A 71,006-nucleotide genomic window follows, 5' to 3' on the forward strand; every position below is an offset into this window, starting at 1 on the left:
AACCAATCAACACAATTCACATGAATGTGTACCACGTGTGTGCCTGGTGTCCATGGAGGCCAGAAGAGAATGCTGGATTCCCTGGAACTACTTCTGTGTAGGTTCTTGCTTCTAAAATGCCATTAGTAACAAGTAACTAAAGATAAATGCCAGGCTTTATTAGTACATATATTCCCAGCTAAGGCTTTATTAGTACATACATTCCCAGCTAAGGCTTTGCACCACCTATGTCTACACCAACACTAGTATTTCACATCTAATCTGATCTAAAATGTGTGTGGAAACAAGCAATTCACCAGAAATGCTCCAGGCAATAAGGAAGGGCCAGGGGGAGGGTAGTAACTAAGATAGTATCTAAAAGTTCAAAAGAAGCTGTGTGGAAAGGTGAATCAGGAAGTTAGGAATGCTTATCCTTGGACATGTTGCCCACACTCACGGTTTAATTGAGGAAATGACAAGAAACAACCAGAAGATACAATCAGGCAGTAAAGCCAGCAGGCCTGGCTGTTGGTGCCCAAGATAAGGGCCTGGAAGGCTCCAGCAGGGAAGACTCATCATCACAGGGTGACCAGGAGGCAGAGGAAGCCTGAAAGGCTGGAGAAAAGCAGCAACCTAGAAAATAACAGGCAGCAAAGCGGCTGTTTGAGCCCCACTGCAGCCAAAACCGTCTCCCCGCTGCCGAGTCAGGCACCAACGCGGCTGCCTGAGCCCCACTGCAGCCCAAACCATCTCCCCGCTGCTGAGTAACCTGAGAGCTGGGGATGGCACCTGTATAAGGCCAGACAGCCTGATGGCATCAGCGGCTACTGCAGGGGAGCTATCGTGAGCAACGCAGGGCCTGTCTGCCTGTTCTGCCCACCCTCCATTCTTATTTTCCTTCCAACTTTTCCAACCAGAGCAACATTATCCAGCACCAACCACACCAGAGTCTCACCTAGAAGAAAAGGGCCACAACAGCCTACGGGCCTCAGACACCAAGTAGCTGAGTAAGATGGATTTGACTGAGGAAGCAGCAGAGGCCTTGGGAGGCTCACATGAGGCTCTTAGACTAAATGGTGCTGGGGGAGCTTGAAGGCAAATGAAGACTGAGAGAGTGGAGATGGGGAACAAATTAGGACAAGCAGGAGCAAGTGCGCATGGCCACCCTAGCGAGCTGTAAACTAACCAGATCAATTCTACAGGAGGCTCTCAGAGAGCAGAGCCAGTAAACTAGAGACCTCTACAACAGGCTCAGCCTTTACCGAGGTTTTAAAGTTGGCAAGGTTCAAAGGATGAGCCTGTAAGACGGCCCTGCGACAAAACCGTCTGGGGTTTTTTACTGCTTTATTTTCCTGAGACAGGGTTTCTCTGTAGCTTTGGAGCCTGTCCTGGAACTAACTCTTGTAGACCAGGTTGCCCTCGAACTCACAGAGATCTACCTGCCTCTGCCTTCCACGCGCTGGGATTAGAGGCATACGCCACCACACACAGAGATCCTGCCTTGAAAAACCAAAATCAAACAAACAAACCAATCAATGCAAGCGGCTGCCAGATTGGCCTACGTGGAGACAGGTGTAAGATAGGTGGGGCTGGAGGGGGTGGGGCTCAGCAGTTAAACACACTGGCTGCTCGGGGTTTGATTCCTAACACCCACAAGGCAACTCACCACTGTCTGTAATGCCAGTTCGACTTCTGGGCTCAGCTGGCTTCCGAGGGCACTACACAGAGATGATGCACACACATGCAGGCAAACATCCATAGACATAAAATAAAATAAATTTAAGATGGAGTGTGATCGAGGAAAGCAATGTCACCTCCACACACCTATACACAATAAACACACACGCACACACATGCATATACACACGTGATCCTAATAAACCCAAAAATTAAAATGCTCTAGAAGTCAAAGGAAGGAGTTAAAAAGAAGTCCTGGGAAAAGATAAAGCTATTACCAGTATCAAACACAAGGGAAAGGTTTTGGAAACAGAAGGACTGAGGCGGGAGAGCTCCCAAATGCAATGAGCTCCACAAGCTGCCATGTGGGTGGGAAGAGGATCCGGCGTCCTCTTTGGTAAAGGCAGTGCCGCTGGTGACGTCACCGATGACTACAGCTGAATGACAGGCAGTTCTGGCAGTGCTGGCAAGCTTCCCCGCTAGTTACTCTGCTCGGTCATTGAAGAGGAAGTTGGCAGCAGAGCCAGGAGGGCAACAGGACAGAAAAACAGGAGTTTAGTCAGAAAAACTATTCGGAACAAGTGGGATCCCTTGTAGCGGGCGTGGTGCTCGAGTGTCATCCCGGGGGCAGAGGCGGAGGATCACAGTGAGCTTCAGAGCACCAGGGGTAACCAGGAGGCACCCTGGGCTGGAGAGGCAGCCATCCAGTGGACGAGCACCTGCACAGCCGGCACAGAGGCCCTGCGTACTAGCCACAGTACCGTGGAAACAGATCGCCATGCTCTAGTCCTTCCACCGAGCTGTCAAGAAGGGATTTTCTTTCTTTTCCTAAGCTCTTACTTAAGGAATATATAACTACTATTTTTAAATTCTAGAATGTGACATATTTGAAGGACAAAATGTTTCCCAACCAAAAATTCTTTATCTTACTGGGTAAGAACCTCATACTAATATTTTTTTTTCCAAATTATTTTTTAACTGACAGAAGATTCTTTTTCTTTCAAACCTACTTTTATTATGGCCTTTTCTCCCATGCTTGATATATGTTACTATGTGTGCATGGTGTGTGGGTACGCTTGCACGCGGAGGTCTTCTACCACCCCCCCCACTTTTCTAAGATGTGTTATTTATGTGTACCCTAACCCTAGCCTTGTTCCAGCTGCATGTGTGTAAGCGCAGTGTGCGCAGGCCGTGTGAGAGGACACAGCCCTGGAGACTGGAGTTACAGGTGATCATGAGCTGTCATGTGGTCCTGGGAACTGAACCTGGACCCCTGGAAGAGAGGACACAGCCCTGGAGACTGGAGTTACAGGTGATCATGAGCTGTCATGTGGTCCTGGGAACCGAACCTGGACCCCTGGAAGAGAAGTCAGCATCCTCTAAACTGCTGAGCTATCTCTCCAGCCTTCACTCTTGCTGAGAAGGGGTCTCTCCCTGAACCCGGGCTCACTAATTCAGCTAGGTCCACGTCTACCTACTGAGCGCTGGGATTCCTTACAGGCCGAAGTTGGTGCACCCAGCTCGTCAAGTGGGTGCTGGGGACCCAAGCTCAGGTACCCATGCTTTCACGGTGAGCACTTCACTCAGGCTGTTCCCCAGCCCCTGACTTTTCTTCCAGGGAAACATTTAATAAGAAAGTAAGGTGACTCGTAAGCATTTGTTAAAGTTACTTCCTTCGCAGGTAGGCAGAAGTAGATCGAGAGAGCAAGGCTGTCATTTCACCCAGTTCCGAGTCTTTATGACTCCATTTCAGGTAGAGCTTGGAGAACCACGGAGAAGTCAAGGGGGTGCTCGTGTATAGGAAGCTCAACTGGAAAAGAAAGCACTGGCTGCTATCTGTACCTGAGGATGCAGCACGAAGGTCCAGCTGAAGAGGACGGAGCTCTGAGCTACAGGTCAACAAGAGGTCAGTGATAACAAGAGAGCTCACCCAGGAGCAATCTGCTGGGGGGGCCGGGGAGGGGGGGGAAGGTTTTCCCAGCACCTCCAGCATTGCTGTCTCCCAGTACCTAAGGCGGGGCCGCAGCTTGACTCCCAAGGCTGTGGGCTAAGAGTCTGCTGGCCAGCGACAAGCAGTGCTGGGCATCCGTTGTACTTAAATGTAGAGTTGGGTTGGAAGAGCAGTGCAGCAAAGAGATGCACACTGGGCATGTGCGAGGCACGCTCCATCCCAGGGCCAGGCAAAGAAAAACGAGAGGGAGCACAGAGCTTGAGCAGAGATCAAATAACCAAACGGCTGGGCGTTTATTACAAAAGTTGTTCCGTTCCCCTCCCTTCCTATACTTTGTGTTTTCCCTTTACGTCAGTGACTCAACAGTAACGTGACCAGAAGTCTGCAGATTAAATAACAAGTTCGTCGACACATATTTGGAACATAAAACAAGAGGTGGAAGAACAGTCCCTAACCCAATGTGAATTAGGTGTCCCTCAAAATTGCACATTTTCCTCCTAGTCTGCAACATAATTTAAAATGTATGTACAGGATGACCTTAAAGTATTGATTCTCATATAGAATTCAGTCTCACCAGGCGGCGGTGGCGCACACCTTTAATCCCAGCACTCGGGAGGCAGAGGCAGGCAGATCTCTGAGTTCGAGGCCAGCCTGGTCTACAAGAGCTAGCTCCAGGACAGGCTCCAAAAGCTACAGAGAAACCCCGTCTTAAAAAACAACAAAAAAAAAAAAAAAAAAAGAGAGAGAGAGAAAAGAAAAAAAAGAATTCAGTCTCAAAGAGATACACTCTACCATCTTCTAAAAAGGACAGGCCTCAGGCCCTAACAATGGACTACCATGATTCAATACACACACTTCACACCTTGCAACAAAGAGCCATTGTCTTGTCTCTAACTCGAGTCTTCTGAGGTAACTCCAGGAACCCAGGTTTTCAAGAATAAGGCTACATAGCATGACTTCTCGGAGGGCCCTAACGTTCCCAGACTCTAAGTCTGAGGTTGAAAGCCCCACACTGGAATGTCTGAGATAATTTATAGTTCATGAACGGAAGACTCCTCCTAGGAGTCAGTCGGACGTGAGTGAAGTCGGAGAAAAAGCTGACAACCATTCTGGAGAGGACGAGGACTTCCAGAGGCCACAAACACAGGCAATCATCGCTCTGTCCAAGGCGGGGCCGGAGCTTCGTCCGGCCTGAGTTCTGCTCTGACGCCTTCATGGTGATCCACTCTCTGCATCTTGCTTTCAGAGGGCCACACAGCAGTCTTCTCGTCAATACAGACTTGCCCATCTCTGCCTCCTGTTCCCTTAGCTCTGAATTAAGAGTAAATAACAAGGGTCCAGGACCAAACAACACGGCAGGTTAATGGGATAAACCGACAAGCCCAACAGGAATGTTGGCAGCTCCTTCTCCTTTCAGTACATTCACCGATATAACTAAAAAAAAAAAAAAATCACCAATAAATGCTGTAGTGTACAAAAATAATCCGGCCCTTACTCGACAATGTCTGGGGCGGTTGGCAGTGTTGCGTGACGCCTGACAAGCTGAGCTTCCACCGGCACCTTGACAACTCCACACACCTGAACTGGGACCCACAGGCCCTCATGAGTCCGTTCTCTCTCAGGGGCACCCATCATTCACTCAGTGTACGAGCTTGTCTTCTTTGCACAAGAGAGAATACTTCCCTCACTATTAACGGTGAGATAAACAGAATTGTACAACTTGTCTGTGAAGAGAAAAAGGTTTTAAAATGAAGAGCATCATGATTCAAACATTAGCAAGGGGTTCGAGCAAACACATTCTGACTTCACAGGAAGAAAACTGTCTTCAGTGAATTAGAGAACAACTTTGGAAAATTAGTTGTGTGTGTGTGACCGAATCTGAGTCACCAGAAGCTAGAGAAGAGCTCCGTTAACATACCTAGTTCACATTCACCTATCCTGGCCATCCTTGGAATAGGCTAGACACAGCTGCCTGGAGCTAGTGATGGTGGCCAGTTAGGATGCCTGGTTTCAAGGAGAAGCCGCATACAGATGAGCTCAAGTTCACCAGTCATGAGCACTGTCCCATCAGCAATGACAGAATACGTCACACGCCTTTTCAACGGAAAGCATTTTAAAAGCAGGGCCTTTGGGGCCGTCTTCCCATAAAGCGCAACATCTCAGCAGAACAACTGCCCCGCAGACAGTGTTCATCAGAGCTTCACCACAAAAGTAAGACTGTTTTTTGCTTCCGAGTTCTCAAGGCCTGCTTAGCAGCCCAGTCCCCAGCCCAGAGGAGCACACTGATTGATGCCTGGCCATTATGAGGAAGCCTTTGCTTCTCGGGAATTGTAACCGGCCACACTTGTTAGTTTCCGGTTGGGACAGGCAAACTGAGGGCCCTTTGGCTCCTTGAGAAAAGAAATGAGTCTTTTCAGCCCAAACAAATGTTACTTTTCACTCAGGCCAAACAAATGTTACTTTTCACACTAACGTCTTTACAAGCAATCGGCAATTTTGTTGGTTTCAAGTAGTGATGAAGTCAAATGTTTTAAGTTAAATAGGAAAAATGGTTAAAGAAAAAAAAAAGCACACGCTTACCATGAGAATGAAAAAGTAGAAAACCCACATCCATCCAAGGTTGTCCTGGATCAGAGACACCAGATACTAAAAAGAAGAAAAGGAAAATATGATCTAACGCTGTATAAATTAACAAAGTGAGGGATGGGGACAAGGCTCTATTGGTAAGATGTTTAGCCAGCATTCACACAGCCACTTAAACACAGAACTGAACCTGGCCGTGCAAGCCTGTGATCCAGTCCTGGAAGGGGGTCCAAAAATTCAAGGTCATCCTCTACCACCAACTGCTTTGAGACCAGCCTGGGCTACTGAGACTCTTCCTTAAGAGAACGGAGGTCAGGCTTGCAGAGACAGACTGTCCAGTGCTTAAAAGCCCTAGCTGCTCTCAATCACAACCACCTGTCACTCCAGCTCAGGGAACCCACGCCCTCTTCTGACCTGTGCAGGCTGCAGACGTCACAAGGTGCAAAGCACTCAAACTCTGTGGAGGCCAGAGAGGCCAAAGAGTCAGGGACTTGTTTCTAGTTCATTCAAGGTTATTGTGCTTCTAACAAAGGCCCCACCTAGTTGTAAATCAGAGTTCTGCTCTCCCGAGATTTTCTTCCTCAACAGGTGTGGCTAGTCGCCAGACCTCCTGCTCCTGGAATAGGGAAGTAGTTGGCTACCTAAAACCAAAGTCTAAGGATCCCACTAAGTTCCAGGAAATAACTTGACATTCCACCCTGGGAGTGGTTTGCCTAGAGTGTTTGGTGTAGGGCGTGAGTCTGGGGAAAGTAGGTGAAAGTAGCCGTGACCTTCAACTTGTCTGTTAATGTTGTCTTTTCTTTTCCTTTTACCTTTTGAGGTCAGGGGTATATTAACCAGTAGGAAATTAAACACGGGCAGGAGAATTTTCAGTACTCACTGAGAAATTCCCTCCCTATACTATCGTATATGTTCCTGCGTTTTATTATTTTTGTTCGCGTCTTCATATTCTTTACTATATTTCTAAATTCCCACACCTCCACTATGGAAAGGGTATTTTTGCCAAGGCTGACCCCCGATAATACACAAAGAATATAAACGAGACAACGTAGTTTAAAAGGAGATTAGTCAGGACTACTCTGGAAAATCAGGAGCTGGGGGTTCAGTAACATCTGTCGTTACAAAGATCTTCCACATATATACTCCCATAGTGAGACAGGGTCTCACCACAACACGCTGCCAGTCTGAATGCTGGTAAGGGCTACAGGCTTGGTCCATGGTCCACCACCCTGGCTCCATTTGCATTTTATTACTGGCTCATTCTACGCAAAACCGCAGAAGCTATACTCCTAGGTTTGCTCTGCTCCCCTTGCTCCAGGAGGAAGAACAGTATCTGCTGTGCCTCCAGCTCCCTCCTCATCTCCCAGGCCCTAGAGCTGATGCTTTCAGAGCAAGCTGTCGCCCTATGCTGTTCCCCTTTTAAGTATTTTTGAGGCACACAGCCTTACTGTGTAGGCCCGAGCAGCCGGAAGCTGACCCCAGTGAGGGCAGCCACATAATCTGTTCCACAATGGAACTATTTTCTTTTTTGTTTGTTTGAGATTTTTTTTTTTTATTTTTGGTTTCTTGAAAAAGGGTTTCTTTGTGTAACCTGGCTGTCCTCACCCTGTAGACCAGGCTGTCCTCGAACTCAAACAGATCCACCTGCCTCTCCTCCCAGGTGCTGAGATTAAAGGTATCATGCCACCACACCTGGCTTTTCTCTTTACTTTCAACTACTGAAAAGAGGTTAAGAGCACTTAACCCGGCTTCCCCCCACCTTCTTACTACAGGAATAACTAACATAAAATTTGCCATTTTATATTTTTTTAAAGCGTGTGTGTATGTATGTGTGCATATATGTGCAGGTGCGTGAGCTTATGCCCAAGGGTAAAAGCTGAAAAAGGCATTGGGTGTCCTCCCTCACACTGTCTATTCCTCTGAGGTTTCCCTGGCTGTAGGGATCATGTTTTCTCAGCTGGGCTGGAAGCCACCAAGTCCCAGCAATCCTCCTGTTGATGGCTCTCTCTCAAAGTTGGGATTACCTCAAGGCTGGGATCCTAATGGGTCCTCTTGACTGTACAGCAGGTATCCTTCACCCTGGGCCATCTCTCCAGTCCCCAGTGGTAACCATTTTTAAACACAGAGGTCAGCAGCATCAATCACAGTACCGATGATGTGCAACCACAACAGCATTTACTTCCCAAATCTTCACCTAGAACAAGAGCTTTGTAAACCACAGCACCCACACCCGGCCACTGGCAGGTTCTAGTTTGTTGTTTTCTTCTCCCCAAAGCCACTCTATAGCCTAGGCTGGTCTTGATAGCACTATATAGTCTAGGACAGCCTTGAATTTGTAGCAATCCTCTTGTCTGTTTTCCAAGTGCTGAGATTGCATGCATGGACCACCATACCTGCCTTAATAACTTCTGTTTACTTTCTGAAGCTGTGAATTTACCTACTGTAGATATTTCATGGAAATAATTTGGTTTTTTTTTCCTGTATGATTAGTCACTCACTTAGCAAATTTTCAAGGTTCAATCATATAGTAACACACATCAGCATTTCATTCTTTTTCACGGATGAACAGAATTACACTGAATGTACATACCACATTATTTTTGTTTTTGGAGACAGTATTTGTAGCTTTGGTGACTGTCCTGGAACTAGCTCTTGTAGACCAGGCTGGTCCTATTTCCTGCTTCTTAATTACAGCCATCTTCACTAGGAATGAAGCAAGGCCTCAGTGTGGTTCTGGTTTGTATTTCCCTACTAAGGCTATTGAGACTCTGCCTGTGTGTTATAGTCGCCATTTTTATGGATTTTTCATCAAAATTGGCTCCTAGGTTTTCTTCTAAGAATTTCAAAATTTTAGCTTTTAGAGTAAGATCTTTGATCCACTTTGAATTCACTGTTGCAGAGTATAAAACAAGATTCAATTACACCCCTTTCACGTGGATATCTAGTTTGTCCCATACCACTGCTGAAGAACCCACTTTCCCTTGCTGAACATCTTGACACTAGTGTTGAAAATCACCTGACCACACAGATGATGTAACCCACACTAACCACAGTATTACTGAACTATGTGCTGGGAAAAGCTAAAGCAGGGTGATTGAGCGACATAGCCTAGGTCCTGATAAAGAGAAAAGGCTCAAGTCCAGCTGGGTGCAGTGGCGCACCTGGAAGCAGCCCCCGAGCAAATGGGGCAGGAAGACTGAGTTCCTGGCCAGCCTGGAGAGCAAACTCGCCAACCCACAAAGGTACAAGTCCCACCCCATCAGAGCTTCCAAACAGTAACTGTAACTAACCTCAAAAAAAAAAAAAAAAAAAAAGATTTATTTTTCTTTCAATTGTTAAAAAAAAAACATACTCATTGCATGTCTGCATGCGCATGAACACGCACCACTGCACATGTGGTCAGGACTGGGGGACAACACTCCAGTGCATGGCTACTGTCGCATCCCATCTATGCATGTATCTGCTGCTGGACATTTGTGCTGTCTCTACATTCGGTGCCTAAAATGTTTAACTTTCAGTGTACACATTTATTCTCATTTCTCCTTAGTAGACAGTGCAGCTGGGTCATACCCCCAAATGTGTGTCCAGAATGCACTAAGGAAGCTGGTGAAATAGCCTAGTGGGTAAGGACACTTGCACCCTGAGTTTTCCCTCCAGAACCCAATCCCAGAAGCAAGGAATCAACTTCCTGTCCTCCGACCTCCACATGTGTGACACAGCACAGGCATGCATACACACATACACACATAAACAACATACTAAGTTTTAGAAATACAAAGGTGGATGAAACAGTTCACTTTTAATTTTAGTTTTATAGAGACAGGATGCTGCCATGCCTTGATGACCTGGTTGTCACTACACAGCCCAGGTTGACATTAAAGCAATCCCGCTGCTTCTGAGGCTGGGATCACAGGTGTGCACCATCGTGCTCAGCTTGGAACAAGCTGGTTTTCAAGGAATGCAGACTCTGGTACAGAGAGAGCACAGACACCCAGGCTGGCAGTTGAACATCATGGATAATGAGTGTTCTCCTGGAGGTATGAGCCAGCTGCTATGGAAACCAGAACAGAAAAATAACAAATCCTTGAAAAGTCAGGGGAAGGTAGAGGCAACACCATCACTTGGCGCAGCCCAGGGAATAGCTGAGGGCCAGGCTGTGGAGTTTTAGCCTTCAGAGTTGGTGAGGCAATGGCAAGTCATTCAACAATCCCCAAGAGGCCAGGCATGGTGGCCCACACCTTTAACACTGGCACTCGGAGGCAGAGGCAGGCGAATCTCTGGGTTCCAGAACAGACAGGAACACCAGGAAAGCTAAGGACCCTGAATCCTGGCCTGATTATGGGGGTCAGTCTGAGGGTGACGTGATCACCATCAGGATCGGAACACTGACGTGTGAGACTTATAGGGATAAAACTCCAAGAAGTCAGGCGTGGGAGCATGGGTCTATTATCCCAGTCCTTGAGAGGTGGATCAGAAACTCAAGGTGATGACAGTCTATACAGCAAACTCAAGGTCACCTGAGCTACAGGAGAAACTATCCTCAAAAAGGAAGAAAGAAAATTCAAAGCAAAATGTCTGTAATGTCAATTACAACTACCCACCTAATTCACTAAGAGAGCATTAGTGAGAAACAATTTAAAATACTCAGTTTAGTTGGGCAGTGGTGGCCCACACCTTTAATCCCAGCACTCAAGAAGCAGAGACAGAGCCGGGCGGTGGTGGCGCACGCCTTTAATCCCAGCACTCGGGAGGCAGAGGCAGGTGGATCTCTGTGAGTTCGAGACCAGCCTGGTCTACAAGAGCTAGTCCAGGACAGGCTCCAAAAACCACAGAGAAACCCTGTCTCGAAAAACCAAAAAAATAAAAAAAAAATAAAAAAAAAAAAAGAGGCAGAGACAGGTGGATCTCCATGAGCTTGAGGCCAGCCTGATCAATCTACAGAGTGAGTTCCAGGACAGGCTCTAAAGCTACAGAGAAACCTTCTCTCAAAAAAAAAAAAAAAAAATGAATGAAAGAATGAATAAAATACAATACTCAATGTGATGGGACCAGAAAGATGCCTCAGAGGGTAAAGACCCTTGTCACCTGAGTTCAAGCTCCATAACCCACACATATGCCACACAGCATGCACACACCTGCTATGGGGTAACATTCTTTTTTTAAAAAAAAAAATATTTATTTATTTATTATGTATACAATATTCTGTCTGTGTGTGTCCGCAGGCCAGAAGAGGGCACTAAATCTCATTACAGATGGTTGTGAGCCACCATGTGGTTGCTGGGAATTGAACTCATGACCTTTGGAAGAGCAGGCAATGCTCTTAACCACTGAGCCATCTCTCCAGCCCCCTATGGGGTAACATTCTTATACACTGTAAAGATTTGTCACTCATATTGGTTTAATAAAACACTGGTTGGCCAGGCAGGAAGTATAGGTGAGGCAGCCAGACTAGAAGAATTCTTGGAAGAGGAAAGGCAGAGATGCAGTCGTCATCCAGAAGCAGAGGAAACAAGATGAGAATGCCTTCCTGAGAAAAGGTACCAAGCCATATGGCTAAACATAGACAAGAACTATGGATTAAGTTGTAAGAGGTAGTCAGTAATAAGCCTGAGCAATAGGCCAAACAGTTTATAATTAATATAGGCCTCTGTGTGCTTATTTGGGACTAAATGGCTGCAGAATTGAGCAGGACAGAAACTTCCATCTACACGCCTCCACATACAGACTTACAAACATGTAAATATGTAGGTGTATAAAATAAAATGCTTATTCACTGTCCCTTCAGACATGAAGCCTTCTGAATGGGTGACAGTGGCCCTGTTTGATTTCTATCACAGAGCATGAAGAAGTATTTCTCCTGCCCTTGTTAATTTTTCCCCCTGATCATACACTCAAATATCCTAAGTGTGTCAACCGTTTACTGTGCAGTGCTTTGGAAGCAGCGTGTCTCCTGTGTGCCAGGAAAGGCTACAGGGGAACCAAACCATGATGCTGCCCTCAGGGAGCCTGCATTACTGCAGCGAGCAGATACTGATATACATCCACTCCATGGCTGTGTACCATCAGGATAGTCCACTGTTCCTCACTGCATCAGCTAGCAGCAATTCACCCACTAGTCAGGCAAACCAGCAAACTTCAAGTCGCTATGACTACTACAGTAGGACCGTCTTAGCCTCTCGGCATCCACAGGGGAATCCACGGATCAACAGGTTCCATCTCAGCAGGTCCACAGACTTCCAGTGTTCTGCATCCCAGATGATTACAGGATAGGGATACCTAAGTCACCCTCTGGGACCAGTCACAGATGTCTGGGCATGGAGAACACAGACTACACTCCGAGGTGGCCGTGACGCAATCTATGGTCATATGAGATGCCTCCCATATCAGGTCCCACCTCTCAGAGGCTGAAAGCCTAGGGCTTGCTGTACAGCGGCTCGCAGCACAAGAGCGCCACCTACCGTGGGAGCCGGCAAGCACACGCTGTTCTCACCTGGCCCACAGCAGCACCAATGCTCCCAGTTCCGTCGACGATTCCCGTGACGGTCGCCAGAGCCTCGCTGCTCCCTTGGATCAGTTCCTGGCGACCCAGGTCTGCAGAAATAGCCGAGCTAATCATATTGGACGGTCCGCCAATAAAAAACCCTGAAGCCATAACGAGAACAGATTTGGGTTAAAATACGATCCATAATTCTAGTCAGATAAGACAAAACATCAAAATGTTGGGGAGAAACAGAAAATAAAGGAAATGCTCCCAGACAGTATTCTCACACTAACTGATGTCTACTCTTCTAAAATCCCTTCCCGAAGGGTGTGACACACTAGTGTCTGTACAGCATCCACGGGTAAGAACAAAGTAGCGGAACACACACCCAAGGCAACACCACACTGGCAAGAGAGGGACAAACAGTGCTGTTCCAGAGGTTCAGGGACCCTAACTGCCACTGCGCTCAGAAAGCCAACCCACGGGGGCTGGAGAGATGGCTCAGAGGTTAAGAGCATTGCCTGCTCTTCCAAAGGTCCTGAGTTCAATTCCCAGCAACCACATGGTGGCTCACAACCATCTGAAATGAGATCTGATGCCTTCTTCTGGCCTGCAGGCAGACACACAAACAGAATATTGTATACATAATAAATAAATATAAAAAAAAAGAAAGAAAGCCAACCCACGTGCGGGTGTGGCGTGGAGCTTGTAAACTGGGTCATCTTACTGGAATCAGTCACACATCATGCTGAATTAAAAAGTAACATATATATATATATATATATATATATATATATATATATATAACACATGTTCCTTAATTGTACCCAGAATTTTACCTAGCGCTCAGGGAAATACCAACCCAGTTCAGCACCAGAGAAAAAGCTAGCTGTCCTGGACTTCCAATGTGCTACCTTCCTAAGTCACTTTCTGAAGTCAAATCCAGGCCTGGGGCGGCAATCTAAATGTTTAGGACCCCTCCACGGGGACAGTTTCTATCACAGGGGTTGAGGGGGTCAGTCACAAGCAGAGGGGAGAAGCTAGCAAAGGAGGCATCAATCTCCCTCTCACTTGCGTGCTATAGAGCAGAGGTTTTAGTATAAGTCCCTCTGTGGGAGACAGCGCTCTCTGACCCCGAGAGGAGCAGTGAGCAGAGTGTCGGCCGTACCTGTGATGGTCATCAGAAGTGCATTGATGGACTTATTGTTTGGAGAGCCTGTGAGAGAAGAGACACACGGCACGGTGACTTGTGCAGGCACAGCAGCGGCATGTGCCTCCTTCAGTGCACAGCGGCTGCATCCCTGACACCTTGCAATCCCTCTGGAGACAACAAAGACAGCCGACTCTCACCACCCCTTCCAGCTTTTGTCCTGTCTGCCTCTGGCTACTGCTCAAGCTAATGAGATGTCTAAAAGCCAGAGAAGACTCTACCGTCTTTAGAACACGCACGCGCGTGTGCACACACACCACACACACACACACACACACACACACACACACACACACACACACGGCCTACTAATTACCATCTTCCCTGCTTTTGAAACCTTGCCCCCTTTTATGGTTTTATTGGCTCTAATGCTGTCCCTCTGGAGCCGCCCGCAAACAAAGCAATACACTCCCAAGCAAGCTTTTAAACAGACCCACAAAGCAGGAGAGATGCCAGTTTCCTTCCCACACAAATAAAACCATGTGATGACAGTTCCCAGGCACAGCTCTCCCCATGGCTGACCACTGACTCTGAGCAAGTGAATCAAGGCCACTGCAAAGGGATACTCACGACTATACCCAACAAGGGAGCCCACCGCCAGGAACAGGCTGAGGGCTAGCACAGGCGCTCTCTTCTGCAGCACGTCGGAGATGAAGCCTTGCAGAGTCCCACCTTCAGGCACAAAGAGCACACATGGGTGGAGAGCAGCGGCTGGGCACGGCTCTCTGAGGCACGCTCCTCTCTCAAGTGTCCCCTCCCCGCAGTGATGGCCCATGGACAGGACACCACAAATCAAGCATCAAAGTAAGAAAAAAGAAACCCTTCAGAACCATTATTATCCATATATACTATTTTCCCCACCAAATAATAAGTGAGCGATCCCCGGATTTTCTTCACTCTAACTTAAAGCATGATGAACTAACCAAGTAAACCTTACTGCCAGCACCCAGGAGGCTGGAGCAGGAAGACCATAAACCAGAAAGCAGCTCGGGCTGCCTGGTGTGGGCTTGGCCTCAACAACACCAAGTTTAAGGAAGACGCCTCACAAGCTGTCAACAGAACCTCTGAGCTGCAGCTTTCCTTCTACACTGAGGTACCTTTAATTTTGGAGGACACAGAATATGGCAGGTCTCGGGCTATCTATATCACCTTTGGCTCTGGACCTAAGGCTACCAGTGGCCGAATTCAGATATGAGGCCAGTGTGCCACCTAAGGGCCTACTGTGCCATTCATGCGCTCAGGGTAGCTTGGTCTTACTGTATCTCTGTATGTAAACATCACGGAGACAGAGATGTTAAGGTAGGGCCCCAGTGTGCAATCGTTGGCCTTATTTAACAGTTTATTATTTCCTTTTTGCATTTCTGCCTACACCACAAAGACACTTGTAAAATCTGTTGCGGAACTAGGGTTATTTATTTGCTAGCATGTACAAAGTCCAGGGTTCAATCCCCAGCCTGGAAAATAAAACAAATCCTCCATATACAGCAAGGCAATTGCGAACACAGACATACACAAGAAAGGAAAGGAAAATCCCTGCTCTTCCTCCCTCTGATATCTGACAATCTACCCTGAAAGGTGCTGTGTTTGCTTCCTTGGCCAGAGACAGGGGGACAGTGGGAGGAAGCCGAAGCCAACATATTCCCACTTCACCTTGAAGCTCTCACAAAAATCAGCTTCAAAGCCAAGCCACCCCTGAAAGCGTACAAAGGGGCTGCATTTAAAGGGATTCCCGAGCGGTCCCAAGACAAAAGGACTGATCCATCAACCAAAGACTAAGAAAAGACAGCCTATGAATCACAGCCGTCTCGGGCTGCTTCTCCTCTCTATGGACTTTTTGTTCTCACACAAGTCTGCATGTTTACTGGTCGGGTGGGTTGGGAGAGACGGCTGTGGAGCAAGCAGTAAAACTTCAAATGAAGCAAGGTTCCTGCCTGTGCGGAAGGAGATGCCCATGTGCGTACCTACAATGCCTCCGACGTCGTACCAAATGGACAGCTTGTCAGCTTCGGCTTCCTTCCACCCAAAGTTGTTGCTCAGATAAAAGGGCAGCCAGAAGAAGAAGGAGTAATTCACCAGTTTCAGGCAGGCATAGGCCAGTGAGTACTGCAAGGAAAACACAGCTATCAATGAGCAGCAAACGGCACAGCGTGACTTCCCTGGCTTTACCTGGCAGCCCGTTCTCTTCTCTTGACTCTCATTGGCTTCTAAAAAAAAAAAAAAACCAACAACAAAAAACGCACACAGCTTTTTCTTAGCTATCTCCAGTGTCTTCTCCTATCGTTCCTCTGGTAAAGGCAAGCCAGCGTTTGCAACCCAGAGAGCAGTACACACTGTACCCATGTTTCTTTATTCAGACAAAAGGTCCATGGTATCCGCGCTGCCAACCCGCATCAGCCACGGACGGATCAGCCTAGCTAAGATCTCAGCTCACACTGCAGGCAGCCAGACTTCCTTGGTTCTCTTCCTACACAGTTAATGCTGGCCACTACGGAGAGCAAAGCAGCCCAGTCACACTCAGAAAGAGAGCCACCTGAGGACCATTTTCATATTAGAGCTCCCCAAAAGCCCTACATCCCACAAAGGAAAGCATCTTTGGTGGGCCAGAGAGGAAGGGATGTGGTCTTGACTGGCCTCCTGGCTCTCTTTTGAAGGAGAGCGACCTTAAATGGGTGATGGCTGAGACTCCTGCGTCCAACACATTATTACCAGGAAACCCTGACTATTAGCATCAAAGGGAAGGCGGAGGCAGAGGGCTGACTTCAAAGGGTGTCTGGCTAGTACACTCCTGCCCCTGAGCGCCAGCCAGCTATTCCCCAGGTGCCACTTGTTCTAAAAGAGCTTCTAGCAGGGCAGCAGCCACCCGTAGAGAGCCAAATCCCAAGCAGCAGAGCTCCCACAGGCTGCTACAAAGACAAAGGCCCGGGTTAACCAGACTTCCTTTCCACCCCGCCCGAGCTGGAGAACAATGGCTTAGGAAGTACAAAGGAACCAGCAAAGGAGCTTCTTGTTTTGTCACAGCAAACCCAAGTTCTGTCTCAACCCAAGCAAACACCATCAAAATGTTTTAATAACTGAAAGACAGGATCTTCCTAAGGACAGGCCACAAGAACCGGAGTCTTCCTAACGCTAGCCACTGTCCCTGGAGTCAAGCATTTCAGGGTGTTAGGGTATTACACTTATATCTGACTGACACTTGACTACCTGCTGGAAGAGTTTTTTTGTTTTGTTTTGTTTTGTTTTTAGTAGAGAGCCACGAGGCAGAAGAGAGCCGAGAGGAAGGCAGAGGCAGAGGATGGCCTACAGACAGACTCAAGTGGGGGAGGGGACAATGCCTAAGCATCCTGAAAGCAAGGTGACAAAAACAGGTGCTTTGTCAACTGACCCAGGCAAGATGGGTGTCATCACCCCCCACAGGAAGGGGAACTGAGTGACTTAACCAGGTCTCACAGGAAGTTAGCGGGCAAGATGGAAATACAACCTAGGCCTCTTAACTTGTACTCCAAGGGTAGGGCACCCAAAACATCAAGACAGACAGACTGCAGCAGAAGGGGTCTAGCTCACACAGAGGTTTTCCTGCAAAGGTTGTGGAAACACTGGAATGTGTTACCAGGAAATACTGAGTATTCTGCCCTGGACAGGGCAACAGCCTGCTCCCTGGAATGTCCAGAAGTCACAAACAAGGCAGAGAGTGAACCATTCAGAACCCCTCTAGGTCCGTGTAGATGCCACAGGCTCAAAACACATATTTAAAACCTTGTTATTTTTGCCTCAGTAGTTTACAAGCTAGGTCAGGGCAGCGATTTGTGGGCTACATCTGGCCATGTCTGTCTGCAGCTTCTATGTGCTACAGAGCCGAGTGACCACACTAAGATTTCTCAGTTCCCCCAAGCTGCAAATATTTAGTCTCTGGGTTTTCAAGGCTATCGGGGAAGCTAAGGGATGCAACACGATCATCTCAAAACAAAACATATCAGCCCGACCCCTGGCCAGGGAGAAGCCAGGAGAGCCCGTACCGGTATGACTCCAGGAAGGCAGCAAGCCTGGTGAAAGCTTATCGCCGTCACTTGGGTGACAGCCCCATCCTCTTGGATTGAATAATTGGGCTCGTACTCGTCTTCATTTTCAGCACCGTTAATGAGAGGCCTGTGTGAATCTTCTTCAGGGTTTTCTTCCGCTTCAATACTTGGAAGACCTAGGACAGCAAAAACAGCGGCCATTTACAGAGCACCACCATGTGCCTGCCCACATGTGAGGCTTTGCACTCATCACCACTTGGGGGCTGAGGCTGTTCTTATTTTCCTCATGTTGAAGACCTAACTAGGGTTCAGACACCAAGGAAATTAAAACCAATAAAGGCTCCAGAGTCTGTTGGCTCAAAGATCAGAAGAGCTGCACACCCCTGTTCCTATGGCTTCACTTGTACACACTCCATATTTAACCATAAAAAAATATCAAACTGGCTGGGCAGTGGTGGCGCATGCCTTTAATACCAGCACTCGAGAGGTAGAGGCAGGCGGATCTCTGTTAGTTCGAGACCAGCCTGGTCTACAGAGCTAGTTCCAGGACAGTTAGGGCAGTTACACAGAGAAACCCTGTCTCAAAAAACAAAAAACATCAAACTGAATCATCTTTCTAAAGGAAAAGAATCTAGTCTCAAGATGTGACATTCTTAGCCAGTATCTCAATTACACAAACCGTCTACAAATGTTCGGACCTTCCTGCACTCAAATGTGAGCCTCACTCCCCTCAAACACATGCAGTGGTAACAGACTGGCTGTAACTGGACAGGATGCACAGGGCAAAACTGCTCCTAAGTGCCCTGAGAGGAGTGTGCAGCTTTCCTCCGAGAATCCCAGTTCCTGTCCTTGGACCTCCTTGGCTTACAACAGTAAGGTATTTTGAATGACAGAGATGGCTTCTCCTCACCAATTTCTTCTGGTGACACTAGTAGCCCAAAGAAGATGACAATCCCGCCAGCAAACTGCACAGACGCGGTCACCAGAAAGGCGTACTGGAGGAGAGGAAAGACAGCTGAGGTGAATCTTACTCAGAGGTGGTCATCATAGCTGTGTTCATTACAGACACACGAGGGGAGGTTGGGAGGACTTCAAGACCCAGGGCTTCCTGGCTAGGCACTGCGCCAAGTGTCCTGACCTGTGAGTCCCCACTGCATTTTCCCAAGGACATGGAGAGGCTGACAGAGGATCATCAGGGTCCCCTGGATACCAAGTGGCACTATTACGATTGAAAAGTCAGGATTAGCCCCTGAAAATCTCATTTTTTTTTTGTCATTCAAACTCCTACAGAGACACAGTATCTGCCCTTGAAGACATGTCACCCAGCTGAGGGGATTAAGCAATACCCTACAGTCTGAACAGGTAGCATGCAGCTAAATAAATGAGACCTAGCCCTAGCAGAAACCTACAGGATTCAAAAGGAAGAAGAGCTGAAAGGAGGCTGATGCAGCTCGATGACGTTGAAGGGCATGGTGGGAAATTATCCTCCTGGGCACAGCAGCAGAGGCGCTGGCAGCCTGGGGATGGGATGGGCGCTCCCCGCGTGCCTTAGGGGAGGGCTTCTGTCTGGGACCACGGGAAGAAAACTGCCACGGGAGGTGGAGGGGAACCTGAAAGACTCAGTGGCCAGGCTGTATGAGCTGCCTTATCGATACAGACAATGAGGCAGAATTTTTAAACAAGAAACGCCAAAATCAAAGTCACGTTTCCAGAAGCCAGATTCAGGAGCAGCACAGGGTGAGTGAAATTCACACTTGAACAATCGGTACAAGCCACGTGTGAGCGATGGGAAAACGTCCACGGAAAAAAGGTGACTGTGATAGGTGATGGGCTTCTACCTGGACCAGAACAGCTCTCTCTCAGAGAGCAACTTCCTTTTAATCACTTAGGTTTCTAACCGGGCAATCCATTCAAGAAAATAAGCACTAAGAGGTGGAGTAAATCCTTTCTGCCCGATCCCTTCCCAACCCATCCAGCTCTCAATTATCCAAACATATAAGCACTGCTGCGTAATTTTTGTTCTGCAGGGACCACTGGGAAACATACAAGCTAATTCAAGCAATCCAGCCTGCCTTTCTCCAAACTGGCATCTCAGGGCACACTGCCTGGCCTGCTTGTTGTCTGAGATCTTCCCAGTGTCTGGATCTCCTTCAGTTCAGAGCTCCTGGTCTGGAGTCGCAGCTACACCGCATCCTCCAACAGGTTCGCCGGAGCTTAACTACCTCTCTATCGGCTGGCTTTTAACATCAGTCTTTGCTATTACAAACTGTTCTGAGATAACTGCAGATAACACTGACTGTACGCGAGTAAGCACATTCGCTGGTGCCGCTACTTCCCGGAGGTGGAACAGCTTGGTCAGAGCAGCTGTAATCTGACAGACATTGCCAACAACTGCCATGTCCATTGCTTCACAACCTCAAGAGCACCACAGGTCACCGGCCTGCATTTTACCAGGCTAGTAAACACACAGTATAGTCTTTCTGTTGTTCCCTTATTCTTTTACTTGTTTTTTAATAAAAATTAACTGGTTAAAAAAAACCTCAAAATGTACTTTTATGACTTTCAGACAATCTACATCCTTCTTATTCCTCATTCACACGTACACACTTTGCAGGCAGAGCACGGACTGCCCAGCTCTCCACACACCCAGAACTGTAACAGCCAGCACACTCAGCCTCTTGCTCTGTGGCTATAGGGACCATTTTCCAGGGGTTTTACCTCGAGCATCACTCTGGCTCCTAGGCCTATCTGGGATGGATGTCTAGGGCTTCTTGACCATGATTCCTCAGGAACTCAAAGCAGTTAAAACAGTCCAAACAGCTGGCAGCATCTGATGACAATGCTCCCAAAGGAGCATCTGACTCAGAGGTCAGAGAACGGGATCTGTCTTTACTCCTCTTTCTACAAGCACAGGCTTACTTTGATTTGAGCCAACTGGGGATTCACTACTCCACCCCACTCAGACTCTGCCAAATGTTCAGCAGACTGAACATGCCCACCCAAAAGACTACCTCCCATCTGGATGGACTTTGTTGGCTGTGTACCCTGGAGACAGAAGGTCCCCTCAGAGGCCCCTCCACACCCATGATTGACCCCTGAGCGTTAGTGTTCACCACACAACCCAAGGCCCCTGCAAACCAAGTCAGCTTCCTTCTCAATAACAGCACACACTGTGGCCCCTTCTTGCCAGGCGTGGTGGTGCACGCCTATAATCACAGCCCTCAGGAGAGGTCACCCTGGCTTAAATAGCAAGAGCAAGTGTACACACACAATGGTGAAAAAATACCCACCTCATAACCATACTGCAGAACAGATGAAGCCAGGCACGCTCCCAAAATATTGCCCACTGAAGCACAGGCACTCCAGAGACCAAAGACAACGCCTCGGCTAAGGAGAACAAAGAAAGACCAAAGGCAATGTGTCAGAGGGATTCTGTGTGTGTGTCAAAATAAAAACGGCTCAAACAGTAAAGATGTACATTACGAAGAATTAACATTCTATTTAAACCTTTGAAAAATATGCCAGAATGATAAAACCAGATTCTTCTGAGATTTCATGATGCTAGATTTTCATTTAGATGCTAAATGTTGACCTCAGAGTCGGAGCACTTGCAGAGCAATAGAGAAATCTTGAATTCCTTGTGCAGAAAGAACTAAAGAAAAGAAGCCAGGGATGGTGGCTTACGCTTCTAACCCTTCTGCATTTGGAAGGCAGCAGGTTCCAGGCACCCATGTCACACGGCAAGACACTGCCTCAAGAACAAACAAAAAAAGATGAAAAGCTCCAATACTATAAAAACACTAAAACCCATCAAGGGGTCCTGGAAGGGGAAAGTAAGCAAGCCAGGACCTCGGCGTACGAGAAGAATCTGGCCTATGGAAACTGATTCTTTTCAGTTCTCCTAGATGAGTGGACGCCATGGATTCCTGCTAAGGTTTCCAAGGAGTCAGAGTCTAAAGCAACACTCGCCTGGCTCCTCTCGCCACAGCAGCTTCAACACCAGTCTGCCAGGCACCTGAGAGGCCAGAGCAAGAGGATTACAAGTTCAAAACCAGCCTAGGTTCTACAGTAAGACTCCGCCCCTTCAGAAGCCCCTCCACACCCATGATGGACCATGGGCAGCGGGGCTGCCAAGGCAACACCCCCACTTTTCACTCAGGGCTCATACTTTTATCATCTTTCCTCTTCTTGCATTACATTCTTGAAAGACTTCCACGCTGGGCTGCAACTTGAGCGGTTAGAGTTCATTACACAGTCCAAGGCCCCTGCCAACCAAGTTAGCTTCCTTCTATCAGTAACATCACACACTGTGGTCCGGAAAGCACGAAGCCTTCCTGCCAGGCACGGTGGCGCACGCCTGTAATCACAGCGCTCGGGAGGCAGGGAGGTAGATCTCTGCGAGCTTGAGGTCGGTCGGGGTTACACAGAGACCAGAAATTTTAAGCCGAGTGTGGGAGCACACACATGGGAGGCAGAGCAGATGGATCTCTGAGTCTGAGCCAGCTTGGTCTGTACTAGTCAGGGCAACTAGTGAGACTCTAGCTCGAAAAAATAAAGAGACAAATGGGCTGGAGAATAACACTCTATAGTAGAGTACTTGCCTAGTATTCATGAAGTCCTGTGCAATCTCTAACTCCACCAAAAATTCTTTTTATTCATCTTTCTTTCTTTCTTTCTTTCTTCTTTGTTTTTTTGAGACAGGGCTTCTCTATAGCTTTGGAGCCTATCTTGGAACTCACTCTGTAGATCAGGTTGACCTCGAACTCACAGAGATCTACCTGCCTCTGCCTCCTGAGTGCTGGGATGAAAGGCGTGCACCACCACTGCCTGGCTTCATCTATTTTTGAAAACAAACAAATAAAAACCCAAAATATAAAAAGTAAACATCTTTCCAATGCAATCTTGCTAACCTAAAGTCAGAGCGAAACGGAAGGCATTAGGCACTGAAATACCAGAGTGCTTTTGAACGGTACTTATCCTCACGGGACAGTTTATAGGTAAATGTTAATGACCAAGGGAGCTCCCGTTACGAAACTGGGGAAGGTGGCAGCTGAGAAGCACCAGCAAGAGGGTATGCTGCACACCACAGTGGAAGGCACTGCGTATTCGGTTTCCTAAGTGTAAGAGCAAACACGCAAAGAAAGCAGACAGGAGGTGAGCATGCCATGAAAACACATACACACTGTCCAGGGACAATGACTAAACTCCAAGTCATTAATGCTTCTGAAACAGGAGCCTCATCAACAATGGTAAACCACACAGCAAGTCTGCTTCACTTGACCTATTTCCCTCCTATGCACTCAGCATGCCTTCTTTGGGTAGACATGGAGGATTCATCAGCAGGCACCTCCCTTCCTTCTGCAGTCTGCACCACACATACCAAGTCCAACAAACATACTCTAACATGAAGGGAGGGGTAGGGGATGCTGTAAGCCCCAAATCACGGCAACATTTGAATTAGAGCACTCCCCCTTTCGGTGGCCTTAGGCCCATCACACAGATACCTTTTCTTCTGCACTCAGCATCTTCTATAGGCTACACAATGCTCTATAACTGGGCTATGTCCCTGACTTTCATGGCTGTTTCCTTATAGTTAATGCAATGATAAGGAAACCACAGTCTCAAAATGTGGCAAGGGGAGCTAAACTCAAACCAACACGCACAATGGATGGCATTCGGGTGGAACAGTGACAGTTTTCTAGGGAGAGAGGCTAAGAAGAAAGAACTGGGAGATGCAGCCACAGGAATGTGCCTCCCTGGGTGTCTACGGACCGTCACGCTCATGGACCTTCTCTCTCCAAAACAGAGAGGATGAGGCGTGCTCTACAGCCCCGAGTTAGCAGAGTCTGACCAGAGAAGGACGCAGCATACCCAGCTTTCCCGAACCAGTTGCCCATCACAGCCACCACACAGGGCCAGCCAGTGGACTGCAGCAGGCCGTTCACAATCCACAGGCCGCAGTACAGCCACTTGTTGTAGAAGCGCAGCCATTCCGTAAGAGTGCCGAAGACAAACTCCTTCGAGAAAAGGAAAGAGAAGGGGACACGCTTTCAATATACCCAACCACTTTTCAGGATACACAAAAACTACAGCCGTGGCATGGGGAGACGGCTCAGTGGGTAAGCATGCTTGCTATGAAAGCATGAAGACCCAAGTTCAAATCCTAGCACCCTTGTCAAAGCTTGAGTGTGGTCTTATGTACCCTGGCAACCCAGTGCTGTGTGGGATGCAAACAGGACTGCTGGGGCTCACTAGACGTCAGCAAAGCTCCCACCCAGTTCAGTGAGAGACCCTGCCTCAAGAAAGTAAGGTAGAGAGTGAGAGAGCAAAACCCACAATGTTCTCCACTGGCTTCTGTATGCGTGCACCTGCATAAGCACACGCGCGCGAACACACACACGTGAACACACACACGTGAACACACATACTCCCTTCAACTTGCACCCTCCACTCTAGAAGCAGAGGCCTTGTTTTCCATCTATTCCCTCATCCCCTCTAGGAACAGCAATCTCCAGAGGACTGAAGCACAACACAAACCCAGGTGTGCACACTGGGTCAGAACAGAACCAGGCGCTGAGCTTCGGGACTGTCCCAGGTAAGCCCACTGTGACTGAAAGATTGTCCCAGGTAAGCCCGCTGCGGCTGCGGGACTATCCCAGGTAAGCCAGCTGTAGCTGCGGGACTATCCCAGGTAAGCCAGCTGTGGCTGCGGGACTGTCCCAGGTAAGCCCACTGTGACTGTAAGATTGTCCCAGGTAAGCCAGCTGTAGCTGCGGGACTGTCCCAGGTGAGCCAGCTGTGGCTGCGGGACTGTCCCAGGTAAGCCCACTGTGACTGTAAGATTGTCCCAGGTAAGCCAGCTGTAGCTGCGGGACTGTCCCAGGTGAGCCAGCTGTGGCTGCGGGACTGTCCCAGGTGAGCCAGCTGTGGCTGCGGGACTGTCCCAGGTAAGCCAGCTGTGGCTGCGGGACTGTCCCAGGTAAGCCTGCTGTGACTGCAGGACTGTCCCAGGTAAGCCCGCTGTGGCTGCGGGACTGTCCCAGGTGAGCCAGCTGTGGCTGCGGAACTGTCCCAGGTGAGCCAGCTGTGACTGCAGGACTGTCCCAGGTAAGCCCGCTGTGACTGCAGGACTGTCCCAGGTAAGCCCGCTGTGGCTGCAGGACTGTCCCAGGTAAGCCAGCTGTGGCTGCAGGACTGTCCCAGGTGAGCCAGCTGTGGCTGCAGGACTGTCCCAGGTGAGCCAGCTGTGACTGAGGGACTGTCTCAGGTAAGCCAGCTGTGGCTGCAGGACTGTCCCAGGTAAGCCTGCTGTGACTGCAGGACTGTCCAGGTGAGCCAGCTGTGGCTGAGGGACTGTCCCAGGTAAGCCAGCTGTGACTGCGGGACTGTCCCAGGTAAGCCAGCTGTGACTGCGGGACTGTCCCAGGTGAGCCAGCTGTGGCTGCAGGACTGTCCCAGGTAAGCCAGCTGTGACTGCGGGACTGTCCCAGGTAAGCCAGCTGTGGCTAGGCAGTTACTAAGTTCAGTCATGTAAGCGAGCCCTGCCTATCATCTGCTGAATTATTCAACAGTTTCCATCATGCGCAGACATTCTGCTCAAAGGGACATTTTATTTGCAGTTCAAGTCTATTCTGAGAGGACTTGGCGTGGGTAAGTAGAATACTGTAGCTCTCAGCTGTAAGTCTAGAATAGGACAGGAAAATGGTCAATGGTTGCCAGCCGCTGTGGGAAGAGGGAGAGGTAGTTATTGGATCATGCTTGTCTGTGGAAACAAGACTACAACCTAAAGGGTTTATATATACATCTGAATGTTCTTAAATATTAAAAAAGTATATAAGTGCAGCTCATTGGCTTATAAAACGGTGTTTTGATATCTAAAACTTTAAGAAAAAAGTTTTTTCAGTATGCAAATGGCAGACATTGAAAGACTAAAATAAATCAGAATCTGACTAAAGTCTAGGAGATGAGGGGCTGGAGAGATGGCTCAGAGGTTAAGAGCATTGCCTGCTCTTCCAAAGGTCCTGAGTTCAATTCCCAGCAACCACATGGTGGCTTACAACCATCTGTAATGAGGTCTGGTGCCCTCTTCTGGCCTGCAGGCATACACACAGACAGAATATTGTATACATAATAAATAAATAAATAAATAAAGTCTAGGAGTTGATTCAAATCAATCAATAAGAACCCAGCAAGATGACTCTGATTCAGATGCTGCCCTGCATAGCACCTCACTATCAGGTGCCATTTGTATACACACAAACACACACACACACACACACACACACACACACACACAACCCTTGCTGAACTGTGCGAGAAAGGGATCTGCACATCCCCTTGGCAAATGAGGAAGGGGAAAACACTGGAGAAAGAGGAGGCAAGCTGAGCTGTCCCAGGCTAGGGTCTGGGGGCTTACTCTGGAAAGCAAGACTGAAATCTAAGCACAGGTGAAGAGGGAAAAACGCATTTAAGAGCCCAGAAGAGGCCATGAGTGATTCCTGCCAGAGCAGGACCTCAGAGAGAGGAGCAGAGACAGGGGTGTCACCTGGCCACGACAGGGCCGCCTGAGGCAAGAAGATGGAGAATAAAAGCATTGGGTAGCGAACAGTGGCCAGGTTAGGGAATCAACAGTCAGGGCAGGCAAGCGAGCGTGACTGTCAGGCAACCTGAGACCAGGCTCCAGAGAGCCCCACCACCGTGCTGTTTATTCAGACTATGGGAATCAAGGGAGGACGCCAGGGTTCTTGCTGTAGAAAGATCGGCCTACGTGAAAGACACACAGGATGACAGACGGCATGAAGACTAGCCTCATTCCTCCACGCTAGATCCAGAGGAAAGGGGTAGCCATGATCTAGACCATCTGATCAAAATAGCAGTAGCTGTGTGTTTTTAAATTTTATTCATTATTCATGCTTATGTTTATGATATGCAAGTATGAGTTGGAGTACACACATGCCAGAGTGCACTCGTGGAGGTCAGAGGGCAACTTTTCGGCGTGCCTCTCCCATCCACTGTGGGATCAGAGGATTGAACTCAGGTCATCTGATTTGCACAGCAAGCTCCTCTAACCTGTAAGCCATCTGGACAGCCCAGTAATAACCACTATCCCCATAAGAATCTTTCAACTTACCACAAATGCAGAAGAGCACATGCCAAAAGACAGCACCCATCGCAAATTCAGCCGGTCCCCAATGACGCCGCTGATGAAGAGGCCCTAAAGAGAAAGCATTTCACTGATGGCTCCACACAGTAACGGTCTAAACTGGAAGCACATGTTACAAACGGGGCAAACTAAAGGGAGGTAACTGGAAAAGTCCAACCTCACTCACATCTCTACCCTAACTGTCTATGGATGTCAGAACCTCAGCAAACATCGGCAGAAGAAGACAGAACAAGCCCCCAGGCATGTTCCATTTTCTGGATGAACTAGATTAAACAGTGGTCCTGAGGCTTCCTGCAGGATTCTCCGAACCATTTGCACTTGGGGTTAAAGCGTGTCCCCACGCTGGGTGGTAGTGGCATATGCTTTTAGTCCCAGCACTCAGGAGGCAGAGGCAGGCAGAGCTCTGTGAGTTCCAGGACAGGCTCCCAAGGTACAGAGAAACCCTGTCTCAGAAAACAAAAGAGAAACAAAAACAGAAGTGTTCCACACATGCACGGACTGGCTCTTGTAAGGCACAGGACAGAAGTGATGCTGCACCCAGCTGCATGTTCCTCTTCGATTTCAGGGCATCACAAAGCAAGGAAGATGGGAAGGCTAGGAGGGCGATGGCCAACGAAAGGCACAAGTGGCTGCTTCCCTCCTCTCCTAGGACCCAGCAGGAACTAAATACCTTAAGTGCAACACACCTTGGAGTCACTGTCTTGACTTCAAACATAAATGGACACAGGACCAACTAATTCTGATAAACCGACTGCCTTAATAACACAGAAGCCTCAAAGGATAAAAATGACAAGGAGAGCTCATCCCTGCACACTGGAAGCATAGCAGTAGACTCTGCTCTACAAAGGCCACAGGAGGCCTTGTGGATCTGTGAGGAAGAGGGCAGTGAAAAACCCTCAGCTCTCTTTCTGATGAGGGGACCAACTGGTTCCGTACTGCTCCAGAAAGCGCCATGCCTGGAGACCACAAAAATAAAGGCAAATCAACAGAAAGAACCAATTAGGGGCTAGAAAGATAGCTTGGTGGTTAGGAGCACTGGTTGCTCTTCCGGGGTTTCACTCCCAGAACTCACACGGTGGATCAAAACTGTCTGTACGCCTGGTTTCAGGGAATCTGATGCCCTGTTTCACCTCTATAGACATCAAGCATATATGTGGTGTACAGACATACATGCAGGCAAAATGTTCATACACATGAATAAAGACACATTAAAAAAAATAAATTTTCAGCCAGTCAGTGGTGGCACACGCGTTTAATCTCAGCACTCAGGAAGCAGAGGCAGGTGGAACTCCGTGAGTTCAAGGCCACTCTGGGGAGAGTGACTTCCAAGACAGCCAGGGCTACACAGTCAGGGCTGTCTTAAAAAACAAAACAGAACAAAACTTTAAGTAGTTATTTAAAAAACAAAAACAGACAAAAAAAAAACCTCCAAAATTTTAAAACTTACCACAGCATAGGAGAACAAAAAAACAGTATCTAGTGTTCCAAGGAAAAGAGTGGCTTCCTCTGTGCTGGGGAACAAATGGTTGCTGCTCCAGACCTGCAGAAACACAGGACCAGGACAAGTCACTCTGTGCGACTCTAGTGCCTCACACTTCCCAGCCACCCGCGTCCACCTCCACCCCACACATCCCACACAAGCCTGGAGGCAAGGAAACAGTCACGCGTGTACACACGTGGAAAGGGCACACACCATCAGAGCCCCCGTGTGAAAAGCTGCACACTTGCAAAGTCCAGCTCTGCCAAGGACCCACTACTACTTCTAGCGCACTGAGGATGTTCCTTAGTTAACCCTTTCTTTCTCTTCAGTCAAACCGCCAAGACGCTGGTGACCAAGTCATTCCAGTAATAAGACTAGGTTGTGGGGGGCTGGAGAGGTGGCTCAGAGGTCAAGAGCATTGCCTACTCTTCCAAAGGTCCTGAGTTCAATTCCCAGCAACCACATGGTGGCTCACAACCATCTGTAATGGGGTCTGGTGCCCTCTTCTGGCCTGCAGGCATACACACAGACAGAATATTGTATACATAATAAATAAATATTTTTAAAAAATTAAAAAAAAAAGACTAGGTTGTGTATGCAAACGCAAGCATTTAGAAGAAATAAGTTCTGGGTGAATTAAATATGCAGGAATTAAAAACCACATGCACCTCCATCCAGGAAAGCCATGTTTTATATACTTTAAAAAATGACTCCCTGGGGCTGGAGATATGGTTCAGAGGTTAAGAGCAGGTTCTATTCCCAGCACCCGCATGGTGGCACACAACTACCCAAAAATCCAGCTCCCGAGAACCTGACGCCCTCTTCTGGCCTCAGTTGGAAACAGGCACACATGTGCACACATGCAAGCTTAACACTCATACACATAAAATTTTTTTTAATTAATAAAAAAATAGAACAAAAACAGCCTCCCAGATGAGCCGCTGCCTGGAGCTGGGACTGCAGCAAGACCTGACCCCAAATGAAGGCCGGAGCATTTGGGGCAGGACACAGCTCTACGGCTTGAGGGTTAGGGCAGAGGTTAGACTGTGCACTTCAGAAAACTAGAGAGAAACTTTATTGTTGGCGGTATTGTTTTTTAAGATTTATTTTTGGAGTCAGCGAGGCAGATCACAGGTATAATCCAGACCACCTGAGCTGACCCAATGGTGGAAGGAGAAAGTGGACTCCGGACACCATCCTGTCCTCTACATACTGCCGTGGCATGCAGGTGCCCACGATATACACATAAAATAAATAAATGTAATTTTAAAAAGTTAAATATTTATTTTTATCTCTGTCTTACTGTGGGGTGGGGCATGCACATGCTTGCACATAAGTGCAGGTGCCCCAGACACCAGAGGCATCGGAGCCCCTGGAAATGAAATTCCCAGTGACTGTGAGCTGCCTGGCATGGGTGACGAGACCCCAGCTCGGGTCCTCTGCAGGGACAAGTGCTCCTAACTGCTGAGCATTCATCTTTCCAGACCAAAATTACTGAACCTTTTCTTTTTTTTTGTTTTGTTTTGTTTTGTTTGTTTTCAAGACAGGGTTTCTCTGTAGCTTTGGAGCCTGTCCTGGAACTAGCTCTTGCAGACCAGTCTGGCCTGGAACTCAGAGATCCACCTGCCTCTGCCTCCCAAGTGCTAGGATTAAAGGCATGCACCACCACTGCCAGGCGAACCTTTTTTTTTAATTAATTTTTTTATTTTATGGGCATTGGTGTTTTGCCATGGGTATCAGGTCCCTTGGAAGTGGAGTTACAGACCATTGTGAGCTGACATGTGGGTGCTGGGAATTAAACCCAGGTCCTCTGGAAGAGCAGTCAGTGCTCTCAACCACCCAAAATATTGTAATTTAACAGAAGGTAAAATCCTGGGGGCTGGTGGATTTAAATTAGTTTCCCAGTTTCTGCCTTGGGTCAGAGTGTGGGCATCAACAGGATGGGATTGTAAAGAAACTCAGAGCTCTACGTGGCACGCCAGAGCCTGACTTCTGTGGAGCTGAGCAGTCAATGCAGACTGCAAAGTCAGCAGTTCTGCAGAAAAAGAATAGCACCACCTACTGCGACATCAATTAGAGTCGAATAAATACCTAAAGGACTGGGGGTGAAGCCCCGTGGTGGGGTGCTTGCTTAGTGCAGATGAGACCCTGGATCCGATCCCCAGTACCAGGACGGGTGGATTAAGCAGCAAGCAGGTTAAAGAGCCGACACTGTCCCATAGGAGCTAACAGTGTGAGTGGTCACCACCATGAAGAGACAACCAGGCCCAAGGCGGCTCTTAGTGAAGCCTGCTCACAAGGCTAACCCCTAAACATCAGATCACCCTAACCAGACTAGGGAGGACTCCCACTCTCTGCACCCAGCAATCCTGAACCCTGCTTTCCCAAGACTCTGGAATCTCAGTGTGCCTGTGTGACCAGCGCCAATAAAAACCCTGGTAGACAGCAATTCACGGCTCTTGTTAAAAACTAGAAAACTAGAAACACTCTGCGTGGTTTCCTGCCGGCTTCACGCTGGGCGCTTTTCCGTTTGCTAATTTCACTTCCTGCCCTTTCCCTGCAGTAAACCCCAATGCTGAGTGCTCTAAGCTGCCACTAACCCATCACACCTGGGGACCCAGAGTCCCCAAATACAAATCCCAGATTTCTGGACACTGAGCAGACTGAAGCTGAGTCCCACACTGAGAGCTCAAGGTCACCGAACTACAGCTGGAGGACCCAAAGATGTTTTGCTCAAACAAAAGAAATGAGGGACTGGCAAGGACTTCAAAATCTAGGACCACATGATGGAAAGAACAAACACTTGAAAGAACACTCAAAACATACAAATAAATAAAATTCATTCTTTTTCTAAAAAAAGAAAAAGGGGGCTGGAGAGATGGCTCAGAGGTTAAGAGCATTGCCTGCTCTTCCAAAGGTCCTGAGTTCAATTCCCAGCAACCACATGGTGGCTCACAACCATCTGTAATGGGGTCTGGTGCCCTCTTCTGGCCAGCAGGCATACACACAGACAGAATATTGTATACATAATAAATAAATAAATATTTTTTAAAAAAAAGGTATTTATCTCGCCCCAAAGGGAATGGCAAAATTTAGGCAGAAAATGGGTGAGGAGGGGCTGGAGAGATAGTTCACCAGTTAAGAGTACTTGCCGGGCGGTGGTGGCGCACACCTTTAATCCCAGCACTTGGGAGGCAGAGACAGGCTGATCTCTGTGAGTTCGAAGCCAGCTTGGTCTCCAAGAGCTAGTTCCAGAACAGGCTCCAAAAGCTACAGAGAAAAACCAAAAAGAAAAAGAAAAAAGTAGCCAGCTGGATGGTGCATACCTTACTCCTAGCACTCGGGAGGGAGAAGCAGGTGGATCTCTGTGAGTTTGAGGCCAGCCTGGTCTACAGAGCAAGTTCCAGAGTAGCCAGACTACATAGAGAAACCCTGTCTCCAAAAAGAAGAAGCCAGGCAGTGGTGCGCTCACCTTTAATACTAGCACTTGGGAGGCAGAGGCAGGCAGTGTGTTCAAGGCTAGCCTGATCTTCAGAGTGAGTCCTAAGCCAGCCAGGACTAACTACATAAAGACCTTGTCTCAAAAAATTAAAAAAAAAAAAAAATTTAAAAAAGGAAGAAAAGGAGAGAGAGAAAGGAGAGGAGAGGAAGGAAGAGAGGAGGGAAAGGAGAAAGGTGCAAGACTAGAATAAAAAATAAAAAATGAAAACTAAATAACTAAATCAAAGGGAGAAATGCACACAGCACTTGCAAAACTCAATGACCAGAGCTGTGTGAATTCCCAACAGAGAGAAACACGGTGTTGGGCTAGGTGCCTGGGCTGAATCTGAAGGTTCTGAACTCACAGCAGTCTGGAGCTCAAACTCTAAGACACAGTAAGTTGTTTCAAAGTCCTGATCAGATGATATGAAAAGAACTTAGGAATCGCTTAAGGGAGAGCTCTTCTTAGCTCCACCCCAGCACTCCGCGTACCTCTGCAGGCAGGTCAACGGATGTGTTAAAAGCACTTGGGGTCCACTGCTTGGAAATACTGACTTTGACGTTGCTGAATGTTTTTCTTGACGCGTGGAGCAACGAATAGCTGCAAAACACAGAGAGAAAACAGAACTGAATGAGAAGCAAAGAAAACAGCGTTCAACAAAAACCAAAGGTGCACATTTGTTTTATTCAAGTTTGGAAGCTTTACAAGGAAAACTGCAAAAGCTGCCAATGAAGGCAGGCTCTGCTGGGGCTGGAGAGAGGGTTCCGCAGGCAAGAGCACTGGTTGTTCTTCCAGAGGACCTGGTTTCAATTCCCAGCACCCACATGGCAGCTCACAACTGTCTGTAACTCCAGTTGCAGGGGCTCCAACGCCTCGCACAGACATGCATGCAGGCAAAACACCAATGTCACAAAATAACATGTGTAGTGTTTTCGATAAAGATTAAATAGGGCTGGTGGGATGACTCAGTGGCTAAAGGATCTGGCTCCAAGCCGAACAGCCTAAATTCAATCCCTAGGGCACACGTGGTAAAAGGTGAGGAACGGTTCCAAGATCTTGTCCTCTGACCTCCACGCTCACGCCATGGCAGAGGGCACTCGCGATAATTAAATGGTACTAAAAACGTCACTTAGGACTATAGAACCATAAACACAGACAACTCCTCCAGTCATGTGGACTAGTTCGGGGCTGCTAAGCCTCAAGGATCACAGGAGTAACCCAAACTCCTGACAACATCCCTCTCATCTTTGCTGCTCTCAGAGGCTCTGTCCATCTCTCCTGAGCACACACATCTTTGTTTCAAGCTCCAGGTTTCAACAGAGAGCACCTGACATCAGATTGGGGTTTCTCAACATCTGCAACAATGTATATCAACAAGTTCTCTGTCAAGGTTGAACACTTGCAGCACACCTGGTCTCTGACACTAAATGAAAATAGTAAACCTCCATCAGGACAATCAAAATGTCACAGACTGTCAAATCACCCCTAGAAAACAAAATGACCTTGAGAACTATTATCCTAGCCATCAACAAAGTATAATAGGGATATCAGAATGCACATCTATAATACAAGCACAGAGGCAGTGGGACACACACACACACACACACACACACACACACACACACACATAATCAGGCTAGCCTTGAAACCACAAAGATGTACCTGGTCTCCATAAAAATAGAGTTGGAAATAAAGCTCAGGGGCTCAGCCTAGAATTACATGCCAGGACTGAATTCTATACATAAAGTTACAAAAATAATAGTAATAATAATTAAGAGCCACAAAACAAAATGTGCTGCTAAGCACAAATAAAATGCTATGATTTCATTCCCATCACCACAGAAATTAATTAAAATAAAACTTTAAAATTGAATTATGTGAGCTGGAAGCTGGCTCAATAAATACAAACACTTGATGCTAGCTAGGTGGTGGTGGTGGCATGCACCTTCAATTCCAGCCCTCGGGAGGCAGAGGCAGGTGGATCTCTGTGAGTTTGGGACCAGCCTGGTCTACACAGCTAATTCCAGGACAGCCAGAGCTACACACAGAGAAACTCTGTCCCGAAAAAAAGAAAGAAAGAAGGAAGGGAAGGAGGGAGGGAGGGAGGGAGGGAGGGAGGGAGGGAGGAAGGGAGGGAACAGAATACTTGCTGCTGCTCTTGCAGAGGAGCCAGGTTTAGTTTCTGAGCACCCATGTGATGGTTCATAACCCTTAATTACTTCACTTCCAAGAGCTCCAATGCCCTCTTCCAGCCTCCACAGGCATTGCATGCATGTGGTATACTTACAGCATGTGGTGTACATGCAGACAAAACATTCATACACATAAAGTTTTTAACAATGTCAAATTGTAGCCACGTGAGGTGGCACACGTTTTAATCCCAGCACTCAGGAGGCAGAGAACTCTGTGAGTTCAAGGTCAGCCTGACCTACATAGCAAGTTCCAGTACAACCAGAGCTACACTTTGACTTCTGAGAATGTCATTAAATATTTGGGGGGTGAAAGCACAGCTGAGCGTGAGAGGTTTAGCTCAGCAACACAGAATGCACTCAGCAAGCTTGCAGCCATGAGTTCCGTGCCAAGCATCAAAACTGAAACAAAACAAATGAGGTACAGACGGAAGCCCGTGTCAACCGGCACACTGGGCTCTCTGATTGCAACACCACTCTTCGGACGAGTCGGGAAGAGTCGGGAAGCCACTACCTGAAGAAAGTGAGCAGGAACACGGCGACATGGTGATGGCTGAAGCCGCTGAGCAGAGACCCCCTCTGCAGAAATCGTGGCCAGGCCATGCTCGCCCGCCTCCCTCTTCACCCCGACTTCAGTCTTCAGTGATAAATTACATCACTTCTTTCTGGAAAGACAAAGATACATTATTGACATTTCTTTTTTCAAGCAAAAAGCAGACCTATTGGCACATGCCTCTAACGCCAGCACTTGGGAAGTTCAGGCAGAAGAATCGAGTTAGCTCAGTTCATCCTCAGCTACCAAGTGAGTTTGAGTCAGCCTGGGCTACAGGAGATCTGTTACAAACACACACACACACACACCAGAAAAACAGACAGAGAGAATGATAACCCAATCTATCTGAAATAAGTTTTGTGAAATCTGAACTAGTAGGTTTATGACCAGTCAATGAATAATCACAACTTCATCTCATAAGCTATCTGGTACCAGAAAACTGTATTGAAAATTATGTATTGTAGTCACGGGCTAGTCCTGGAGTAGAAAAAGAAACCTCAACAAAAGAATATACCCAGTAGAAGGAACAGTAGTGCAAATGGAGAAGAAAAGCATTCATTTTTACAGAAAAAGCAAAGGAGGTAAACAGACAACACAGAAGAACTTAGCTCTTAAAAGTAAGTAACAAAAGTTCCAATTAAGCCAAGCAGTGGTGGTGGCACATGCCTTTAATCCCAACACTCGGGAGGCAGAGGCAGGAGGATCTCTGTGAGTTCGAGGACAGCCTGGTCTACAGGGTGAGTTCCAGGAAAGGCTTCAAAACTGCATAGAAAATCCTGTCTCGAAAAACAAACCAACAAACAAAACCAAAAAAGTTCCAAGTAATATTGGAAATGTTGATTAAAATAAAGAGTCTGCTCAGGGCTGAGGAGTCAGCTCAGTGTTGGGAGCATGGACTGCTCTTCCAGAGGAACTAGAGCTGAGCCTAGTTCCCAGCATCTATGTATCAGGCAGTTCACAGTGTCTGTATCTCCAGCTCTAGGGGATCTGCTGCCTCTGGTCTCCATGGGAACCTGCACCCATGTGCATGCATGCACCTGCAGATACATATACCTACATATAATTTAAAATAATAAAAAACAAACCTAAAAAAAATCTAGAGAAATGGTTTAGTGGTTAAAAGCACTGACTGCAAGCTGAAAACGGCCAAAAAAAAGCACTGGCTGCTCTTCCAGAGGACACCACAGGTTCAATTTTTAGCGCTTCAGTTCCAAGAAACATGTGGTGCACATACATATATACATGCAAGAAAACAGACAGACATACAAATAAAATAAAATCTGTTTGAATACATTAATACATACTTTCACTTTAACTGGGCATGGTGGCATTCATCTGTAATCTTAGTGTCAGGAGACTGAGGCAGAATCATCAAGACTAGCCCAGGATACACAGAAAGCCACTGATAAACCCATCCCTCCAAAAGAAAATTGTTTTAGTCCCAAATAAATAAGAATGTAGCTAATTTCACTTTGAAATCATTCCTTCTGAAAAATGCTAACAAATTTATGAGCCAATAATAAAACTAAAAACTCTGACAATATAACCTGTTTATAATTCCAGAAGTTACAAAAACAAGAGCTTATCATGTGTTGCTACCAAAATTACAGTTCTTGGTCTTGGTAAATTGCTTGCATGGAATTCAGGAAGTCCTGAGTTTGGCCCCCAGCACCATATAGACCAGGCATAGTAATGTATGCCTGTAATACCAGCACTGGAGAGGTGGACGTAGCAATTCAAGGTTGGGGTTGGGGAGATGACTCAGTGGTTAAGAGCACTGGCTGCTCTTCCAGAGGCCCTGAGTTCAGTTCCTGGCAACCACATGGTGGCTCACAACCATCTGTAATGAGAACTAGTGCCCTCTTCTTGCAGGCAGGGATGCATTCAGACAGAACACTGTATAAGTGATGGAGGAGGAGGAGAATTATTATTATTATAATTATTATTATTATTTAAGGTCATCCCTGATATACAGTAAATTCTAGACCTGCCTGGGAGTACCTAAGAGAAAAAAGAAGCAAAGAAAACACTCCTTCTACCTGAACACATTCCACCTCAAAACACTGTAAGAACATAAGATATAAAAAAGTAAAATGTAGGGCTGGAGAGATGGCTCAGTGGTTAAGAGCACTGACTGCTCTTCCAGAAGTCCTGAGTTCAATTCCCAGCAACCACATGGTGGCTCACAGCCATCTATAATGAGACCTGGCATCCCCTTCTGGCTTGCAGGTACACATGGAAGGAATGATGTACACATAATAAATAAATAAATATTAAAAAAAAAAGTAAAATGTAGTAATAGGAAAAGCTAGAGCCAACACGATGGCTCAGTCAGTTAGAACACAAGCCGCCAAGCCTGATGATCTGAGTTGGATCCCCAAGACCCACACAGAGAGTAGAGAACCAACTCCCTCCTTCAAGTTACCCTCTTACCCCAACACGTGTGCACCATTCCCCCACACACAGTGTGAGTATGAATGAATCCCTACATTAAAACGCAACAAGTTGAGATTACTACTGCTTTAGCAGTAATAGTTGTATAATTCAGAGCCACATGGATACTTCTGTATATGTATGTATGTATGTACTGAGATATCTGAGACCATGTGGATTTTAACCACTTTATCCTAAGCCATACAGATGAAACCGAGAAGTCTTAATAAGCATATGGGAAAACAGTTTTAAACAGTCACCTGCTGCTGGCAGACTGCCACTTGAAATGAACACTATTATAGCATCTGGTCCTATGTAATTACAATAATTAAAAAGAACACCGTGCACATACATCCTCCGCAGCCCAGAGACGGCTTCCACTCAGATGTGAGCTAGGGGCCCTGAACACAGGGGGTCGCTGCCAAGTCTGGATGTCAGCACATTTTGTTTTCACCATGTCAACCACCGTGAACACACACTGGGTATGGCTGCTGTCTTTCAAATCTAGCCAGCTCTGCTACAATTAATAAAGCTCAATTTATTTCTTTATTTTATTTAAGTATTTCCTTCCTTTTCCTTCTTTCTATGTGAGGATGCCACAAAGTTAAGACATTCTTTTTTGTTTTTTTTAATGTGTACTGGGGTTTTGCCTGCATGTGTGTCTGTGTGAGGGTGCCACATCCCCTAGACCTGGAGTAACAGACAGTTGGGAGCTGCCATGTGGGTGCTGAGATTGAACCCAGGTCCTTTGGAAGAGTGTCCAGAGCTCTTAACGGCTGAGCCATCTCTCCAGCCCACCCTTCTCTTTCTAACCAGGGAGGGTCTAGGTCTTCTAAGCTGGCTTTGGACTCTACAGAGTCAAGGATGACTTGTCTTGCTTCCGCCACCCAAGAGTGCTAGGATCACGGGTGTCCGTGACCACAGCCACTTCAGCAGTTCTGGAAATGAAACCCACAGCCTCCTTCACGCTCGGGAAACCCTCTACCAGATGAGCTACATTTAAAAAAAAAAAAAAAATGGGATGGGGTCTTGCTATATGTACCTAGGCTGGCCAGGAACTCAATATGAGGACCAGGTTGGCTTTGAACGCACATATACCTGCCTCTGCCTCCCAAATGCTGTTAATTAAAGACATCCACCATCATGACTAGCTTACTTTTTTTTCCCCTAAAGACACATCCTAGGGGCTGGAGAAATGGCTTAGCAGTTAAGAGCATTAACATCTATCAGGCCGGGTGGTGGTGGCACATGCCTTTAATCCCAGCACTTGAGAGGCAAAGGCAGGCGGATCTCTGTGAGTTCGAGATCAGCCTGGTCTACAAGAGGACAGGACAGGCTCCAAAACCACAGAGAAACCCTGTCTCGAAAAACCAAAAAAAAAAAAAAAAAAAAAAAAAACATCTACCAGGACAGGACAGGACAGGCTCCAAAGTTACACAGAGAAACCCTATCTTTATCTTTTTTTTTTTTTTCTGAAAACAAGTTTTATTTAAATAGGGTTTAAATACATTACATAACATTAAAACTGTAAGGGAAAAGAAAACCAAAAAACCAGTTTGTTCCTTCACATGGCACTGGGTAGCTGCTACCATTGAGTTGAAACATACAGCTAGCCACATGACCGATGGCATCAGTTTGGTATTTGTTCCCTAGTCATAAGTTTAATTGATACGAGGCTGGCCCCACCCTTCAGTTCTTCCAACATCCCTTGCGATATGCCTGGCTAAAAACATTACCCTGGTGGCAAGCCACATGTCCATGACCATTTCTGAATTCTGCCTACCTGGTCGGACACCAGGGGCTCTTGCTAGAGATTCCCTCTAGTGGCATAGCTACTGTGGTGTTACCCATTCTCTTGTTCACCTGGGCTGTTCAAGTGGTGACATTCTCCTAGGGCAGGGGATTCTGTAGGGGGAGAGCCAAGGAGTTTCTGGGCAGACATAGCCTATGAACTTGGGGCTCTGGGCTTGGCTGAAACATAGTTACTGCTTTGTTTCAGGCTGGACATTGCCGGGGCTACTGCTTGACCTGTTTAAATGAGGGACTTCCAGACTAGACAGCATGGCTCTTTTCAGTCTATTGCATGAAGGAGTTACACTAGTCCAAGTTAAAAGCGGACCCCAAATGGTTACATTATACAAGCTGTGAGGTTTTTAAATTTGTGACAAGGGACAGGAGGGAAATTCTACTCATTGCAAGGAAATCCTCACTTAAGCTTCAGAGTCACAAGCACTTAAAACCCATGAACCTAGCCGGGCGGTGGTGGCGCACGCCTTTAATCCCAGCACTTGGGAGGCAGAGGCAGGGCGGATCTCTGTGAGTTCGAGACCAACCTGGTCTACAAGAGCTAGTTCCAGGACAGGCTCCAAAACCACAGAGAAACCCTGTCTCGAAAAACCAAAAAAAAAAAAAAAAAAGCCACAAACCATGAACCTTCAGCTGATCGTCCTTAGCCAGTCCAATCTCTATTAGGAACTGGCATACGTTCTTGCGCTGGTCACCCTGTAGCTGAATTACTTCTCCATATTCTGGATGCTCAATTACAGTACCATTGCAAGCAAATTTCTTCTTAAACACCTTCACTAGTTTCTTTTTATCGTAATCATCAGCAATCCCTTGGACAGTGGTAAGGGTCTTCCTGCCGTTTCTCTGTTGAATTTTTATATGAATATAATCCTCAGTGCCAGCAGGAAGCAGGTCATCAATCACCCTTACTTGCATCAGCAAAGGGGTCGAAAGAGTGGAGGTTCTGAAGAGCGGACATACAATGCGATTCCTTTTCCTCTGTGGAAACGGCCTGCAGAAGGTGGCTGCGGGAGAAGGCGGGGGGGGGGGGGGGGGGGGGGGGGACGGGGGGGGGGGAACGGGGGGGGACACGGAGCGTCAGGAAGCGAGGGGGCTCGAGGGGGAGGCAGCTGAATCCTCGGTGGAGGCTCAGTGACTGGGGCCGAGAAACCCTATCTTGAAAAAAAAATTAACATCCACATAGTGGCTCACAGCACTTGGGAGACAGAGACAGGCAGATTTCAGTGAGTTCGAGAGTTCAAGGCCAGCTTGGTCTACAAAGGGAGTTCTGGGACAGCCAAGGCTGTTACACAGAGAAACCCTGTCTCAAAAAACACAAAAAACCACATAGTGGCTCGATGGCTTACAACCCTCTGTAACTCCAGTTCCAGGGAATCTGATGCCCTCTTCAGACCTCTGCAGGTATTAGGCAGACACACATGCAGACAAAACACTAATCCACATACAAACAAAATTTTAGGCTGGGTGGTGGTGGCACACACCTTTAATCCCAGCACCTGGGAGGCAGAGACAGATGGATCTCCATGAGTTGGAGGCCAGCTGGAATTAGTTACAAGACAGGCTCCAACGCTACAGAAAAACCCTGTCTCGAAAAACAAAAAAAAAAAAAACAAAAAAAAAAAAATAAGGACACATCTCATTATGTAGTACAGGCTAGCCTCAAACTCACTATATAGTCCAGGCTGGCCTCCAAACTGGAGCAATCTTCTTTCCTTAGCCTCTCAAGTACTAGCATTACAGGTAGGTACCATCACATAGTAACTTGTCATTTAGTATTTTTTCAATGATTACTGAACACATAATTATTGTGTAATAGCTGACAGTGCTAAGAATTAGCTTTCCTTATTACTTATGTGCATATCTACTTATTATTGTATGTGAGAGAGAATTTGAGCATGCATGCTAAGCTATACCTGTGGAGGTCACGGACATCCTTAGAAGCAATTCTCTCCTTTCACTATGGGCTATGGAGAGCTAACACAGGTCAGCAGACTTACAAAGCAGGCACTTTACCTAGTAGCCAGCCCTAGGTTTGCTTATATTTTTTTAAGTCACAAAATACAGTATACATTTGTCGTATACAGCATGTTTTAGAATATGTACACTTTGTGGAATAGCTCCATCAAGGGAATTAACAAAGCATTTCCTCACCTGGTATCATCTTCTGCGAAGGGAACACTTAAAATCTACTAGATACATTGTTAGCATGATATGCAACAGAGATCTTGACCTTAATCCTTCTCTCTGAAGGAAATTTTATATCCTTTGATCAATATCCCTCAAACTTCTACATTGTCACCTTAAAACTAAAATATATACAGTAAAATGTTGCCAGCAGTGGTGCTCCATGCCTTTAACCCCAGCATTAGGGAGGCAGAGGCAGGTGGATCTCTGAGTTTAAGGCTAGCCTGGTCTACAATAACAAGTTCCAAGGCAGCCAGGGATACACAGAGAAATCCTGTCTCAAACAAATAAAAAAACCAACAGCAAAAAATTTAAAAAAAGGTCTCTTACACATATACATATTAAAAATAAGGTTTTGGGGCTGGAGAGATGGTTCAATAGTTAAGAGCATGGACTGTTCTTCCAGAAGCCCCAGTTTCAATTCCCAACACCCATATGGCAGCTCATAGCTGTCTGTAACTCCAGTTCCAGGGAACCAGGGGACCCGACACCCTCACCCAGACATACATGAAGGCACAACACCAATGCACATAAAACATAAATAAATAAATAACATAATAAGGTCTTGGGCAGGGACTAGTAGCTCAAACTGGTGGGCTATACCTTTTATCCCAGCACTCAGAAGCGAGGCAGGCAGATCAAGTCCAGCCTGGTTTACACAGAGCGCTCCAAGGCAGCCAGGGCTACCTGACTAATAGAAAAGAAAAGATCTCAGGGATGGAAACCACAGCAGAGTAGAAGAGGGCTTGCCTGGCACACAAAGGCCCTGAGCTCAATCCCCTGCAGTGCATCAAAACAAAACAAAATAAAACACAGACCTCTATCATCAATCAGATCCAAACCCACTGCATTTTAAAGCAAGTTCGCAATCACTAAGCAATGTGATTTCTATAATGAGGCCTGGAAGGCTATTAAAAACAGTACTTTTCAAAAAAAAGAGTACACACACACATATATAAATTACATAGTACTTTGGGGGTGAACAAGATGTCTCAGCAGACAGGGCACTGACTGAACAAGCCTAGTGACCCGCATTCCATTCCTGGAACCCTCAAAAAGGTGAAGGGAAGGTGAGCCAACCTCACAAAGCTGTCCTTTGACCTCCACACGCCAAAGCAGATACATACACATCATGTGTACGCACAATAAAGAGTTAATTATAAAGGTGGGAACAGCAAGATGGCTCAGCAGGTAAAGGCACCTTTGACCAAGGTGACCACCTGACACAATCCTCAAAACACAGCCAAGACAAAAGGGAAGTTGTTTTCTGGCCTCAATATATGTACCGTGTGTGTGTGTGTGTGTGTGTGTGTGTGTGTGTGTGTGTGTGCGCGCGCGCGCGCATGCTCGGCAAAACACAACACAAGTGCACTATGAATGCTGACACTAGATGGTTTTACCCTGCCACACATCTGGAAACAATGCCGCCTACATTATGCTGCTTTGGGATACAACATTCCCCTAACTTGTTACATTGTTACTCCTAAAATTCCATTGTCGTTTTCTTTAAACATAGTCTCATGCTGTAGCCCAGGCTGGTCTGGAACCTCCTGCCTCAGCTGTTCTCCCCTGTGCTGGGTTTATAAGTATGACCCAAAATTTCACTTCTACAGAGATAGCTATAGTCTGTTCCAAACCAAATCCAGTAACCCTTTAAAGGTATCTTGTACTGGGCATAGTGAGCCACTGAGCCAGCCTGGGCTATTACAGAGCAGACACTATCTCAGTAAGTAAATAAAACATACGCGTTTTTAAGTGAAAATGTTCTGTATTAGTAACATTTGATGAAAATCCACAGCATAATGAAAAACGGAGGCTGGTAGAAGAGAAACCATACCACAGCAGCCACCCACCCCCAGCCCTCCAGCCCCCGTCATCCCCTGGCATGGTCTTCCCCCACTGCCCAGTCCACCCTCCCATCAGGCCTTCTGAAAACACAGAGAGAGTTAACTAATCCCACTTCCTGATAGACACCTTGCTGTCTCTACGGGCAGGTGCTCAAGAAGCAAGCATTCCTCTCACAGGCCACCTGCTTCAAAACCCCAAGCTGGAGAGATGGCTCAGCGGTTAAGAGCATTGCCTGCTCTTCCAAAGGTCCTGAGTTCAATTCCCAGCAACCACATGGTGGCTCACAACCATCTGTAATGAGGTCTGGTGCCCTCTTCTGGCCTGCAGGCATCCACGTAGAAAGAATATTGTATACATAATAAATAAATATTTAAAAAAAAAAAAAAAAAAAAAGGTGACAACCACCATACCTGACCAAAAGTAGTTTTTAAAAAAAAAAAAAAAAAAAAAAAAAAAAAAAAAAAAAACCCCAAGGGGTCCATGCCCACCCTGCCCCGGGGAGGCTTTCCCACCACTCTGCCTTCCAGCACTGGCCCCCACATTGGACAGCTCCTGTTCAGAGGTCCTTTCCCAGCACCCCCCTTAAATCCCTCTGTAGTCTACGTCTTCTCCACTTATCCTCTCCCCGTTTCCCCAAGAAGTCTCACTCCAAGGGTGCAACTCAGGCCTGTCACTAGCTCCCGCAGATGAGTTCGAAACACCCTTGCCTCTGATACTTCAAGCTCCAGCACTCATTTCACCCAAATCAGGTTCCTCCCCTTGCCCATACTTCCTTACCAGGTTAAGGGCCGCCATCTCCCCAGTGGGTCTTTTCTTCTACCAGGCCTGGCCCGCTTCCTTCCCTGTATCCTCACAGCGGAGCTCTGTCAGAGAAAAATCACACAAGTGGGCTGACTTCAGATTCAAACCACAAACCTCAAAGGGCAAGCAACGCTGCTGGGCAATCCTCCCACACTTCCCTAACAACCCTGCTTTCTCAACCTCTGAGACAGCGAGCGCTTTCTCCCTTCCCTTTCTAAACTTCCAGGATCTTCCTCTGCTCTGTCGCCCAGTCCTGTGGCTTTAGAGCGACGCTTCTCAGATTCCCGCCACTAACCCTAACACTCCAGGGTTCCGGTCTCTCTCCACAGACCTAAAATAGGATCCATTTCCTCCAACTCTATTCCTCCCCTGGGAGTCCTCCCCTCAGAAATAACACCTGCATCCCTCCTGTGGATGAACGAAGTAAACAGTATTAATTCTTCATTTTCCCCTTTCTCTGAGCTTCCACATTCAGCCCCTTACTAAATGCAGTCCTTTTTACCTCCAAAATATATCCCAATGAACCCCCTGCCACCACCCTAAGATGACCTGCCCTCATCTACCCCCCCTGCCCACTGTAACAGGATTTCGCTCCCTAAATATTCACAGCACCCCCAAATGATTCTTCACACATTAGTAAAACTACATTTTTTTTTGTATTTTGTTGGGGTTTTTTGTTTTGTTTTGTTTTGTTTTTGTTGTTGTTGTTGTTTTTTGTTTTTTGAGACAGGGTTTCTCTGTAGCATTTGGAGCCTGTCTTGGAACTAGCTCTCTAAACCAGGCTGGCCTCGAACTCACAAATATCCACCTGCCTCTGCCTCCCGAGTGTTGGGATTAAAGGCGTGCACCACCACCGCCCGGCTGTAAAACTACATCTTACAACATTAATCTGACCATCAGGCAGGGTAGGACATGTGTGAACGCACTTAGGAGGCTGAGGTAGGACTATGGTTAGTTCTGAGATCAGCCTGAGCTACAAAGAAAGACTCTATCCCCGAAACACATAAAATCAAAGGTTAGCTAGCTACAGTATTGCTACCAAAAATGTAGGCTAACATTAAGTTGCAAGGACAGAATATGCACGGCCCCAGGTTTATTATTAGCCCCATCAAAAAAAGAGGGGGATAGGGGGAGGAGGAATCAACTTCTGCTTACAACCTTTTGATGGCTTTCCAAGAAACTTGTCAGTTTTGTCAAAAAAAAAAAAAAAAAAAAAAAAGAAGAAGAAGAAGGTCTTTGCAGAACCTTCCCAGTGTGTCTGTCTGTCTGTCTTAGTTCCCGGTAAGAAATGGGTGTGACTAAGGGATGGGGAACATCAGGGCTGGTGGGGTCTGCCTGCATAGACTGGGCTGGATGGCTGAAGGTTGTTTTACTGTACTTCCCAGTGGTAAGCTTGGTCATCACAAAGACAAATACCTGATGCAAACCACTTAAGACAAGGATTTACAATGGCTCACAGTTCAGAGGCGGCACTCCATGCTTGGGTCAACCGACTCTGCGCCTATAGCAAGACCGAATGTCAAGATGGAGGGGCATGGGGAGGGGGAAATGCTCACCTCACAGCAAGCAGCTAAGGAAGCATGGGAGCCACAGGCAGCAGGCAAAGTCAAGATTCACCCTTCAAAGGCAGGCCCCCAGATCTCCTTCCACCAAGACTGACCTCCTAACAGCCTATTGGGTAGGAATTCAGCGGTAGCTTAGCTGTTGATGAAGTTAGCATCCTGATGATGCAATCACTCTCAAGGGCACTGCCACCTGGGCATCAGGACCTCACCAAATGAGCTTTGTGGGAAGAGGCCTCGAATACAAACCACAGAGCACAACATCAAATGATATAAAAGGGCGGAGAGTAACAGGAAGGCCGCCCCACTTCTCACCCCCACCTCCCATCTCCAAACCCCTGTCTGATGAGTTCCTTTCCTGTTCTGGCAGACTCTGGATCGCAGCATTCACCCCAAGCAGAGCCCTTCAGACAAACACACTTCCAAGCACACAGCACACAGTCCGGGCCCTTTTCTTCCTCACCATCAGAGGCGATCTATTTTCTCAGCACCTACACACCTGCTGCTTGAGTCCGAGCAGGTCCCATTATGTGAACAAATAAATCCCTATCTATTGTACCAGTCCCCACTGGGCAGCTGAGCGGCTTCTAGTCCTCTGCCAGGCCACAATCTACTCTTTGTCCGCTTGCCTCCTCTCCCTCCCCACTCCTTACACCTCCCCCCATCTCCGATTCCTGAACCCACCAAGGCATCCTTTTGGACCTTGGTGTTTTTCTCTTGGTTCTCTACAACAGCTTGGTCTTCCCTTTCTGGGGGTCATTACTCAGATGTCACCTCCCCAAGAACTACTCGGACCACTCATCAAAAATACTTCCCCTTGGGGGCTGGAGAGATGGCTCAGTGGTTAAGAGCATTGCCTGCTCTTCCAAAGGTCCTGAGTTCAATTCCCAGCAACCACATGGTGGTTCACAACCATCTGGAATGAGGTCTGGTGCCCTCTTCTGGCCTGCAGACATATGTACAGACAGAATATTGTATACATAATAAATAAAAAAAAATACTTCCCCTTGGGGCCAGGTGTGGTCACATTTAACGCCAGCACTCAGGGTGCAGAGGTGTTTGGGGTCAGCCTGGTCCACAAAGCAAGTTCTAGGCCCGCCTACAAGACACCAGAGCTTCACAGTGAGACCCCATGAGCAGGATACTGCGGCACACTGCCCAGCTAGGAGGGAGTGGAGGTGAGACTCAGTACTCAGCGGTTCAAGGTCAGCATCACAACAAGACTTCATTACAAAACACTAAATGCACTGGCCTTGGAGATAACACGAAATATGGTCAGTCCCACCTACTCAAAGTCAACAACAGACACTGCCATTTCAAGGCCTGTGTGGACTATGGAGTGCAATAACAGACGACAGCCTGGGTAACATTGAGATCCTGTCTAGAAACAAAAATAAAATAGAACTAGACATGGCTCAGTAGTAGAGCACTTGCGTTCAAGTCCCTGTACCAATAAATAAATAAAAAGTTTCCATTCCCATTTCTGCTTCTTTAATGATACATGTTTACTGTTCATCTGTAAACTCCATTTTAAAAAATGGTGTCTTTCTCTGTACTAAGTCCACAGCTGTATCCCCAGGACCTCCCAGAGCACTCAGACCATCAAAATAAAACACAAACTTTGTCAATGATTTCTCTCTTTTCTTTTCTTTCTTTATTTATTTATCTATTTATTTATGAGATAGGGTTTTTCTGTGTAGCCCTGGCTGACCAGAACTCTCTGTAGACCAGGCTGGCCTTGAACTCACTGAGATCCCTCTGCCTCTGCCTCCCACATGCTGGGGCTAAAGGTTTATGTCACCATCGCCCAGGGTGATGAATGCCTGCCTACAAGACACCAGCATCCTGATAGGGTCTTTGCACATATAATTGGAGCCAGCTCTCCAGGTGGCTTTCAGGTGAGAAAAAAAATCTCAGAAAGTAATTTCTCTCCTGAGAGACAAAGCATGCACTCAAATCCAGCTCTAACTAGACTCCACAGCATATTGTGTAAGCGGGAAAGTTAAAAGAGAAAACACGCCAGGCTGCATAATACATAATTAGAATTACCACATCTTAAACCCACTGGTATGTAGTTGAGGATAGGAAAAGTCCAACTTATAAACAAGTGTGGTTCCCTTATACCCTCAAATGGGCAGAACTGGCAATCATCCGACTCTCAAGGATTTGGTTTTTACATGTGTACTCAAAGTACTGGTAGATAGAAAGGCATCAGACGCATCGCTGAGTTCGGCGATTTCACAGTACTTTATGTGCTATCGTTTATGTGCCAATACTCCGCACTTAAACAGTATCTTTCTGATCTCTCGTCATCTAACTAGAAACTATTCACCAATTCCACGCACATCCCTTCTCTTTTCAAAACTCGAGCCTACCCAGGTATATACTCCTATGATCCCAGCAGGAAGAGCCTAAATTTGAGGCCAGCCTGGATTACAGAACTACACCTTGTCTCAAAAACAGGCAGAGTGCACATTCATTTGGAAGCCTGCCTTAGAAGCAGGGTTTGGTCAATGGGAGAGTGTTTGACCAGCACACACTACACCTGCCGCGCTGGTAAACAGTAGCAAACCTAGCGAGACAGGAAGATCAGAAGTTCAAGGTTATCTCCAGCTAGGCGGGGAGGTGGAGGTGACCTGGACAACTTGACACCTGTCAACACACACACACACCCCAAATCTAGTAATTTTTTTTCTTTTCTTAAAACTGCCTCATTACCAAAGATGTTTAAGGACCTAGCTATCTGTGGCAGGGTTCTAAAACCACACCCTTTTATACCAAGGTTCCTAAGACCACATTCTCCTTATTTGCTATTTTTGGACACGTTCCAAAGACAACTACTTTCTCCTTCCTCCTCCAGACAAAGCACTAACCATGCCAATGGTCACTGTAATGACATGTCACCCTCACTGACGAACAGGCACCCATCCAGAACCCTAGACAGTGAACACTGAACCTGCTTGCTCCTGAGAGCCAGAGAAAGACCACCCATTACTCTGACATGAAAATTCAAGTCCATTTAGTTCACTTCTTTGAGGCTCAATTTCCTCACTTAAGGATTAAATGAAACGATTTACTGCATTTTTTAGGGCAGTCTGTCAGACAGGAAACATCTGGCAAATGGCGAAGAAATAATCCAGCCATCAAAGAAGCAAAGGCGCTCTTTTCATCGGCGATTATTTCGTAAACTCAGAAACGTGTGTGAAGATACCAAGCAATGGTTAGAGGCTAGCAATTACAAGTCTGGTTTTGCTCGCCCTGGCAACTATGCTTCCTCTAAAACATTTCAGTAAGTAATCACAGCATCGCCTAACGTATTTCAGGAAACATTAAAACTAAGTGGACACATTCCCGTTGTCCCTATCAAAATTAAGAACAGGCCACACTCTGCAAATAAGAGTCAAAGAAAGATGAATAAGTAACAGAGCCGAATTCTTGGTAGTTACTAGAAAACAAAAGCCTAGTTTCTCCACGAAGTCCGTTCTTCCTCTCTGACCTCGGTGCAACCTATTCAAAAGCCTTCCACCCTACCTGAAAAGAGGCCTCCAATGGCTAAACCATGAGCCCTCTTCTTGGGTTTCATTTTTCTTCAGTTCAAATGTCCCATGATCCAAGGCCAAGGGACCGATGGTTCGAGGAGTACAAGTCTCCCCCCGCCGGGGGATCGCGTGGGCTGGACTGAGGCCACCTTCCCTCTAGGGTGTCCTCCCCCCCCTGCGGTGCACACAAGCCTCAGGACCGAGCAGCGGCAGCACCGGGAGCTCCGGTGGGGTCCGGAGGGGTCCAGCGGCCAGCCGTGCCCGCGCTGCCACACCCACCAGCTGCCCGAGCCTCCGGCACCCGAAGCTCCCCGCGCACCCAGCCGGGCTAGGGCCCCAAGCACCCGGACGCACGCAGACTCGCACCTGAGACCCGCCGAAGTACCGACTCCGCTATACTCGGGCTGCCAGCAGCCCCCGCCGCCGCCTCACCCAGCGAAGTGGCCAGAGCTTCCGGACCTCACGTGACCCAGTGTACGGGGGCATGCCGGGAGCTGTAGTCCGTCAATGCCGCTTCACCTGCATGCAGAGGGCGGGGACGGTGGCCAGAAATGTTAGCTGGAAAGAGGTAATGAGTGAGAGACATGATTTGAAAAGAATTGGAAGGCTAACCATTTTTTCAAAAAGAGGCTTTATTCTACTTTAGATTTTTGTTTCATTAAATGCAATTCACGGCTCTACACCCCATCGCCACTCCACCAAAATAAATCATGCTGATTAAGATTCCCAGCAGCGTCAGGCGGTGGCACACCTTTAATCCCAGCACTCGGGAGGCAGAGGCAGCCCTGTGAGTTCGAGGCCAGCCTGGTCTACAAGAGCTAGTTCCAGGACAGGCACCAAAGCTACAGAGAAACCAAAAAAATATTCCCAGCAGCAGGACTGGAGAGATGATTAAATAAATAACTCAGTTCATTTTTTTTTTTTTAATGGGGCTGGAGAGATGGCTCACTGACTGCTCTTCCAGGAAACAGGTCAGCACCCACATGGTGACTCACAACCACTACAAGTCCAAAGGACTCGACATCCTCTTCTGGTTTCCACGGCACTGCACAGACGACAGGCGTGGCATACACTTACAAAGATAAACACATACACAAAAATAGAAAGAGGCAGAGGAAGACGCCACTGCCGCCACCAAATCGCCTTTTGCAGGATGTCCAAGACCAGGTAATAAGAACGCTTCGTTATACTTTGAACACTCAGAACAGGAATCCAAAAATCATGATAAACACAAAACACACATCTAAGCATGTTCAAGAAACACCACCATAGGGATGTTGTGTCAGGTGTTGGGTTCACACGGGTCTGTGGAAGAAACAGGGTCACTTTAGGATGATTTGTAGCCTTTGAGCTTCTGGTGAACGGCTTGACTGTAGCTTTGCAAATAGCATTTTATTGTTAGACAATTTACACCTTAGCAAGTCAGTTTTCACACACCAAAACCTCATATCTGAAGCTCCCCAAAGAGACAAATGCCAAAGCAATTCCCAGTCACAGGACACCTCGGTTTTCTGAGTCCTCCCAGCAACCAAGTTTTGCATAGGCTTTGAACCCTTTAGGAAACACACAGATAAGATTTACATACTTCAAACAGAAGGTAGTGGACACAAAAGGCAGATCCAGGCCCAGGTGCTAACCCTTGAATCAAACCAGCTGCAAAGCTCTGCGGGAGCCAGCTCCAGTGGTCACGTGATAAATGTTGCTTTCTGGGGCACTCCTGGACCTGATTCAGTTCACAGTTACTCTATGGCATTGGTGATGCTGGCCAAGTTTCTCTCGACTTGCACACCACCTTTTAGCCAAGGCTTACCAAAGGCCCGATGGCTTCTGGTTAGGAAAGCTGAAGTCGCAGCAACAGACCCAAGATCCTCCAGCAGAAGAGAGGCTGACACAAGGAGCTAAAGCAGAAAGCCTTAGGGCCAGCCAAACCCCAACACAGAGACATCAAAATGTTTTTACAGCTCAGGATGCACAGGAAAGGGACAAGAGGGGGTGGAGAGCGGTTGCTCTTCCAGAGGACCTGGATTCAATCCCCAGCACCTACATGGTGCCTCATAATTGTCAGGTGAGCCAATGGGGGCTTTTTTTTTTTTTAAAAAAAAAAAAAAAGATTTATTTATTTAGTATACAATATTCTGTCTGTGTATGCCTGCAGGCCAGAAGAGGGCCCCAGACCTCATTACAGATGGTTGTGAGCCACCATGTGGTTGCTGGGAATTGAACTCAGGACCTTTGGAAGAGCAGGCAATGCTCTTAACCTCTGAGCCATCTCTCCAGCCCCCTCATAACTGTCTATATGGGTATTTGATATCCTCGTCTGACCTCCTCCAGCACCAGGCATGCACACGGTACACAAACATGTGTGCGAGCAAAACACCTTACACAGTTAAATAAAACAATTTGTTTATAAAGGGAGGGAGACTCAGGTAAGGGAGAAATATATCCGTCCAGGCCGATAACGGAAGTGCCTCGGTTTTAAACAGGTGTGGGCAAAAAGCAACACCTAGCAAGTGGATTTTCAAATTGTACGTATTTCAGCTTTTCCATTTGTGGATTTGAAAATGAAGTAAAAGGGGAGATGAGATACTGGAGATGGTCCAGTGGTTAAGGGCAGATGCTGTTCGTCTAAAGCACCCAAGTTCAGTTCCCAGCCCCATATCAGGCAGCTCACCACCTGCCATAACTCTAGTTCCAAGAGATCCTTTGTCTTAATTTGGTCTTCTCAGGGACCCGAATATGTCACACACACACACACACACACACGGCTCCCTCATTCACATAAATAAAAATTAAAAATCAATTAATTGAAAACCTAGAAGTGATGTAGAAAGGCAACCAGCAGGCTATTTTAACCCTTGATTTCCACCTTCAGGTGCCCTCCCAGTATGCAATGTGGTCTGGGTCTGAGCCAACTGGCTTTTTTTGGTTTTGACCATAATCATCACCAAAAGAAAGAAAGAAAGAAAACATTTGCAGTTCCCGCCAGTGACACTGACATTACAGTGTATTTCCCGCCCCAGCCCACATGTTTGTGGTGGATCTTGACCTCGTTTCCAGGTTAGGTTATGCGTGTGACAGAGGATCTCAAAACCACAGCCGGCAGCACGTTAGACAGTGTCTTGCTTGTACTCGCTCTAGATAGAGAGAAAAACCATACTCAAGCTTTGAGTTGCCTTGCTTAAAAGAGATATTTTCAAAAATCCTGTGTGGGTGGAATTCGGGGTAAGATGAGTCACAACTTAAAGGTTATTTGAAGGCCTCAGAGATACAGTGTTCTTGAACAAGGGACAATTGTCTCTTATTTCAGGGCTGCAAGACATGAATGCTGGGAACTGAACTCAAGTCATCTGGAAGGGCAGCAAGCGGCTTATCCACAGACCCATCTTCCCTGCGTGAAAACCCAGTTCCTAGGATAGGCTCTGAGAAACACTTAATTAACAGAGTCCAGGACTGGTAGACTCTTTGGGTGGAAACAGAAAGAAATTCATCTCAGATCTTTGTTCCTACTGACAGCTTCAAGGACCAATCAATTCTAAGTTTTCTCACACTTAAAACTTAGCCTCTCCAGAGCCATCCAGTGGTGGCGCACACCTTTAATCCCAGCACTCAGGAGGCAGAGGCAGGCGGATCTCTGTGAGTTGGAGGACAGCCTGGTCTACAGAGCAAATTCTAGGACAGCCAGGACTGTCTCACAGAGAAACCCTGTCCCGAAAAATAAATAAATAAATAAATAAATAAAAACAAAATAGCCTCTGTCGTGTGGTAGAACTTCTAATTGACCCTGTCTCCAAAAAAAAAAAAAAAAAAAAAAAGAACTTCTAATTGGGACTCTCTCTCACACACACACACAAGCAATAAGGCATCTTTATTTCATTTATTATTTTGTTTCTGTGCTGAGAACAGAACCCAGGGCCTTGCACTTATTAGGCAAGTAAATCCCCCACTGCTCTAAGTTCTTTTGATTCGTGAGCTTTTCGTTTATTTGGTTTGGGGATTTTTGTTATATTATTTTGTTTTTTATTTTACATTCACTTATTTTGTCCGTGTGCGTGTGTTCACGTGAAAGACCCCCACTCACTAAGCAGCAGTAATGCCATTTTGCAAGGCTTAAACTTTGGAGCAACGCAAGTAATTAGAGCAGGGAAGTTCGACTTGAAAGCAAGGGTGGAGAAGCCAGGCAAGATATCCGCGGTCAGCCGGTCAGCCATCTGGCCCCAAGCGATAAGGAACCCGCAGCTGGCCTGCTCTAATGAGAACATCCCGGTTGCTTAGGGAAACAGGATGCCTATAGTCAGTATACGTGCCCAATTTAGAATATCAGTAATTCACAGAAGAGACAACTCCCCCTATGAAAGATCCCAGCTTATCTGCTGTAACGTCATTTCACAAAGCTTTTGACGTACGACTATAAGTGCAGAGTAAGGTCAGGGTCCCTGGCTGCAAAACAGGATCTTTATATCCATAGATTAGGACAGGACATCAATTAACAGGATGTCTGTTCCCATACATCTGTGCTGGGAAAGGAAAAACCCCCTGTGCCCCTGGCCCCATTCCAACTGACCACTAACGATGCATTTGCTTCTGTAATCTGCTTCTGCTGCCCTCTTTCCTATAAAAAGACCTTCCCCCAGTCTGCAGGCGCGCTTGTCTTCCGAGAGACTAAGCCGCCCCAGGTACCTGTGTATTAAATAAAGCCTCTTGCTATTTGCATCCGAAGAGTGACTCGCTGCTCCTTGGGAGGGTCTCCTCAGCCTGAAAGACTGCCCAGCACTGGGGTCTTTCATTTGGAGGTTCCACCGAGATCTGGAGACCCCTGCCCAGGGATCACCGACCCACCACCGGGAGGTAAGCTGGCCAGCGATTGTTTTCCGTGAATGTCTGTGCTTCGGTGTTTCTGTGTTTGCGCTTGCGACTGACTCTGTACTAGTTGGCTGACTAGATCTGTATCGGGCGGACCGCGGAGGAGCCGACGGGCTCTCACTCCCGACCGCAGCCCTGGGAGACGTCTCAGAGGCATCTGGGGGCCGGATGTGGTGCCTGGCCCATCGGTAACTCTGTGAATCCTTACCGAATAGGATTGTTCGGGGCACCCCCACAGTCCTAAGGGTACGTGATTCTTCTGGGAGACGAGGAATCCGGATCCTCAGAGTCTCCGTCTGAAATTTTGCTTTCGGCATTATGCCGAAACCGCGCCAGCGCATCTGTATTGTCTGTGTATTTTTGTGCTTAATATGTTCTTTGTTTTGTATATCTGTTTGTACTCGAGTCTAAATCTGGTACCATGGGGCAGTAAATAACCATCTCTTGGACCCTAACTCTAGGAAAATCCAAAAGAAATGCAGACAGTCTGCCCTTCCTTTACTTCTCTAGGCTCTGCTGCTGAACTGCCCTGCTTGCTGTCGCGAGGGGGGAGGGAACAGGACTGTGATCTCCTGAGGCACAGCCTGGAGCCAGGCCTAGGCGGGGCAACTGGCTCCAGCTCTGAGCAAACCTCTCAGCAGGACGCAGGGCGGGGCATGGCAGCAACCCTGGCTCGAGCCAGAGAAGGGGGCAGCCGTGGCCCCCCTGAAATCCCTGTGCTGAAAATGACGTCCTCCCTTGCTGACCTGAAGTCCACCAGCACCGCACGGGAGGACTGGGGGAGGAGGGCTGCCTTAGACAGTCCAAGGTGTTCCCTCCCCCTACAGCCAATGCAAAGGCCTTCCCAGCTGCTACTGGCAGTGTGAGGGCTAAGAGGAACTGAGTGGACCAATCCTGACCTCACAAGTTCCCTGGAGGGAATGCCTCCTGGGGCCTCTGGAATCCCATTCAGAGAAAAGCTGCTAGATTGCTGTGAGTATAGAGATGGGATGTGGGAAGCTTGTGCTATACAACTAGGAGCTCACTGTGGACAGAGCTGAGGCTGAAGCCAGGTCCTGGGAGGATCCCCAGTGGGGTTCCCTGTGGAGAAGGCTTGTTTTCCTTAGAAAATAAGGTGCTAGAGACTGAATGGCAGCCCCCCATCTGCAAATGCCATGTAAAACCTTGTACTAAAGATCTGTGGCCCTTGCCCAGGGGAAATAGCTGGTGCTAGCGCCAGGGTCACAGAACTAAGCCTGGGAACCTGCAGTAGGCTATTTCTCTGGGGTCGGATACCCTATTAAAAAGCAAAGGTCCCCTAAAGAACCTGGACCTTTCCATTTTGGCAGTAGGGCAAGAGATTGCAAGTAAATTTCCCTGTGGCTGTTGATAAATGATAAATGTGGATTCAGGAGTAGTAGCTAATGAAATAAGCTGACATTAAAAGGGCCTGCCAGCCCTAATAACATCTGTCTTCTGGGGATGCTCTATACCAGTCATCATGTGCTGCATCCAGGTAAAAGCCTCTGGTTTAAAAATTGGGAAAATTAAATTAAGTCACTTTAAAATAATATGCTTGTGATAAAAAAAAAAAAAACTACTATGCAGTGTGTCTAGAAGAAAAGTAAATTCCCAGTTCTGTTTAGATGGATGCAGGACTACACTGTCTTCAAGAACTATTGCTGTAGAAGGCCTGGCACAGGGCCGGGGCCATATGAACAGCCCAGCTGAGCTTCTAAGCCAGCCCATGTTTAGATGTGAATTTAACACTTGTCTGCTCACAATGCTTGTGATAAGGTGGGGGCCCTGAGTTGCCCCACAAGACAAAGATCTGCTAAAGCCTCTCACCCCACTACAATGGCAAAGGGGGTGTTACTAAATGATGAGGTTGAGTTAAAATGGTCCTTTTGACTCTTTATAATGTTTATGGCTATTAAAAAAAAAAAACATGGCGAAGATTCTCATTTATTATTAATATAAAAAAGGTGCATTTTGAGTTGTTTTCAGATTCTGTCAATGATAATATAAAGGATGTCGCTAAGTTTTTAAGGTAATATGTTATCTAATTTTGAAAGTCCACCATGCTAATGTTCAAAGTAGCTGTAAGCATAAATTGTCAAATGATATTTTTAATCTTGGTCAGTTTTACAAGAATAAGATAAAATCTCAAAATTGTTTAATTTGCACTTCCCTGATGATTAAGGATGTTGTATTTAAACAAATTTTAAATATCTTTCAGTCACTTCAAGTTCATTTGTTGAGAATTTACAGTTTTGGTCTGTGACGTAATTGTACTAATGAGGATTAAGTTCCTAAGTTCCTTATATGTCTCATGATACCTCCCCATTCTACAGGTTGATATTACGTTCTGTTGATTATATCCTTTGCTAAAATAAATTTTAAACTTTTTTCCTTCTATAAAAGGTTCAATATTGTTGGTTTTATGTTAAGGTCTTTAATTTGTTTGGATTTCAGTTTTGTGCATAGAGAAAAATATGGATCTATCTTCATTCTTCTAAAGGGAGAAACTGACAGTCAAAATGCTGGGCTCATGGCAAATCTCAGGCGGGGGCTGCAAGGCACCCCACTAATTCGGCCGAGATAAGAGAGGTTCTCCAGGGGCCAGTTAAAATCTGTGTTCCTTAAATGATTAATGAAAGTTTACAGGCATTTTACCCAACCTCTGAAGGTCAGCAGACAGCAGTAGCCACAAAAAAAAAGAGAGAGAGAGAAAGAGAAAAAAAAAGAGAAAGAGAAAAAGAGAGAGAGAGAGAAAGAGAGAGAGAGAAAGAGAAAAAAAGAGAGAGAGAGAGAGAGAGAGAGAGAGGCGGGAAGCAAAAGAAAGATAGGACTCAGACAGATTAGGAGCCTGGGCAACAGAAGATCAAAGACAGATAAAGAGGGACACTGGAACTGAGTAAAGAATACAAACTGGACACCTTACGAACTATAAATTTGGGAAAAAGATAAATAAATGACTCGTTCCTCCCTGGTCACTTCTGAATGTATGACCAAAGCCTTTTGTTGACCAAACGAGGGACTTTTGCTTTCGCTGCTGTTTTCAGTTCTGCAGGAGACACAGGCTGCTTGTCTGCCTCTGTCTCTACCACGCCCTCCTCACCAGGACGACCACCTCTCCTGCCTTCACCGCTGAAGAAATCCTCACCTCCTAGCAACTGCCTTGATGCTGTGCTTGCTCTAAAGCCTGCATGAGCCCTGACTGCTCACTCTACAGTCTTGCTCCCCTCACCCATGTCAGACTGCGATACAGCAGTCACCATGCTACCACAGGTGCCCTCCTGTGCCAGACTACTGCTCCTGTGCTGGGCTGACGTCGATGGACTATGGATCCTACCAGCATCTGCCTAAAGGACAGGCGAATGGCAAAATGGCAGGCTAAGCTGTGCCAGGCAGAGCCGAAAATGAGGGTGAAGCTTGCCAGGGGTACAAGGCTGGCGGTCCGAGCTAAGCAGGTACAGAAGACCGAAGGTAAGCGGAAGGCGGGGGCAACATTGGTGGACAGGAAGCAAATGATCTGGGCCAGTAGCCTCCCTTCAGGGATGGTGGCCCGACCAGAACGCTGAACTTGTGGCTTTGATACAAGCTCTACAGATGGCAGAGGGAACGTCTATACTAACAGCAGGTATGCTTTTGCCCTCACCTATATATATATATATATAAAGCAATATACAGACAAAAAGGACTGTTGACATCTGCGGAAATTTTGAGCCTCCAGGAGGCCACGCATTTGCCAAAGAAGATAGCCATCATACATTGACCAAGATTGAGACACCCAATGTAATGGCTAAGAAGATCAAAAAAAAAAAAAAATCATCCTAAGGTTTGGGATGGCCAAGATAATCATGTCCCATAATAGGCCTGCCTTTGTTGCCCAGGCAAGTTAGGGTGTGGCCAAGACATTGGGGATCAATTGGAACTTAAGCTTACCAACCTCAAAGCTCAGGTCAGATAGATAGGATAAGTAAGATTCTAAAAAAACAAATTGATATAATTGGCCCTGGAGACCAGCAAAAATGACTGGACAGATCTCCCTCCCTCCTGTCCTGTTCTGGGTTCAAAACACCCCGGCATCGTTGCCACTAGCTCTGTTGCCTGGCTAGTTAGCTGCTGCTCATGTATCTGCTGACAATGGTTGACCTTGATGATGGAATCCTGAGCTCAAGGCTTGCACAGGGCAGGCACATCTGCTGTAAGATGGGCTTACATCACCTTTAAGGCTCTTCTTTCCTAAAGTCAGAAACCCACAGGGCTCTGCTCATTTTTAATGTCTTTTAAAGCATAATATCAGACAGCAGAAGCAAAAGACAATTCTGTTCTGTTCCTCCTTTGTGTGTCTGGGACCTATTGACAGGAATTATTTAGTACAGTTTGAGACTTTTCCAGATCAGACCGTTTTGTGCAGATAACTGCAGAGAGAAGCAAACACACCTAAAGCCTCCTTACCTCTTGACAGGTTTTGTTTTTCTACAGGAAAATCTTGTTTTAATCTATGGGGTTATAAAATGATATGACTTTCAAAAGGTAAACAGATGTAATTTAATATATAATAAAATAGATATCAATGGGATGTTAAAACTTTTTGATGCTGTACTTACAAATGTGAAGCCTGGGTAAGGTCAGTCTCAAAAAGATATTTATGTCCTCATTGGCTGTCCTCTGGCTTTAGGGCTTTCTGTTTTGTCTTAAACATTTGTCATCCTGTATTGCATTTTCTCTCATTGTTTGTTAAAGTTCTCACAATGGACACAACCCTGTACATTTGGATAAAGCTGATGCTACGGGATGCAATGGAAACTCGTAAATGCCATGTGGTGCCAGCTGGACCGAAACTGACTTCTCCGGCACATTCTCTGGAGCTGAGGAACAACACTCCCGGTGTCTACAGCAAAAGAGATTTGTCTTCATAATACTAAACTTGCCTCTTAGGAGAAGGCATCCATGTGTTTCTTAGGGCTGAGTTAAGCTCTTTGTAGTCAATAGACTATTATTGCCAGCACAATGTTGGGTGCTATTCTCGGGTCTACAGTGGTTCACAATGTCTACCATGTAGTTACTTTCAAGCCTCATTCAGATAGTTTTGCTAAGAGCTATTCTGCAAACCCTAGAGATGTTCTACTATCTTCTCAACAAGGATATTTTAAAGGATGGTTTAATAAATCACCATGGTTAAAAGCCTTAATTTCCATTATAGCTGGGCCCCTACTTATTTTACTTCTTATCTTTACAATCGGCCCTTACATTTTAAATCGCCTGGTGCAATTTATAAAAGACAGACTTTCAGTTATCCAAACCATGGTACTCTCCCAGCAATATCAGATATTAAAGCAGAATGACGTAGAGGTCTTTGAACACATAAATTTATGATTAAATCCAAAAAAAAAAAAAAAAGGGGGGAATGAAAGACCCCCACTCACTAAGCAGCAGTAATGCCATTTTGCAAGGCTTAAACTTTGGAGCAACGCAAGTAATTAGAGCAGGGAAGTTCGACTTGAAAGCAAGGGTGGAGAAGCCAGGCAAGATATCCGCGGTCAGCCGGTCAGCCATCTGGCCCCAAGCGATAAGGAACCCGCAGCTGGCCTGCTCTAATGAGAACATCCCGGTTGCTTAGGGAAACAGGATGCCTATAGTCAGTATACGTGCCCAATTTAGAATATCAGTAATTCACAGAAGAGACAACTCCCCCTATGAAAGATCCCAGCTTATCTGCTGTAACGTCATTTCACAAAGCTTTTGACGTACGACTATAAGTGCAGAGTAAGGTCAGGGTCCCTGGCTGCAAAACAGGATCTTTATATCCATAGATTAGGACAGGACATCAATTAACAGGATGTCTGTTCCCATACATCTGTGCTGGGAAAGGAAAAACCCCCTGTGCCCCTGGCCCCATTCCAACTGACCACTAACGATGCATTTGCTTCTGTAATCTGCTTCTGCTGCCCTCTTTCCTATAAAAAGACCTTCCCCCAGTCTGCAGGCGCGCTTGTCTTCCGAGAGACTAAGCCGCCCCAGGTACCTGTGTATTAAATAAAGCCTCTTGCTATTTGCATCCGAAGAGTGACTCGCTGCTCCTTGGGAGGGTCTCCTCAGCCTGAAAGACTGCCCAGCACTGGGGTCTTTCACACGCACGTACGCGTGTTCAGAGAACAACTTGCCCTGGGGGTAGAACTCAGGTCTTCAAGCTTGTCAGCAGGTACCCTTACCGACTGAGACATGAGACATCTTATGGACCCTTGTTGCACAAGCACCTGCTTTCTTCCAGTGACTTCTCGAGACCCAGATCAATATCCTCCTTTAACTCGATGTCATCTCGGTTATCAGCCTCCCTGCCCAGCCAAACAAGCAAGTGTATCGGGCAGGATGGAGGATGAAGGATGCAGAGCAAAAAAGGAACAGGGAAGCTTAACAGGTGTCAGTTGCGGGGAAGGCAGTTTCTCTGGGTTTTCTCCTGGTCTGATGAATTCTGGCAGGGAAGCTAGCTGTGTGCACTAGCCAGCATCTCAGCCAGAGAGCTTCGGGTTCCTTGCAGGTGGGAGGGATTGCCCTTGTTTCCCTTTCGCTTTCTCCAGCCACCAAACCTGACGCCAGGGGCCGGAACTACAGTTTCCACCGCGCGCGGCAAGGTAGGAGGAAGAAGGGCACTGAGGGCTGCAAAGGTAACGAGGAGAAAAAGCAAACACAACCTGCTCGCCAGCCAGCAAGGTGAGAGAGGGGACAGGTAAACAACAGGTGGACGCAGGGGAAGGTTGCAGGGATGTGGAATGGTGTCTGGAAGGAGCCGCCGGTTTCTCCTTGCAAGGTTTGTAGGGGGATTTTGTGGAATCCCAGGGGCTCTTTGATGGGGAGGAAGAGAATCGGGACTTGGGAACAATGTTTCAGCTCAAGTTACAGTGGTAAGATGCCGGAAGTAGAATGGTTTTCTTCAGTTGAAAAGACGCAGGAGAGTAAAAAAAGTGATTTGATTGTATCTCTTCTCTAGAGGATCGTTCCTCCTATGTGATCTCAGGGGCACCTAGAGTTCCTAGACCATTCCTTGCCTCTATAAAACCTTTGGTTTCTACCAAAGCATAGACTAGATATTTGTGTGTTTTTATTTGTCTGACAAAATAGACACTAGCATTTGCATGCATTTTCAATTGAGCTTTCCTAAGGCATCAGAGAAAACCAGAGAACAAATCAAGGAGAAATGAGGGTGTCTTATGATAAGAGCAGTTTACTGAACCTCAAGTTCAATCAACAAAGTATTTTGGGTATTTTGGTCTCGTGACATATTTGGTAAGCAGACCTCACCAAATGTGTGATGATTTAAATGCCTAGGTACCTGTCCTTTCGGGCATATGCTTGCTGCTCCAAATGTCTGCAGAGTTGTCATGTGAACTAGGAACTCAGCATGTTACAGAGCAAGGGGAGCCGGAGACTGACAGATAGGAATCCCAGGGAGCTAGGTTTCAGCTCCTAGAATGAAGAGCTGCCCCGGTTCAGTTCCTAGAGATTGAAGATATTTAAGCCCAGGTGACTGTTGAAACAGAGATGTTAAAAGTGGGAATGTAGTTCCAGGTAATTGATGCATTGACCAATGGTCCTCAGATCTCATCAGAGTCACCCGGGGAACAGGTACATGCGTATCTGTTGTTTTAATATTTTTAAAATATTTATTTATTTATTATGTATACAATATTCTGTCTGTGTGTGTCCGCAGGCCAGAAGAGGGCACCAGACCCCATTACAGATGGTTGTGAGCCACCATGTGGTTGCTGGGAATTGAATTCAGGACCTTTGGAAGAGCAGGCAATGCTCTTAACCTCTGAGCCATCTCTCCAGCCCCCTGTTGTTTTAGTTTTTGTGTGTGTTCATGTGTGTGCACATCATGTTGCAGCCGGAGGGCAACCTCATGTATCATCCTCAGCGCCATCCTGTTTTGGAAACAGGACCCATCATTTGCCCAGAGTTCACTGTGTGGACTAGATTGGCTGAGCAGTGAGCCCCAGGGATCCTTTGGATCCACCTCCTCAGAGACAGGCTCACAAGCACATGTCACCGTGTCTGGCTTTCTTTCTTTTTTTTTTTTTTATATAAACACATAAAATAAAAATAAATGTTTTTAAATGTTATTTGTTATTATCTTATGTGTATGGATGATTTGTTTGCATATATGTCTCTGTTCCGCATGCATGCAGTGTCCATAGAGGACAGAAGACAGCATTGGGTTCCCTGAAACTGGAGTCTCAGATGGTTGTGAGGTATCATGTGGGTGCTAGAAACCAAACCTGGGTTCTCTGGAAGATCAGCCAATGTTCTTAACTACTGAGTCACCTCTCCAGCCCCATAAATTAAATATATATGTATATGTATCTATATAAAGAGATAGGTAGGTAGGTAGATAGATGGATAGATGATAGATAGATAGATAGATAGATAGATAGATAGATGAATAGATGGATAGATGGATAGATGTAGTAGATCTGACATAAGTTCTAATAATATGTATTTTTAACTATCTCTTCCAGCTAATTCTGATAATCATTAAGTTTGGCAAATACCAACATTAGAAACCTTTAAGTTATTTTCTTTTCCATACTAGAATTTCCCATAGAGTTCTCCCCAACCCCACCCCCAAGTTTTACTATATAACCTTAGCTATCCTGGAACTTGCTATGTAGACCAGGCTGGCCTTGAACACATAGAGATCTACCTACCTCTGCTTCCTGAGCACCGGGATTAAAGGTGTGTGCCCCCACCTCTGCTTCCTGAGCACTGGGATTAGAGTTGTGTGCCCCCACACACCGCCCCGCCATATCAGTCTCACTAAAGTTTTAGTTTTGAATATCCTCCAAATTTAATTTCCTGTTTGAGAAAAATGGAGTGCTACCCAGAGTAAAAAGGCCACGTGGGTGCTGGCAAAATGGTTCCAAGGCTAAAAGCACCAACATCCGCTTCAACCTCCCAACTGCCTATCACTCCAGTTTCAGGGGACCCACTACCTCTGGCCTCTTCTGTGTGCTCACAGACCTGTGAGTCTTCCTTAAACTGGCTTCCCAGGCAAATCTTGTCAGTTGTCATGAGTTGATGGGCAGCCAGGCTTCTAGTGGCTGCGGGCACGGCATCCACCTGACTGACAGCCAGGGAGCTCCTCCTGTAAGCATTCCCTCCACTACCCTGCTCTTTGAGTACCTCATCTTCAGAACTGGGGTTTCCTCAGGCCTCTAACTTGGTAAAGCTGACTACACTCTTTTCCCATCGAAGAATGGTCTTATCAGTGTGAGGGCCTTCCAGAAGCTGTGACCACTTATACCCGGGGTGTAGGCTTGTGGGGCAACTCCCTACACCTGACCAGGCATTGGCATCCCTCGCCCATGGCAGTGTTTGTCCTGTGAAAGCCACAGCTACCCCAGCTTGTCTTCTACTGGATCCCTGGTGCAGGAACTGAACGCTGTCTTTCCTCCCTGGGTCTGTTCTAGGAGCTCAGCCAGAGCCATGCGAGCAGCAGATGAGAACGTGGACTACTTGTTCAAGGTCATCCTCATTGGCGATTCCAACGTGGGGAAGACATGTGTGGTTCAGCATTTCAAGTCTGGGGTCTACACCGAGTCACAGCAGAACACCATTGGGGTGGACTTCACCGTGCGCTCCCTCGAGATAGACGGCAAGAAAGTGAAGGTCAGAGGGACACCGGGGTAGCTCCATTGTTTCAGCCAGAACCCCCATTTTAAGTAAGGTGTGAACACTTAACATAAGGTTTAAGAAGCCACCTAAAGGTCATAATTTCTACAAACCAAAAGTATGATAAGCAGTCAAAAGAGGAAAGACAAATTGGAAATATTTGCAATATGAGAAAAGACTAGCTTCTTTGGTGTAGCAAGAATTTTGATAAATGTCTAAGAAAAGCACCAGCAACTGTGCGATGGCACACACCTATAATCCCAGCATAAGGCAAAGGCAAGATGACTGAGGCCACCTGGGCCACATTTTGAGTACCAAGTCAGGCTGAGCTACATAGATAGTAAGGACCCTCAATAATAAACAGAGTTGGGGACTGGAGAGATGGCTCAGAGGTTAAGAGCTGTTCTTCCAGAGGTCCTGAGTTCAATTCCCAGCAACCACATGGTGGCTCACAGCCATCTGTAATGAGATCTGGCGCCCTCTTCTGGTGTGCAGGCAGAACACTGTATACATAGTAAGTAAAGAAATCTTTAATAAAATAAAAAAAAGGAACTAAATTAGGTAGTGCATGCTTTTAATCCTCGTACATGGGAGGCAGAAGCAATTGGATCTCTGTGAGTTCAAGGTCAGCCAGCCAACCCTGTCTCAAAAATAAACAGACAAAAGGCCAATGAACAAATATAAAAAGTGGCCACAAACCAGACAAAACTTGCTTCATAAATTTTTTAAGAATACAGTCAGAGCCAGCATGACAGCTTACCCCCAAGTCTGACGACCTGATTTCCTTCCCTGGGCCCTACTTGGTAGGAGAGACTCTGCTCTGACCTACACACGTGTAGAGGGCAACATGTCCTCGTGCACACAGATAAGCACTGTAGAGCAGGAAAAGTTCAGCTTGTAGGCTTATCTCTTGAGGGAAAGAGACGTTTACCGTTTGCAAACTGGCGAGACTTTGCTCTCTGTAGAGCCAGCTTCACCCATATTCCCCAGAATTCATATTTTGTTTATCCCAGAACTTCCCCCTAAGTCTTGAGCATCACTTCTAAGTTAATTAAAGCCATCCTTTATGAGTGACATCACTTGTACTTTATACAACAGCCTAAGCGACTTAAAAGATGGGGCTCCTCTTTGTAGTTAGTCCTTTGCTGTCCTAGAACTCACTCTGTAGACCAGGCTGGCCTCAGACCAGGAGATTTGCCTGCCTCTGTTCCCCAAGTGCTGGAATTAAAGGTGTGTGCCACCACCGCCACCTGGCAAATTCTCTGATGTCTTAGGCCAGGCCACTCCTAGCTCCCACAGGCATTATGTCCGTCTCAGTCATTCTCCCTAGACCTTAAATCGTGAACACTGTTCAACGGAGCCCATCTTTATGTAAGAAGCCATTTGTACTTTGGAAAGTCTCATGTAATCATGTCTTAAGCTTTGTTATACACAAAGGACTCAGTTAATTGACATCAGAAAACATTTTTCCAAAATTGTGCTGTGCTTAAACATGGCTAAAATAAACAACCTAGTGACAGACTCTAGAAATTTGTCCCTGCACTGGCTGACTAAGTCATTCGTACCTCACCTGGGTCATTTCCCTGCTGACTGTGATGCTTGCAGGCACCCACACACGCAGGCGCATGCACACACACACACACACACAATGATTTTAAAAACATACACACTGGGCTGGAGAGATGGCTCAGAGGTTAAGAGCATTGCCTGCTCTTCCAAAGGTCCTGAGTTCAATTCCCAGAAACTCCATGGTGGCTCACAACCATCTGTAATGGGGTCTGGTGCTCTCTGCTGGCCTGCAGGCATACACACAGACAGAATATTGTATACATGATAAATAAATAAATATTTAAAAAAAAAACATAGACACTATTGAAAGGTGTATACGTTGGCGCTGATGTGGTCCATGCTTGGGATGATATTCTGGAGTACTGTGATAAGGATGCTACTGGATGCGAAAAGTCTGAGTGGTCCTTCAAAACCAGTGCAGTTCAGCCTATACCATCCCCTTTGCCAGGATTCCTCCCAATGCGTGAACTCAAAATATGAACCCAAAAATCTAGGCCAAGGGATGTCTGAGGTCAAAAGTCAAAAGAAAAGACCCAGGAATAAGTAATCCTCCCATCAGTGGGAGAGCCCCTCAGGGTGACCCTAAACCAGACAGCACATTTTGACCCCTCCCGGCCCTACTGAATCTGAATACATTGAATACGTGGGAATTTATTCGTTCTTTCAAAATGTATTTTATTCATTTGCTGTGTGTGCCTATGTGGGCACGCCTGCCACTGTGTGTATGTGAAAGTGGAGGAGAACCTGCCAGAGTTGGCCCTTTCCCTCCACCACGTGGGTCCCAGAGACTGAACTCAGGTCCTCAGGCTTGGCGGCAGCACCTTTACCCACTGAGCCATCTTGCCAGCCCACAGGAAACTATTTGTAAGGTGACTTAAATGAAGGACTGTCCATGTTGCTAACCCTCCTGTTATCTCTTCCGCCCTGCAGATGCAGGTATGGGACACAGCAGGCCAGGAGCGCTTCCGCACCATCACTCAAAGCTACTACCGGAGTGCCCACGCCGCCATCATTGCCTACGACCTCACGCGGCGATCCACGTTCGAGTCTGTCCCTCACTGGATTCGCGAGATAGAAAAATACGGCGCCGCTAACTTGGTCATCATGCTGATCGGTAGGGCGTTTCCAGGGCGGTCAACTTTGCTTGCCCCTCCTCTACCCACGCTCAGCTTGCTTTCCTCAGTAGTGCAGGATAAAATCCTAAAACTCAGAGAGCGAGGCCACCACAGCCAGCAAAATCATGATCCCCAGGAGGCAAAAAGGCTGGTGAGGGTTCAAACTTCAGGAGTCTGACCCCAGGTAGTTTATTTTAGGCATATTTAAGCACAGTACCATTTGGTGAAAACTTTCCTGGCGATAATTAACTCAATGCCATGTGCACAATAAAGCACAAAGTGAGATAAACATCGGACTGATTACAGGCTGGGCAGTGGTGGCACACACCTTTAACCCTTGCACTTGGGAGGCAGAGGCAGTTGGATCTCTGTGAGTTCGAGGCCAGCTGGTCTAAAGCGTGTTCCAGGACAGGCTCCAAAGCTACAGAGAAACCCTGTCTCAAAAAACAAAAACAAAACAAACAAACAAAAAAAGGGTACAGCTTAAAAAAAAAAAAAAAAAAAAAAAAAAAAAAGGGTACAGCTTGCACACCCCCACCCCAGAGCTTCTCACCATGGGGATGAGCAGAGTAAACTCTATGAAACACTTGTCAGCGATCTGTAGGCACCTAGGTTGTGTCAATCACACAGAAAATACAAAAGAGCTTGAGGTTTAATAGACCCCCAAATCTACCAGCGCACGCCTTTAATCCAACACTCAGGAGGCAGAGGCAGGCAGTCTCTGAATGCAAGGTCTGCCTGGTGTTCCAGAACAGCAAGGGTTACACAGGGAAATCCTGTGTAGAAATAAACAAACAAAAAAGCCCCAAATCCCCTCAAATGAATGTCAACTGGCCAATTCCACACTTATGGGTGTGGAAATTCCTAAGTGAAACTTTTTTAAAAGTACATTAAAGTTCACTGGAATTACATGTAATCCCAGGTCTCTGGATGATGATGAATTAAATTGAATGTGCGGGGGCCTGGAGAGACGGTTAGGTCAGTGAAGTGCGTGCTATAAGATCCTGAGGACATGACTTCAGATCCTTAGCTCCCAGGTCAAAGTCAGGGGCTATCGCCCAAATCTGTGGTCCCAGTGCTGGGAAACAGAAACAGGGAGAACCATGAAATTCATTGGCCAGACTGGCTATCTGAGTCAGTGAGTTCAAAGTCCACAGAGACCTTATCTCAAAAAAAAAAAAAGAAAAAAGTGAAAGCGTTTGAGGAGGCAACTTCTTCTTGTGGTAGGTTACACTGATGTCTGCCTTATAAGGTTCTTAGTTTTTTTGTTTTTTGTTTTTTTTGTTTTGTTTTTTTTTCTGAGACAGGGTTTCTCTGTAGCTTTGGAGCCTGTCATGGAACTAGCTCTTTTAGTCCAGGCTGGCCTCCAACTCACAGAGATCCACCTGCCTCTGCCTCCCGAGTGCTGGGATTAAAGGCAAAGGTGTGCACCACCACCGCCCGGCTGGAATTTTTCTTCTTTTTAAGCTGTCAATCAAAGGAAGGGGCTGGGCATGAATGCTAGGGAAAAAATTTAGGAGTTCAGAATTTGCCAGATTCTGGTACATTTGGTGCTCTATAAGAGCCTCAGGGGCTGGAGAGATGGCTCAGAGGGTAAGAGCATTGCCTACTCTTTCAAAGGTCTTGAGTTCAATTCCCAGCAACCACATGGTGGCTCACAACCATCTGTAATGAGATCTGGTGCCCTCTTCTGGCTTGCAGGCATACACACAAACAGAATATTGTATACATAATAAATAAATAAATGTTTTTTTAAAAAAAGAGCCTCAGCAAGGCCTGGGCCACCATCTCTGGACTGTAACTATGCTGCCAGGTTCAGGCTAGCCTGGGCTACATGAGGACCTGTAACAAAGAACGCAGAAGGGGTGGGCAAGATGGCTAAGTGAAAAAGGCACTTGCCACCAAGCCTTAAGACCCAAGTTCAATTCCCCAAGAGAAACAACTCTTGAAAGTTGTCTTCTGACCTCCACATACATACTGGGGCATGTGAGTGTCCCACACTCCCAACACAAGACAGAAATGTACTTTTTTTCTTTTGTTTTGTTTTGGTTTTCAAGACAGGGTTTCTCTGTGTAACTTTGGCTACCCTGGAACTCACTCTGTAGACCAGGCTGGACTTGAATTCACAGAGGTCTGTCTGCCTCCCTAAGTGCTGGGATTAAAGGCATGTGCCACCACTGCCCAGCATATAAATGAAATTTTTTTTTTTTAATTTAAAAAAAATAGGGCTGGACGGGGCTGGAGAGATGGCTCAGTGGTTAAGAGCACTGGCTGCTCTTCCAGAGGTCCTGAGTTCAAGTTCCAGCAAACCACATGGTGGCTCACAACCATCTGGTGCCCTCTTCTGGCCTGAAGGCATACAAGCAGGAAGAACCCTGTATACATAATAAATAAGTCTTTAAAAAAAAAAAAAAGACAGGCCAAGTGGTGGTGGTGCACACCTTTAATGCCAGCCTCGGGGGGCAGAGGCAGGTGGAACTCTGTGAGTTTGAGGTCAGCCTGGTCTACAATGTGAGTTCTGGGACACCTGGTCTTGAAAAACAAACAAATAAGCAAACAAACAAGAAAGAAGGGAAGAAAGGAAAGGAGGGAGGGAAAAAGTTCATTTTCAATAGACAGGTTGTGTTCTTAGTTATCTTTCCACACCTCCTCTGTAGGAAACAAATCGGACCTGTGGGAGAAGCGGCATGTCCTGTTCGAGGACGCCTGCACACTGGCTGAGAAGTACGGCCTCCTGGCTGTCTTGGAGACGTCCGCTAAGGAGTCCAGGAACATAGACGAAGTCTTCATCCTCATGGCCAAAGAGTTAATTGCCCGCAACAGCCTGCACCTGTATGGGGAGAGTGCCCAGCAAGGTCTTTCCCAGGATTCCAGCCCAATTTTTGTGGCCCAGGGCCCCAACGAGAACACCCGTTGTACTTGCTAAATGCGTGTGGGAAGCCAGAACAGAAGCCAGGGTACACAGACGCCAGTGTTTCCAGCCAGAACTGCAGGCAGAGCCTTACTCCTGGCCTGGATGGGCAGCACAGACTCTGAGGACAAGGGGATGCCGATGTCCTTAAGGACTCCTTGAGAAATGAGAACTTCAGGACCTGGGGGAAGAGGTTTAGGATGGACATTCCCCATCCTGGTTCTGTCTCCCCAACACCCCAAATGTTTTATAGTGGAGTTTTCTTCTCTGCTGTACAAAGACAGCAGTGATGGCAAGGAGAGAGTGGGAATATGGAGAGAGATATCGGAACAGTCTAGATTTGGAAACAGGTGGGGGAAGGCCTGTAATGAAAAACCAGAGTTGCCAGACTGGTGGCACACGCCTTTAATCCCAGCACTCTGGAGGCAGAGGCAGGCGGATCTCTGTGAGTTCGAGGCCAGCCTGGTCTATAAAGCAAGTTCCAGGACAGGAACCAAAGCCACAGAGAAACTTTGTCTTGAGAAACAAAAATAAAGGAAAGAAGGAAGGAAGGAAGGAAGGAGAAAAGCCAGTACTTTTTTTTTTTTTTTTTTTTTGGTTTTTTTCTAGACAGGGTTTCTCTGTGGTTTTGGAGCCTGTCCTGGAACTAGCTCTTGTAGACCAGGCTGGTCTCGAACTCACAGAGATCCACCTGCCTCTGCCTCCCGAGTGCTGGGATTAAAGGCGTGCGCCACCACCGCCCGGCAAGCCAGTACTTCTTGACAGTCACAGCCAGGTCTTCCCAGGGAGCCAGGGCTGTTGGCTAAAAGCCAGAAATGCCATCGTCCATCTTGCCAAATGGTCAGGAACCAGGAGGCAGATGGAACCGGCTCCACCCCTGCTGATCTGTTTGACCACGGGGATGGAAGAGATGCTTACCATGAGTTCCTAAAACAGCAAATTACCTACACACAGAAGTCAGTTCTGTATTGAAATTAACTTGTCACTGGGCGGTGATGGCACACGCCTTTAATCACAACACTCAGGAGGCAGCCTGGTCTATAAAGCAAGTTCCAGGACAGCCAGGGCTACATAGAGAAACCCTGTCTCAAAAAGAAAAAAAAAAATTTAGCCGTGCGGTGGTGGCGCACGCCTTTAATCCCAGCACTCGGGAGGCAGAGGCAGGCGGATATCTGTGAGTTCGAGGCCAGCCTGGTCTACAAGAGCTAGTTCCAGGACAGGAACCAAAAGCTATAGAGAAACCCTATCTCGAAAAATCCAAAAAAAAAAAAAAATTTAGTTATTCTATCGATTATCTGCAAACCAGCATTGTGTCACTTCCTATAAGATGTGGCCAAAGAGCAGCTGATGCCTTCTTGTGATGGAGGAAGGTCATTGGCTAATAAAGGAACTGCCCTGGCCCATTTTATTGGTTAGAGGATAGGTGGGAGGAGTAAACAGAACAGAACGCTGGGAGGAAGAGGAAGTGAGCTCAGAGACTCCACAGCTCTGCTCTCTGGAGCAGACGCCTCAGCAGAGACGCCATGCCCCGCTCCCAGGATGAAGCTCAGACCCAGGATGGACACAGGCTAGAATCTCCCCGGTAAGCGCACCTTGGGGTGCTACACACAGATGATTAAAAATGGGCTAAATTAATATGTGAGAATTAGCCTAGAAGAGAATGGGCCAAGCAGTAATTAAATGAATACAGTGTCCGTGTAATTATTTCGGGGCATAAGCTAGCCAAGCAGGCGGCCGGGGTGCTGGGAACGCAGCGCCGCCGCCCTTATCGCTTCATTCTTGTGATGGAGTAGCTGCCACTTCTGAACTACAAACAGAGGGTTTGAGTGTAGCTCCATGGTAGAGCGTTTGGTGAGCGTGTATAATGTCCTAGATTCAATCCCCAGCACTGCAAAAGTAAATGAATAAATAAACAATAAGACAACAGAAATAAACTGATACATACATAAAGAAGGGCC

At 46.8% G+C, this 71,006-nt stretch overlaps 2 protein-coding genes and 1 pseudogene across 5 annotated transcripts; 1 reads left to right on the plus strand and 2 right to left on the minus strand.

The window, feature by feature from the left end:
* Positions 1 to 3,836: 3,836 nt before the first annotated feature.
* LOC121463493 (sugar phosphate exchanger 3) lies at positions 3,837 to 49,393 on the minus strand. 3 transcript variants are annotated; one of them, XR_005976443.1, is made up of 17 exons: positions 49,303 to 49,355; positions 43,812 to 43,897; positions 34,725 to 34,875; positions 32,513 to 32,621; positions 28,508 to 28,600; positions 27,028 to 27,111; positions 23,769 to 23,914; positions 21,188 to 21,284; positions 18,808 to 18,892; positions 17,895 to 18,073; positions 15,843 to 15,984; positions 14,452 to 14,553; positions 13,840 to 13,887; positions 12,681 to 12,832; positions 6,188 to 6,253; positions 5,186 to 5,331; positions 3,837 to 5,041 (listed from the first exon to the last, which is right to left on the minus strand). XR_005976443.1 is itself a non-coding variant. In XM_041675745.1 (16 exons), the coding sequence occupies exons 3-16, from the start codon at positions 34,811 to 34,813 to the stop codon at positions 5,239 to 5,241; spliced, it is 1,485 nt and encodes a 494-aa protein (XP_041531679.1). In that variant the 5' UTR covers positions 34,814 to 34,875; positions 43,812 to 43,897; positions 49,303 to 49,355; the 3' UTR covers positions 3,837 to 5,238. The 3 variants fall into 3 exon arrangements, 2 of the variants coding, with proteins under 2 accessions (XP_041531679.1, XP_041531680.1); XM_041675745.1 differs by having other exon boundaries at positions 3,837 to 5,331; XM_041675746.1 differs by lacking the exon at positions 43,812 to 43,897 and having other exon boundaries at positions 3,837 to 5,331; positions 49,303 to 49,393.
* LOC121463495 lies at positions 38,970 to 49,347 on the minus strand (annotated as a pseudogene).
* A 10,990-nt stretch (positions 49,394 to 60,383) lies between the features above and the next one.
* LOC121463460 (ras-related protein Rab-19) lies at positions 60,384 to 69,124 on the plus strand. Of its 2 annotated transcripts, none has more exons than XM_041675698.1 (4): positions 60,384 to 60,495; positions 63,252 to 63,450; positions 65,953 to 66,136; positions 68,795 to 69,124. In XM_041675698.1, the coding sequence occupies exons 2-4, from the start codon at positions 63,268 to 63,270 to the stop codon at positions 69,061 to 69,063; spliced, it is 636 nt and encodes a 211-aa protein (XP_041531632.1). In that variant the 5' UTR covers positions 60,384 to 60,495; positions 63,252 to 63,267; the 3' UTR covers positions 69,064 to 69,124. The 2 variants fall into 2 exon arrangements, with proteins under 2 accessions (XP_041531632.1, XP_041531631.1); XM_041675697.1 differs by having other exon boundaries at positions 60,467 to 60,592.
* Positions 69,125 to 71,006: the final 1,882 nt, after the last annotated feature.

The sequence above is a fragment of the Microtus oregoni genome, unplaced genomic scaffold (assembly GCF_018167655.1).
Source record: "Microtus oregoni isolate MIOR12 unplaced genomic scaffold, Mior012 000026F_ref0000081, whole genome shotgun sequence".
Taxonomy (NCBI): Eukaryota; Metazoa; Chordata; class Mammalia; order Rodentia; family Cricetidae; genus Microtus; species Microtus oregoni.

Coding starts and splice junctions, on each gene's coding strand:
- LOC121463493 (XM_041675746.1), bottom strand. CDS start 34,813: ATGGCCTGGCCACGATTTCTGCAGAGGGGGTCTCTGCTCAGCGGCTTC. Junction 18,893..21,187: donor TTCTGCAGTATGGTTATGAG/GTGGGTATTTTT, acceptor CCTCTCCTCCAG/TACGCCTTTCTGGTGACCGC. Junction 18,074..18,807: donor AGTGTCACCAGAAGAAATTG/GTGAGGAGAAGC, acceptor TTGCTGTCCTAG/GTCTTCCAAGTATTGAAGCG.
- LOC121463460 (XM_041675697.1), top strand. CDS start 60,555: ATGGTGTCTGGAAGGAGCCGCCGGTTTCTCCTTGCAAG. Junction 60,593..63,251: donor CGCCGGTTTCTCCTTGCAAG/GTTTGTAGGGGG, acceptor GGTCTGTTCTAG/GAGCTCAGCCAGAGCCATGC. Junction 66,137..68,794: donor CTTGGTCATCATGCTGATCG/GTAGGGCGTTTC, acceptor CCTCCTCTGTAG/GAAACAAATCGGACCTGTGG.